This window comes from Liolophura sinensis, chromosome 4 (assembly GCF_032854445.1).
Source record: "Liolophura sinensis isolate JHLJ2023 chromosome 4, CUHK_Ljap_v2, whole genome shotgun sequence".
In the NCBI taxonomy this organism is placed as follows: domain Eukaryota; kingdom Metazoa; phylum Mollusca; class Polyplacophora; order Chitonida; family Chitonidae; genus Liolophura; species Liolophura sinensis.
This window is the reverse complement of record NC_088298.1, coordinates 7,679,403-7,751,491: the sequence shown is the minus strand read 5'-3', so window position 1 is coordinate 7,751,491 and position 72,089 is coordinate 7,679,403. Positions and strand designations below refer to the sequence as shown.

Here is a 72,089-nt window from a genome sequence, read left to right as displayed (position 1 = left end):
CGAGCCTTAGTTCTTGTTTAACGTCATAACCGTCCTATAAGTTCCCATGGGAAGTCTACCAAAACAGGGGAATCTACAAAAGCAGGGAAATGTACAAATTCCCTGGATAGACAAAATTTTACCAAATTGACATGTCTGCTTTTGAACTGCTCTACATACAGATAACATGTTATTATGCACTCGGGCGATAAGATCATATCTATACTTACCGAAGCATACACGTAGGTCACTCAATCAAGCACAGACAACGCTCCTCCCCCCCCCCCCCCACCCCCCCCTCCCCACCCCTCCCCTGCTTAACTTGAGGCTAGGGGCTGTATGAGCATTCGCGTTTATTGTTGGTGTTTTCATAAACAGTCGTAACAAAGGGCGACTGAAAAACCTATACTTGTGTTTGATCTGGAAATTATCCATGGAATTCGAGTTTGCAATTTGAATTGAATAACTGGAATATCGTCTCTCTTCTGATGGCTACCTTTCTTTACTTATTACCAGATTTCTTAATATGTATATATTTTCTCGATTTATACACATTTTCCTCTGGGAACTGATGCTTCAGATTGTTTGAAAATAAGTCTTTCGAGGTAGACTTCGAGCGTGTATTTATTTATTTATTTATTTCCTCATTTCCTGATTTATTTATTTATTTATATGATTGGTGTTTTACACCGTATTCACAAGTATATAACATCAGCATTATGATATGGGGAACCGAGCAGAGCTTTACGTTTAGATTCAATCAGAATAAGTCTGTCGAGACCACTAACTGTGAGCGACATATCAAAAAACTATATAGGACATAAAATATATCGAAACCGTGACAGCTGTGAAATAGTCACATTGCTTTAATTTCACATTGTTATATTGTGATTGTATCTTAAATGTGATGACAAGCATTTTGAGTAATTCTTGACCATGGACGTCTAATAAATTGAAATCACTGCATTTTTTTCTTACCTAATTCTGGTAAAGTCAAGGTACTAGGAGGCGTGAAAATTGCTACCATTTATGCGTTTGCACGAACAGTTAAAATAAATCCCTGACTGCGGTAAATTGACAATAGGCCGTCTTTCACCGGTTACGTGTTTGTCAGCCATCACGCTGTCGCCGCTGCACTGGTTTTACTCTCTGTGCTGTATGTCTTTAGTTATATAAGTATAAATTTTGAAATACTGCCTCTTAATGATTTACATCAACTCATTGGTACTTAACGTGAAGTCTGGCAGTCTGTCCAGTTACAGGTGACTTTTGGGCTTTACTTTGCTCTTAACAGTTTTTTAGTTTTTATTGCATGTATGTATGTATGTATGTATCCAAGGGATTTTACGTCGTACTTAACAGTTTTTCAGTCATGTGACGATGAGGAGTTTTTATATGTGTGTTTATATATCCTGTATCTTCTTGTGACAGGAGCCCATGCCACAAAAGTGCTGCCGCCACTGAAGTATCATGTCGAAGACCCCAGACATGACACCCCACCCAGTCACATCACACTGACACCGATCTAACCAATCCTAACCGTTTCCTTTCTCTAACATCTCAGTTGTGAGCACCAAACTAGGCAGCAACAAGAATCATTTTTAAGGTTTTCTTACTAATGAATGTGACCGCTTCGTTTGCCCGATGGAAAGAACGGACGCCTCGAAGTCGGGAGACCCGGGATCAAACCCGGGGTCGGGTCATACCAAAGACTTCAAAAATAATACAGGCCTGACGCCTAGTACTGTGAGGTTAGAGCAAGAAAACGGAACTGGCTGGCGTTGTTGTCAGTATAATGTGATGGACGCGATATTTTCATCGTAATACTTCATCAGCGGTAGCACTTTGGTGGCAAGGACTCGCTCTGCCAGAAAAAGGCGCACTGTTTGTAAACACACCTAATGATTCCTCGTGGTCATATAACTCGAAAAAAGTGAAGTGCGACGTAAATCCCCAAGCATACATACATCCGCACACCCCTGCTACTAAGTGTATATATGGCAAACTTTCCACCCTCTTATCTCCAGTGGCTCCCTTAGCTCGGTAAATATTGGAAATTCCATGAAGTTTTACTTCAGGTGCTTAACAACTGCAGTAAACAGGTAGCCAAGGTGCTGAGGCTACACTTTAGCTCACTGTAATCGTAGTCACAACCAATTCAATTTATCAAGATTTCCCCTAGTAGATAGCTGATAAAAGCTTTAATTTTCATCGTGTTGTGCGATTACAAGGCACTTGTAGGCCTATGAAGGACACGCCTTTAGCTTGAAAATTTTTCATATACCAGGCCACCCTGTTATCCGATTTTTCTGTGTACTAACCGCTAGTGTAGGTGTTTACATAGATAAAAACGTATAGCTGATATCTGAAAGTCTTTCCCACTCTTAGAGTTGCACAGACTGGGCAGTAATTTACAAACGTTATCTCTCTTAACAATTTATCGCCAAAAGCAGTGTAAATACGATGTGATTTGTGAACACCACTCTACGAACTCGACGAATTCGACTAGTAGAATGAAAATAGGACTGCACCTTTGATTAAGCAGCTTTGACAAGGTATTATTTTTTGTATTCTACCAATCATATAGAATAGCATTGGTGGTATTTTTATCCCATTAGTCCATTTTCACGAGTTGATTTGTCGAGTTGCAGCGGGCGAAGGCGGCTGGAGGATTCAGGCGTAGAGGTGATTTCCCAGAGGCAACATTTATTTGATTGGTGTTTACTCAAAAATATTTCATTTATACGACGGCGTCCAGCATAATGGGATGAAACCCACGTCCATTCGCAGGTTGCTGGCAGACCTTCCCAGCCGAAGGTTGCCGGCAGACCTTCCCACGTACGGCCAGATAGGAAGCCATGAGTTTGACTTGAACTTACAGCGACCGCATTGGTGAGAGGATCCTGGATCATTCGGTGCTAACGAACTGAGCCACGGAGGCTCCCAGGCAACACCTTAGCAGTCAAGTTAATATCAGTTATAACATTTCAGTTCTTGAAGATAATGGGAAAGTGAGATACCTACTTCAATAATAACTGTAAAAGTAGTTAAGAGGACTATGTCTTACGCCACTTAAGTAGTTAAGAGGACTATGTCTTACGCCACTTAAAATCCCAAAACATTCACGACACATACACGAGTTCACGACGCATGCGTGCGAATGAGAACGAATGATTGTGGCTGAATGCCAAGTCGGCAATATCGCCGTCATATCGTGATGAGAATGTTATTAAATCCAATAAACGTGTCCACCAAATAAACACTATATAGTCATGCTCACATAGATCTCTCTTGGCGTTAGAGGAACCCCATTCCTAACCTAGTCATAATTTCCAAATCTTAATGAGTGGAGCTCACTTTTATATTAATTGTCAGGCGGCAATGTTTTACCTTGTGTTGTGTGAACAACTGCCGCCAGCTTCTAAATTTAGCTTGCCACTGTTTACATATGCTGAGTTCAGGGCCTGCTGTCTGTCTCTGCCTTAGAATGCGCCAGAATACGCTCAGTTCGGGGCCTGTTTGTTTACAACAAGTGTTCAGGAATTTTCTTATTCTAGAAAATTCCTATGTAAGACCTATAAAAGCATGTCAAAAGGAGGGGAAAGGAGAATTATTGAGAGTTTTGGATGCTTTCGCTGTGTGTTACTTTAGTAGGCCTTTTGTGCTGAATTTTGGTGTCTTTATAGACTCTGGCTTTGTTATATCATATCTCCACCGAGCACTTGTTCAGTCTGAATTTCAGAATTTAATTTGTGCTCTTGTGTACACAGTGCTTATTAGTACACGGACCCTGTCTGTGGAATTTTGTGTATATTTCGTCATACACTCAGTCATACTGTGGATTTTCCCTCTTATGAATATTGCCTCTGTGCAATTTTTAAGCATTGTGGAGTATATGCGTCCGTTTGGACTTGACACCGTTGTACATGTAAGTACTTTAGTATTTGTATAGATACTGCTATCCTTTCTTGTTAAACTTAGTACTTTAGTATTTGTAAAAGTCTTGTTATCTGTTCTTGTTAAACCTAATAAATTGTTGTAAAATAAAATTTGCTGGTTTTGGTTACTTTTTTGTGCGGATAGACTGTCGTGTATTTCGAACAAGCCATCTCTTTATAATACAGACAGTTTGGGTCGTAACACTTGGATGTATTGCTTACACAGGAGACTCCATGTGGACCATATAACTGAAGTGCATCATGTTGTTCGCCGATTTCAACACATTCTAATATCGATAATTTTAATATGTTGGAATATATTTTGATTTCGCTTGTTTGCTGGGGGTCTCTATTTGGTTGTTTACTAAAGACGTTTTCGACTAGTTCTGTTAGTTTTACGGATAGGGAAACCAAGTAAACCACCAACCTTTGGTAAATAACTGTGCGTAGCTTATTGTACACCTGTACACCATGTTTGATTGTTGGAGGAAAATGGGAAGATCCGTGTAAATCACCAACCTTTGTCAAGTAACTGACACCCTTTTCTACGTGTGACGCGTATATTTCAATTATAAAGCAGGCTCCAGGTGTTTGTAATATAGACTGAAGGCCACCTTACAACACTGTCAGGGCATTCTACGGTTGGTAGCCTCTAACACCCCGAAAAACAATTGAAAACGCACCCACTGAGTTTTAGTTTACTTGCATGGATTTTTGCAAAATTCTACAGCATACCCCTAATATCATTATTAAAAGAATTCAATGTCCGTCCAATAGAAAGTAAAATGAATCTTCTTTATATGAAGCGTGTAACGGACATTCATTCTTTACAAGCATGTTCTCCTGAATGTCAAAAAAATCCTTGATTACCTTAGCTGTTAAAGAAAGGCTCCTATTTGTGGGTAATAATCATTTGAAATGAGTACCTCTTGTGACTTTTATTACTGTAAATTTTTCTGTTGTCGAGTGAATGAGTGCTTGGATTATAAGGTCGTATTTAACAATTTTTCAGTCATATGACTACGAAGGATTCCTTAGAGTGCATGCTAAGTGCTTTCTGGATTTCCACCGCTCTTTTATCTAGTGCTGCTTCACTGAGACGACTTACCGAAGGCAAGTAAGCCGCCCCGCCCGAGCCATTATACTGATACGGGTCAGCCAGTTGTTCCACTATGCCCTTCATGCTGAACGCCAAGCGAGGAAGTTACAACTTCCTGTTTTAAAGTCTTAGGTGTGCCTCGACCAGGGATGAACCCTGGATCTACCGCTCCCGAAGCGGACGCTCTACCATCTGGCCGGTCTATCTGTTGTCGAGACAGACTGAGGTTCCTTGGCAATTTGATAACACGAAGCCAATAGAAGGAGGCACCTGACTGAGTGAAAACGGCTCGTGGCTAAATGAAAATGTCCCTGACTGATGGGAACTATGCCTGGCCAATAGAAACGATCCCTGGCCGACAGAAAGATCCCGGATCGACGGGAAGATCCCTGACCTACGGAAACGATACCTGGACGACGGAAACGATCTCAAATAGAAGGGAACGGTTTCAAATAAAAGGGAACGGTCTCATATAAACAGAGAATGCCCATGACAAAAGATTCGCACCCAAGCCAAAGGAAACGGTCCCTCCCCCTAGTGAAATGTCCTAAGGCCCCTCCCTAACAGAAACCTCCCATGGCAAAAATAAACCTCCCATGGCCAACAGAAACCTCCCTTGGCCAACAGAAACACTGCAAAGGTCAACAAACACATGACTTGCGCTGTGGAAATAAGTTTATTAAATCAAATTTAACACAGCACAACTTCCTTTCCTACCAACGTATACATTAAACCCTTAACCACTGAGAAATATTTCAATGTCTAAATTGTACTTTGTATACGTAATTACTTTTTTTAACTTATTACTTATTGTAAATTGGGTGTAATATATGTACAATAATTCATGCAAAAATATGCATGCATTTGTGTAAATACGTGTATGTATGTAAATATGTACATGTAAGTAAATAATTTAACATTTTATATACAATGGACTTCGCTCTTTTTAACCATCTTACTTTGTTTTGTACAGCTTCTCTGAGCTACTGGGATTTGTCAGTTGTTTTGTACACCTGATTTTGGTGATGTCTTTCGTACCACAGGTATCGGAGAGCTGTAGAACGGGAAAATGTTGCAAAGCGTGTCTAAGTGCTTTGCTTACGGTTCAGAGCATCATAATTTCTATAAGGTCTCTTTTCCACTGTCAGCCCATTTATAGCTCTGTATGCTGTGTCTGTTTCAATTCTTGTCCGGTTCTTGTGAATCCTTACACACAAAGCTCTGCTTTCTCTTGTCCCACCGTAAAACCATCTGGCTTACCTGAGGGCAAATATTAAGGGGTGGGAAATTTTTTTTCTTTCTTTCTCATGCACTTATTATTGATTATCGGGTAATTATAACGTCTCGATAGAGCACATAAGAACAGAAGAGACAAAACGATCGTTCTAATATTACAACAATTACACAACACCGATTTATTTATTTTATTTCATTTTTGTTAAATACCAAATTCTTTGCGGAACTTTTCCCCTTATAAAATGGTGGACAAGTTTAAAGGATGGGGAGCCGGAGTGCCCTTTGGCAAGCGGCTATATACCTGCATTCATATACGTATGTCTGCATTCATGTACGTATGCCTGCATTCGTGTACGTATGCCTGCATTCGTGTGCGTATGTGTGCATTCGTGTAAGCATGTTTGTAATCATGTACGTATGTCTGCATTCGTGTACGTATGCCTGCATTCATCTACGTATGCCTGCATTCATTTACGTACGTGTGCGTTCATGTACGCATGCCTGTATTCGTGTACGTATGCCTGCATTCATGTATGCATTCCTGCATTCGTGTATGTATGCCTGCATTCATACATGTGTGTGTCTATGTGTGTCTATATGTGTATGTAAGTAAGTAGTATGTATGCTTGTAGTTTGTGTGTGTAAATACTGTATATCGTTATAGGGCGAGTCTATGCCGTCAGAGATCTGTTTCCACTGAAGAGCCATGCCAACAGAGAGGACACCACACCCGGTCACTTTATACTGACACCGGACCAACCAGTCCTGTTTCTTTGGTCTAACCTCTCAGTGCTGAGCGCCAAGTGAGGCATCCGCAAGTACTATTTTTTTTTCAGTCTTACTTTGATTTGACCCGACCAGGGCTTACAAGCATTCACCTACAATCATATTGGTGCAAAATCTTCAACGAATTGTACTCAAGAATATTTCACTTATGCGACGGCGCTCAGCATTATGGTAGGAGGAAATAAGCAATCAGCAGGTTGCTGACAGGTTTTCTCACGCACCAAAAACCACTTTGACATATGGTGTGGTAAATACCCAGCAACATATTCGATTTTATTGTTGCTTAATGCCATGGTCCAGAATATTTTACTTATACGATGGCGGTCAGTGCTATGGGTGGGGAAAAACGAAGTGTCGGGAATAAACCCCTAGCCATTTGCAAGCTACTGACGAACTTCCTACATGGAAGGTACAGATATGCAAACCATTTTGTGGAACATAAATGGTCATCAACGAACATAAGACAGGGCAAACGGCGAAACAAGCGTCTTATTGTCACCAAGCCACTTGATGACAATCAGAGACGCTCTTAAGATCGCTCGCGCAGTCTAACGTTTGTTGAAGACCACTATTCATATACCAGTGGTGTGCATATCTGACATTTCACCTGCGCAGGAACTCCAATTTGCTCCGCACATATTAATGACCTCCATTGTATTAGTGAAAAAAAACTTGAGCACAGCGTTAAGAAGCTATCAGATAATGTGACCCTGAAGCTAGATGAAAGTAGGGAAGTAAGCTTCTTGTTGGATCGACTTCCAGCTTATAATGGCTTTAATATCAAATGTGGAAATAAGTGAGTGGCCACCATCCTAAATGAATTAATCGACATACCAAATAATCTAAGTAACCGCGCACACCAAACGTCTTTCCCATTCGATCTTATTAGTCTGACAAGCTAACGGGATATGTGCCATAGATACAAACACAGGAAATGGCCCATGCCGGTGAGTGGGCTTATAATATATACCCAGCTAACATTTCTCTTATGGGTAAATTTACGGAGGCTACGGCAAAATGATCATGATATCTGCATATACTAATCCGGATACAGAAAGGTTATAAAGGCGAGAAAGTCTAAGAGGTTAGATAATGTAACCTCTCGCGAATCTGCTTTTTATTGCTATATAATTCCATATTATTGGGAGTCATATATGTTCTGCCAGAGTTTTCTCACTGTCTCTGTCGTAGCGTAGAGTAAATCTCCACCACGCTCCAAACAGTCCCTACGGAAACCCTACGGTTTCTTACCGCTGCAGCAGAGTAAAATAGATCACAACCAAACTACAACCAGTCTTTATGGAGGGTGTTCCTTGTCTCTGTAGTAGGGTGACGTAGATCTCAAGTAAACGGTATCTAGGGAAAGTGTTCTCTGTCTCTGCAGAAGGGTAAAAAAGATCCCAACGACACTCCCAGTAGTGTCAATGTAAACCGTTCCCTGTCTCTACAGTAGGGTTAAGTAAACCCCAACCACACTCCCAACAGTGTCAAAGGAAACTTTCTTGTTCCTGTAATAGGTTAAAATAGATCTCAACAGCACTCCTAACAGTCTCTTACAGTAGTGTAAAGCAAATCCCAACCACACTCCCAACAGTGTCAACGGAAACTGTTTCCTGTTTCTGCAGTAGGTTAAAATACATCCCAACGACACTCCCAACCTTTTCTAGAGAAACTGTTCCCTCTCTCTACAGTAGGTTAAAGTACATCCCAACGACACCCCCAACAGTATCTAGGGAAACTATTCCCTGTCTGTGCAATGGGGTAAAATACATCGCAACCACACTCCAAGTAGCCTCTATGGACACCGTTTCCTGTTTGTGTAGTAGGATTAAGTACATCTCAACAAACTTCAAAGAATCTCTGTGGAAACGGTAGGTTATAGTGGATCCCAACCACACTACGAACAGTCTCTAAGGAAACTGCTGTCCATGAAATACCTTGTTGGTCTGGGTAAAGTAACAGCAAATTAGAATGTTATTATTAACCTGTCTATCCCCCCCTATGGCCTTAGCCCAAAAAAAAGATGAGGCTCTTATCTGTTTCATATTAAGGAAGTTATTTGATTATGACATAAACTTTCTAACCAGGTACAAGAAATCTATATAACACTGGCAAATGATTCTAAATTGATTATACCAAAAATCAAAGCCTACTTTTATGAAATTAATGTCAGTAGGGTAACGTACTCTGCTGATGTTGTTATATATTGGGCCTTAGCTACTGTTTCTCGGTTGTTCTGTTGTATGATTTTGGCTGTAAATTTAACTGTGCATAGGGTTTTTTGTGTTTTTCATAGCGTAGGATTGCATTGTAGTTTTCTTTTTTATTTGAACATAGATTGTATTTGTTAGGGTAGGGGTTAGATAGAGGCAGGTTGTTTTACCTGTATATGCATTGTGTTTCCAGCACTATTAACACGGGCTTCTGTCGTCCACGCCTTTGGCTGTGAGTCGCCCCACAGCAAAACTAATAGTCCGTAGGCTAACTGATAGCTCCCTGTTGGTGTCTTGTTGCACGAAGTTTTTACCTCTACAGTTTGTTCAAGCAACAAGCCACAATGGATGAGTCGGCTGGAGAGTCCGTGGACTCGGATGATTTACAGTCTGATATGGAAATCGGGCCAAGTATCTTACGCTCTGGTAAACGACGTTTGATACCAAATCCTGAAAATGCTGCTGGTAAGAAATCTCGTTCTGTTTCCTCTACGCCTGAAGTTATGGTCAATAGATATGAAGTGTTATCAGAACGATAAAACTATTGTAAAGGGTGTTATTTCAGGATTAGCTCATGGATTTGATGTAGATGAAATTAAGGAAAGTTTTACTTAATGAGATCCGTGCTGGGTGTATGTTCCGAGAAAATAAAACCCCGTCAATGTCTATTCTATTACACTTTGAATCAAAGTCTTTCCCTTAGCATGTGTCCATTGCATTTCAGAATTTTACAGTTAGAGAATTTTACCTGGAGTTTATCGGTGTTACAAATGTCAGAGGATGGGCCATAGGGCGCTGGAGTGTAAATCTGGTAGACGTTGTTCACAATGTGGTGAGAATCCTGATTTTTCTGATTGTCCTAATATTGAAGCCCCAAAGTGCTGCGATTGCAATGGCGACCACTCTGCTGCCTTTGGTGTATGTCCCGTGAGAAAGGAAGCCAATAAAACACAGTTTATTAAAACGAAAGAAAAATTATCTTTTGCAGAAGCGTTGAGGATTGTCAGAACAGATTCCAGGAAAGCACGAAACATTACAGAACCTGCAGTTAGTGAGACGACAGCCCAGTATAGCCATCCTATACTGTAACACAAACAGCTGTGCCTTACCCCACTGCACCAATTGCACCTACCTGCCCCAACCCAGCGCCCCCTCCGAGGACCTCGCGACCTATTAGCCAAGCTATTACGAGACATACACTGGAGGCTAGAGGTGAGAACAAAGACAGTCAAGTAACGTCTATTGAGTCAGGTGATTTACTGGTAAAGCTGATCGCTATTATAACAGAAATTGTTTTTGTGTTTCTGAAAGTAGAGAAAAAGGGAGACAATCTGCAGCAAATGGTTTCTTCTGCAAGTCGCTATCTAGGAGAAGATGCAGTTTCTTTACCCAAACTAATGACAGAATTAAAATCTAGTAGCCCAACTCATTGATAATGCTGTGTACTATTTATTTACCATCATGACTTTTTACCTACTTCATCAAAATGTCCAATGTTTGTATGCGCATTGTCAAGAATTCAAAAAGTATGTCTTTAACTTACCCGAATTACCAGATATTATATGTTTGCAGGAGACCTTTCTTAATGACCCTTATCAGTTGAGGCTGTCTGAATTCACGGCAGTTGGAAGGATCGGGAAGGCCGAGGGGCTGGCCTGCTTACATTAGTCCGAGATAATGTCTCGTACTCTGAAATTAAGATGCCTAATGTAACCTTATTTGAATGTCAGTGTGTGTGTGTGTGTTTAGTTCCTAAGTTTGGTAACTGTGTTAAAGTTATTAATATTTACAACCCTTGCAAACGCTTAATTGATGGTGAACTAACAACTGTGTTGGAGTCTGTAAGTGGTTCTACAGTTGCTTGTGGTGACTTCAATGCTCATAATCGCATATGGGGTAGTGTTGCTTCTGATGTAAATGCTAGAATTGTTGCAGATTTTATTGATGCGAATGGCTTTGTTATTTTGAATACTGGTGCGGGGACACGAATTGATATTCGTACTGGTAATATGTCATGCCTGGATGTTACATTTTGTTCTGCTAATATAAGTGTTGGCTATTCTTGGTCTGTGGATCAGCTGTCACCTTGTGTCAGCGACGATTATCCCGCGCATGTTCGCATTGGTGAGCCGTTATGTAACAACTTCACTGACAGGCTATTAAGATGGAAAACTGAACATGCAGACTGGAATTCTTTTAAGCATTCACTAAGTAATGTTCCAGACTCTGATGTAGTTAGTGAAAATTTGGATGAGTTTAATGATGCAATTTTAGGTTACATTTCCAGAGCAGCCGAAAGCAGTATGCCGAAGTCATCCGGAAGACCTTGTCCAAAACCTCCTGTACCCTGGTGGAATGAAGAATGTGAGGAAGCCATCAAAGCTTGCAAGAAAGCTAAAAACAGAGCAAAACGTACGCTATTCCATCTTGATATAATAGACTACAAGAACAGGAAGGCGCAAGCTCAAAAATAATCAAGAGAGCACAGAAGTCATATTGGCGCACGTTGTGCTGTACCATAAATTCATAAATAAACACATCTATTAAATCGGTTTGGCAAAAGGTTAACGCACTTAGGGGAAACCACTCTAACTCATCTGTACCCACTCCAAGTAAAGAACATGTTATGTAAGTAAGTGATATAGATAAGGCTAATATTTTGTGTTTTGCTTTTGTCAATAGCTCAGACAATTATGACCCTGATTTGAAGCGTAACAAAGATGACGCTGAGAAGGAGTGTGATTTTTCTAATATTATGTTTGACGATATGGTAATAAACAATGATTTTTCTTTGGCAGAAGTCAAGCAGGCTATATCTAGGAGTAACAACAGCACGCCAGGAGAAGATGGCGTCCATAATTGTATGTTGCGTAATATGACAGATTCTTTCTTAAACATATTGTTACTTCTTTTTAACCTTGTTTCGAATTCCATGACGATGCCTTTGGCCTGGGGTAAAGCGATTGTGGTACCTGTTCCCAAGCCCGGAAAGCTTCCTTCTAATCCGTTATCGTATAGGCCCATCTCATTCACCAGTAATTTATGTAAATTGATGGAGCGCATGGTCAATGCTCGCCTAACGTGGCATCTTAAAAGTAAACGTCTTCTTTGCCCATTACAGAGTGGGTATAGACGTAACCGACGGACAAGACAACATGTTGTTAGGCTAGAATCTGATATTAAGAATGGTTTGTTAAATAAGGGAAATGTTTTAGCGGTTTTCTTAGATGTCGAGAAGGCGTATGATACGGTATGGAGAGGAGGGGTGCTGAAGAAAATGGCAGAGATGGGTTTGGGGTGAAAGATGTTGGCATGGGTGAGAAACTTTTTGTGTAATAGACAAATATCTGTTTCTTGTAGGTAAAGACTTTTCAGACCTTATTACTACGGAGAATGGTACGCCTCAAGGAAGCGTCATTTGACCGTTATTGTTCAATGTCATGATAAACGATCTTCTTGGTGTTGTTCATCCTAAAACTAAATGTGGTTTTTTTGCAGATGACAAAACCATATGGCCATCGTCCAAAAGTTTTAAATTGGTTCATAAGTACCTCCAAAAGAGCCTAAACTCTATTTTTTCCTGGGGGGGAGTGGGGGTTTAAATTTTCTCCTGTTAAATCCGAAGGTATGATACTTACTCGTAAACGCATAATTTTGGACTCTCCACTTTTGTTGGGTAAAGATAATAAAAATATCACCTGCATTTAAGTACTTAGGAGTGTGGTTAAATAAGTCTCTGACCTGGTCTAACCATATTGATCAGATAGTTGTTAAATGTACTAAAGCCATTAATTTAATGCGATCCATTTCTGGAACTTCATGCTGGGGGGGGGGGGGGGCAATAATCACCTCTTTATTGATGTTTTACAGGGTTCTCATTCTGTGAAGACTGGATTATTGCTGCGAAGTATTTGATTCAGCGGCCCAGTCAGTTAAAGGTAAGCTGAACCAAGTGTTATCTGTTTGTACTGGTGCAATTAAAGGGACCTCGTTACGTTGTTTGCAAGTGGCCTGCGGTGAGCTCCCCTTGTCGATTAGACGTAATCTCAGAACATTAAAATACACTCTTGTTCTTAGGTCGTCCTAAGATAATCCTGCTTCTCAATTGTTACAGCCTTCTTATTATGATTTCCTGTACAATGGACGCCACTCCGGAAACTTTAGCGTACGATCAAGAGAAATCCTTGATGACGTGGGTGTTGACCTGACCAAGCTGGAAAGAGCTACTGCTTTCCCGAACCCCCCTTGGCTCCACCATGTACCTAACGTTTGCATGGCGTTACGTGAGTATACCCGCAAATCTGACCAACCTAACCTTATCTGATTGTCTTTTGAAAACTATGTGTCTAACAACTGTTCTTTTTTAAAACTTTTCAGATGCATCAAAGTGCCCAGAGACGGGGAAGTGTGGTATTAGGTTTTCAGTACCGGATTATGTTATGCCAATCACTTAGAGTGTCTGATAAATTGTCGGTCTTCACATATGAGTTATTAGCAATCCTCTGTTCTTTACGCTGGCTTGAGGAATATAGACCAGTGAGGGCTGAGATTTTTTCTGTTTTACTTGCTGCATTGCAGGCAATTAAGAATTAGGAATTTTGGAGCTATTATGGTTGATAACCTCGTTGTACTTTCAGGGGGTAGATAGTTGTTTGGCATGGGTACCAGCCCACGTGGGAATACTGGGTAATGAAGAAGCGGACAAGGCTACAAAACAAGTGCTCCTGCTAAATAGTATATCTGTCTTTTACACGTTATCATGTCGAGAGATGTTCAGCTAAGTTAAGTCACACTTCTACTGGCTTTGGCAGAATAAGTAAGATACAACAAGTAATGGTCGTTTTTATTTTCAGTTTCAACCTTCTATTTCTAGTGGTTATGTAAGCCTATCTCCAAGACGACACGATGTGTTATTTTTCAGATTCATGTCTGGTGTCTTACCTCTTAACTTACGCCTTTTCAAGATAAAGTGTCACCCAACTGGCTGTTGTGATTTTTGTGAATTAAATGAGTCCGAAATACATTTTCTTTTAAGATGTCCCAGATATAATGTAGTCAGAACTCAAATGTTTGGAAAGCTATCACATTATGGTATTTTTCAGCACACATTACAGGCAGTTCTGTGACCTCCACGAAACAGAGTTAAAGTTTTCAATGAAGTGGCGAAGTTCATTGTTAACTCAAGGCGATTTTTAGTCACCCCAACCCTCATCCCGTTTACTTGAGTGTTATCTCTAGTAATGTAGTATAGATTTACTCTTGCAGTTAAGTGTGGCGTGCATCATCCCTTTTTAGGGCTTGGAAAACGCCAAATTTATAATTTCACTCACTCACCCAGCAGAAATATGGAGTTTCTCAAAATATGAGGGAAATGATCACATCGTCGTTCGGTTTTACTCTGTAGGGTGTGGATTTTTGTTATATGGAATGATTGAATGATATGGCTTAAGGCCGAGTTGATTAGCGTGCCAGTGCGGCACAATGACCCAGGAACAATGCGGTCGCTGTGAGTTCAAGTCCAACTCACGCTGGCTTACTCTCCGGTCTTTCGTGGGAAGGGTTTTTATAGCAGCCTGCCGATGGTCCTCCAAGTTCTGTCCGGTTTCCTTCCATCATATAAGTAAAATATTCGGGAGTACGGCGTTAAACATTGATCAGATAAATAAATAAATTACATCTTTTACGTCTAACTTAAAGACAGATATATATGTGTAGTATAACACGGGCTCCACCATAATGTTGGCCACCGGCGTATGAGTGAAACATTCTTGAGTACGGCGTAAAACACCAACCCTAGAACTAAATCTATTTGTCAGATAGTCCGGATATTCCGGTTTTCTTCACCTGAAAACCCAGGTCCCGTCAAATACGTGAAAAATTCTTAAACGTGTTGTACAACACATAAAATAAATTTCTTCGTGGGTATGAAGAAAAAGAATGACAAACAGAGACGCAAAATACTCATACATTTATTTCAGAAAAAAATCGGCTTGAACGACAAATATTACCAATTTTTATATTTATAAATAAAACTTGAAAACTTTGGAAAAGATTTTCAGCCAATAAGTATTAATAAATTACAGCACACTATAATAAAATTATATCACACTAAAATGTCCAGAATAGTATATCTGTTCACCACACTTCAATTATTAAAGATGTACAGAGAAATGTATGGGTTAAGTTACAATTATCAACCGATGCACAGTACGATATACATGTGTCCTGATAATATCATTCACGCTTCAGATACCTGGATTTTGATCAATACCTAATACAAAACTGGAATATAAGATTATATTGATGCCTGCTCATTTTAGTATACACACAAACAGATGGATATATATTTGCAGCATTTTCCCCGAGCTTTGCCCGGCTTCCTCCCACCGCGGACAGCCGTCCTATCAGTGGAATATTCTTGAGTATGTCGTAAAACACCAATCAAATAAAAAAAATAAAATATTTGCAACAAATCAAGCAGACTCAACAAAAGTAACAATTCTAACGAATCACTGACAGCTATTCAAGGGACGTTATAAGAAATGCACCGGTATATCAAAATAAATCCGGTAGCAGTTCAGCGCATTTAGGTTTTGGCAAGAAAAGGGAAAAGATCCAGGAATTTGGCACACAATTATTTGAATAATACTCCAGATGTCTGAGAAGTACTGGCAATATTATACACAGTATACCTTATGTACATTTTGCGCAAACGACAACATTTTCTGGACACAAAACACCTTGGGTGATATTCTGGGGTACATTATTAAACACCAGTCAATAGAAACGCTTTCCGTTTTATATGACATAAAGTTGATAAAATTATGGCCCACTTCCGACCGCGACTTTCGTCATCCCGTGGAGAACGCGGGAGGCCCTGGTTCGCCAAAGTCGCAAATCATCCGAATCAGGTCCGTATCAGCCACCATAACATAGGGGTGTGTTGGACAAATCACGTTGCTACCCTTATAACATAAACAGATAAATTTCGTCATACTTGATGAGATATCCCTTTTGGCTGACTTACAGGACCGGGGGATGTCAATCATCAATGTTTGACGTGATATCCGTGACACCTACGGTATGTATCATAAAAAGCTCAAGGCCGAACACAATATATAATCTGACCAGTATACGCATACCTATCAGGCTTCCGCCGGTGTATAGACAAATCGTATATGGCAGAACACACTCCGAAAGATAAATAAAACCAAAAATTAAATTTGAAATCATTAACCTTCAAGGTATCCCACTAATGTTCTCGTAGGAACTGATAAATTTTTTGCAAGAAGTTGTGCCGTAACCATAACAATATTAAAGGAAATGTAAAAACAAAACAACATCTGAATCGTGTCTCTTGTGAACCGGTGATCAAGTTATTTCCAAAAAGCTGAAAGGTTCTCATAAAGGCTGGTTAGATTTTACCATTACCATATCTCGAATCACAATATTTTTGAACAGCACTCATCGAATGTGCCAATTGGCTAGTGCAATACCTGCATGAAGCCATGGTGTCGTCCCGTGTCGGTTGATTTCTGGTCGTCTATATTTGAAACGAGAATTTAGGCCTCTCTATGATGCACTGAAACAATACAAACAACATAAAAAAGAAGCTAATTTACAAGAAATAAATCATTAAATCGCTTAAATACTACATATTCCATCAATGAGGACACAGGTGCGGATCCAGCTTATGCTGATTTTGTTACAGCCCAAAGTGTAGGAAGATTAATAAAGCGCTCGATTGGGTGCGGTAGATTTCCCCACCAATAAAACTAACCGACGTGAGATAACTGACACAGTGTTCGAAACGCGTGCATCACCAATCTAACAAAGTTATAAGTGAATATAATACATGGAAACATGGCTCTCCATGCACCTAGCAACGCGTACGCCAAATGAAAGCTCATACTCCTCAAGCTATCTGTCCTTTTCCATAAGAATGTTTTCTAAACTATACATGTATGTAATGTCTTTGACGCAGTTTTAACAGCATGGCGCTGGTTGCCATGGCATAAAAGAATCAAGGAGTCGCACCGCAAACTATTTCACGCGGTGCTCAATTAAGTTTGTTACAACGTTGTATTACATATCAGAGCTTTTCCCTTTTAAGACGGGTCCAAGGTCTCAAGACGATAACATTTAGCCATGAAGTGACGGGATTGCTGAAGATTCGCTGGCAAAGCTGTTTTGCATACACGCAAGAGTTGTGTGTTTCTGCCCGCTGGATAATATAAGGAACCGATCGCTATTGCATCGGGAAATCATCGTATGTTCACCAAGGAACCATTAACGGTTCACCAGGGAACTATCACCCCTTTATGCAGGAGACCATAGTGCTTCATTCGGGGAGCCGTCAAATATAACCATTACACGGCCAACAAATAATCATTAAAAATTTATCGGGAAAACTATCGCAGGTTCATTAAAAATTCATTGTTTCCGTCAAAAGAGGGTAGAAAACATCGCGGCAGCAAATGTGAAAGTACAAGTATTATACTGTCTATTATTCCGTTGCAATTTACCCAACAAAATGTTCTGTAGGAATAAGACTCAGCCTTAGTGTTACAAATCATTCATGTTCATATTTTATTACTTTGGCAAGTTACTGGGATGTCTCGGCATTTTAAGCAAACGGCCCAAATCCCGGAGATACTCGAAGATTACCGAGCTTAGACCCACCTTTCCTATTGGCTGTAGCGTGCGCAAGTTCTGTTCCAATCTTGCCTCGTCCAGGCTTTGGTCATCAGCGAAGCTGTGTGAACTTGGAGTGTGCATATTCCATCTCGAGTCTACTGTAGCACCATACTCACCGGAATAAGGCTATACAGAGAAATAACCATAGAATGATCATCTTATTCGGTTATCAACAAAGATGGCGATATGTAAGGTACATTTCTTCAAACGTTTATAGACTAATATGCTTACTTCTAGGACTGAGTTCTCTGCATTGCTTAGTTTGCGGACCGTGTTTTATTTTATCTTTTTGTTGTTGTTTGTTTGTTTCAATTCCATAGACACTTCCTTGCTCGTTTGTGTCTGAACATGTCAGAAGACTAAAGAAACACACATTAAGATTTAGTTAAATTGGTCCATATTTATCAAACGTCTTAAGCCAAAAATTCAAATAAACTTTTTTGTTCTAGAACGTTTGACACTGTATACTGATTCTTTACTGCAGAACAATCTACTATCTACAATTTGTGCTCTTTCTCGTTTGGAGTCGGGCTGTTTAACAAATTGTAATTTAGGTAAGTCCCATGAACTTACAGCCGTTCCCAAATTAGCATTCCCATACCACATTAAAGATTTTACTAATTTTTGGGTACAAACCCATATATTTTGAAACAATTTCGGTCCTTTAGTCATTGCCTTGTTAGACTGTGAAGCAAGAAAATAGGCTCCAGTTAGACAGCATGCACCTTCTGATCATGTGCAGAACTAACAGGAAGTTAAAACTTGGCGGAAACCAGGCTGTAAAATTACTTCAAAAACCATTTTCTTGCAAGTCATTTCTTATTTTGAAGACATGAATTAATAAATTAAATAGTGAACTTCGAAACTAGAGCCCTTTACACTGTGTAAATCGCAAATTAGTACTTTAAAATACTACCCGATCTAGAGCTAAAATACTTTTCTAACAACACCTTATATATTTCTGGCTTTCAAAGTAAGATTTGTTTTAATTTAACATAGTAACTGCCCCTAATAGAGGACCCTGTCAGCAAAAAGAACAATGAATGGCAGATAACCCTTACCGCATGGTGAATACATTATAACAAGATAACATCCAATTTTATGCTAGGTATTAATTTTTATGTTTTAATACATATATAAACAGTAGTTCTTCAAATAATAAGATGGGACAAGCATCAAAACGAATGTTCAATGAATTTCAGTCCTTAAATCATTGCCTTGTTAGACTGCAAAGCAAGAAAATAGGTTCCAGTTAGACAGCATGCGCCTTTTGATCATGCGCAGAACTCTTTTATTGCTAAAGGTAAAAAGAAGTCCTACTGCATCCTGCAAAGTGACCTGTAATAATATGTTAGGCAACTGTATACTATTGATCATATTTAATATATAATGGACATCTGAAAAAGGTTCAGAAAACATTGTCTAAAGTACACAAACGACGGATACATTTGAAGAACTTAATAAGTGTGAAACTGACAATTTTCTAAAGGAAACACGTGCCATTTGTGCCTCTGAGAAATGGTGACATAAATGATGGGTAAATTAATGTGAATAAAGATAGCCCTTTTCACAAACCACATGATACAGTAGGACTCTTTGTAATATTAACCATAAAAAAGATCAAACCCTAAGCTCCCCTGTTTCCCACCTTATTAGTACATGCAGCATTATATCTCCCATTGATAGCCGTCCTGTCAGGGTTTGTGTCCTTCTGCTCTGAGTCCCGTAACTCCAGGTCTGATACTCGGATGCTGGTTAACTCCCTTGACGAGAAGTTTCCCACCTCCTCAAATCCTCTACGCCTTAAAAAAATACATTGAACCGTTGAAATTTAAACAACATAAAACCGGACCAAATGATTAGCCATGAAACCAGTTCGTCTACACAAGACTTTGCAAGAAAATCCCGCTAGATTTGGTAAAACATAAGAGCTTCTGAAGTGAGGGGAAATACATGTACAAATCTGGTAATCGTGTACAAATCTGGCCACAGACGCTTCGATAAGCAAACGGCGATGAGATTATACGCCTACAACACAATATTGTCGCGAGTCTTTATGCATTATTTGAATGTGAATAAATTACTGGCATATATGTGATCAACAATCGCTAAACCATGCATAACATCCAATGTAACAATAATAAACCGCTTAAATTCAGAACCCAATAATAATATGGGTGATAGCTCAATATATCATCGGAAAACATTGAAATTTGACACACGAGGTGTCCCATAATTCCTTGAGGGTAAAATATATATATATATATATATATATATATATATATATATATATATATATATATATATATATATATATATATATATATATATATATATATAAAGTAGATGAAATGGTAGCTGTAAATGCTACAGAAAGGTACTGTAAAAAGAAGGGTATGGTTTCAATGAACGTGAAGAAAAAGTATGCCAGAAAAATGGAGGAAAATTCATTTTTGAAGTATTTTTTGTATTTCTTAATCATCACTCTGTTTAATGCATATTTTCCGACAATGGTTTACATGCTGGTTTCCTCACCGACCATACGTGGGAAAGTCTGCCAATAACCTGCCGATGATAGTGGGTTTCCTCGGGATCGGGCCGGTTTCCTCCCACCATAACACTGGCCGCCGTCGTATAAGTGAAATATTCCAGAGTACGGAGTAAAACACGAATAAAATAAATAAATAAAGAATTACCTATCCCGCCAAAAATAATTCGAGTCAAAGCTCGGTAGTCTATTGTTCATTTCTAACTAGGTGACGTTTTGCAGGGAAACTGGTGACGTTTTGCTGGGAAACTGGTGACGTTTTGCTGGGAAACTGGTGACGTTTTGCAGGGAAACTGGTGACGTTTTGCTGGGAAACTGGTGACGTTTTGCTGGGAAACTGGTGACGTTTTGCAGGGAAACTGGTGACGTTTTGCTGGGAAACTGGTGGCGTAATTCTTGTGTTTTTTTAAGAAAACTATGTTCAATTAAATTTGAATCTTTACCGCCAATGCATACCGAAAGTTTCTCTACTCACTTGGATCTGTTTCTGTTCTTGGGCTTCCGTAGTTTGCGAATCAGGATAATGATGATAATTATGAAAACGAGGAGAACGCCTCCTCCAGCTCCGACTCCAATGGCGATTATTTTATTCTTTTCTAAACGGAATTTCTCCACCCGAATACTGCAGTCGTGTCCACTGTAAATTTCCTTCGGAGTCTCGGTGCAACTGATGTGGAAACAAAGGGAAATAACTGCGATTATCTCAAATTGTAATGCAAATTCGATTTTTTAGCAAATTACACATGCACTGAGCGATTTATTTACGTTCGTTATTGTGTAAATCTAAATATATATATATATATATATATATATATGATGATTTCTCTATATATGACCTTTCTCTATTTCTTTCGACTCGCTCACAACTTGTTGAATGCGATAAAAACCGAAACGATTCAAATGTTCTGAAGGTTCGACTCGATTGTATGTTAAAAGTTGGTACTACAAATCGCAAATATCGACGACAGTGTGATAGTTGTCAAATGGTCACACGTAACTGGTGAAATACAGCCTCTTGTCAGTTTACCTCAGTCAGGGGTTTCTTCTAACTGTTCATGTAAATGCATAAATAATAGCAATTTACATGCCCTCTTGCACCATGGCTTTAGCAGAATTAGGTTAAAAAATGCAGTGATGTTAATTTATTAGACGTCACTGGTCTAGAATTCACATTTGACATACAATCACATTAAAACCATGCAAAGGGACAAGGTCCCAGAGATGCTTAGTCCACAAGCAGAATCCTGGTTTATGCATGGATACAATATAGTTAAAGACGTACAGCATAGGGAATAAAATCAGCAACAAGAACAGTGTGATTGAGACCCTCGAGCTACTTACACGCATGTCATATTCCCGTTACTCCTCAGAGTGCATGTGCCATGACTTCCGCATTTCTCACGGCCGGTTTCCGTCTCACAGTCTGACAGACAGACAGGTTTTGCACTGTCTGACGAGTTGCAGTTGAAACCAGGAGCGCAGTCAAGTGTCACTACACTACACGTGTGGAGAATAGCATGTCTCCTAGCTGAAATTATTTTTAAAATTTAATTAATTGAATTTGTTTGATTTGCGAATTAAGCCAATAGTTATTGAAATGAACCACTTTTTTCGTTTTATTTATTTATTTGAGTTATACGCCATACTCGAAAATATTTCACTTATACGACGGTAGCCAGCATGATGGTGGGAGGAAACCGGGCAGAGCCCGGGGAAAACCCACGACCATCCGAAGGTTGCTGACAGACCTTGACACGTAGGCCTGAAGGGGAAACCAGCATGAGCTGGACTTGAACTCACAGGGACCAAATTGGTGATAGGCTCCTGGGTCGTTGCGCCGCGTTTGCACGCTACCCACCACGGAGGACCCGTGATTAACTGAATCTTTAACAAGAATATTCCCCATTAGTGCCTAATTACATCAAGATGTGAGCGACAGGGACACGCCAAGATAACATGTTACTGTTGTTTTGCACTATCTCACCCATTTACCTCTCTTTAATGATTTCTTGAACTTTTTTTCATTCACAGTGCCATTAGCAATGGTAACATTCCTGAGATACGGTAATCCTTTCTCCAGCACCTCATCCTCGATGATGTGGGTGACGTCAACCATGTTCCCATCTTTCTGAACTTTGATGGCGTCGAATTTGACCTCGTGATCACACATCACACTTCCTGGTCTGTATAGTGATTTCGTAAACATTTTAAATAAATAAAAATATCACTGTGTACAGACGATTGATGTCATTAAACAAGTTCTGTGCAAAATTATGTACTTATTTCATTAACAAGTCATTGACAGACGTTTTACGCTTTAGAGAGGACTAGTTCATATGGTGGATAGCCAGGTATACCTTTTCAAAATGCAAATCTTCATGTGTCAACTTGGCTAGTAAGCATTTGGATGCTTTCCGTCATCCACCACTGCCAAAAGTTTCCATACAGTATTCTTAATGTTATATATGTAGATCAGAGACTTAGGATTTAAGAAAATGCCGTTACCGCTACACAGTTTCAATCTTACAGAAAAAGGTCTTGAGCTGGATTTGAACCTGTTACTTCTTAAACTACGAGATAGTGACATCCAGTACAAGACTATCAACGGTTCTGCACTGGATCAATTTTCATAAACTTCTCATTTCTTAGACAAGAGAGAATGTACAATTGTTTCAAAGCGACTCGCTCCGACAATAGGAAACATTTTATATCTTTCTCGACTCGATCAGTGGGGGTCCTCTAAAACAATTCCTCTGATTTCAATACCAACACCAGTAATCATGAATAATCAAAGCTGTCATTGTTATTCAAATAGACAGAGGGCACTGTTGTTTTATCAGTTACAAGATTTGTTTCCTTTGTAGAAGGTTAGTGAACCCCATTGCACAGGCTCATAAGCATCTACAGCGGTCCCCAAACGTCTCAGCCCGACCTCAGTAAAAATACACTATTGTTTCCACACGACTCCGCTCAACAAATCTAAAGACTCATCCTGCCCTTTGAAATGCATAAACAACTGTTTCCTAATAACTCTGGCTAACAACTGCCATACAGTTGTTAAGGTTATGTAATTATTACTATGTAATAGTATGTATTTAATATTGAAAGTTTATCATTTATTAGCTTTTTACAGGCGTAGCTTATGTCGTACCCTGAGCGTCGGCACCGGCGTTCAATACCGGGGAAGGCAATGTTAAACAAAGTGTTTGGAGTCATACCTTAAAACGTATAGCCGGTATATAGCTCAGGGTTTGCACACGTGCAGAGCACAAATAACACGAGAGGGACATTCCATCGTTGATACGGTGTGTGCATATTAAATACCGTAAATTACCAAATTCCGGACTTAGCGTATTGTGTATTAGAATCACAGTTAAACAAAATGTACAGTATTTTCAATCATATAAAGCACACTGACACAAGGGGAATGTTGCATCGCTGATGTTCTGTGTGCATATTAATTATCGCAAATTACCAAATTGACGATTTCAGCACTTGATGTAATTGAGCTGAAGTTTAGCATTCATGTTTCTCCTACAGGCAACCTCTTCAATAGCGTTGCTTCCAGATCTAAGTTTATTTCATTCTTGCTTATTGTTGGGGTAAAAAAAATTCACTTCTAGCATGGCTGTCAGATTTATTACTGACAGACGTACCTTTCCCATCTTCCCTCCAACAGTAATGCTGGCCGTCGTCGTATAAGTAAAATATTCTTGAGTACGGCGTGCAACACCAATCAAATATATAAATAAATAAATACTTTCCCACCTGTGACGCACAGTTAAGCACACTATATTGGTGGAAGAAAAGCTGTCTACAGTGAAGGTTAGATCGCGCAAACGACCACGTCAAATGTCATTACGCAGGCTGCACAAACAGTAACAGCATGGAATCTGATTGGACTCATCTGAGCGGCAGTTGATTTGTAGAACCATGGATTTGTTTGACTAATGAATTCCTTGATTGGCAGAAACTTGGATTTACTGATTTCAGATATTTACTTATTTGGTTGTTGTTTTACGCCGTAGGCCTACTCAATAATATTTCACTTATACGACAGCGAGCCATCTCAGATAAAATCTTACCTTACATGAAGTATTGTCACTTTGATGAACCCAGGGATGTTCTGGTAAGCGATGGTCAGCTGAAACAGAATCCTTGAGCTAAGTATAATTTAATTTTTAAAAAGGCAACAGCTTAAAGAGTGATACCACAATACCTGATACAGTGTAATCATTAATCTGACTGTTCATGTAAATGCTTCACAGTAATTAGTTATACGTCCCACAGCAACAATTGTTAGACATCACAAGTCTAGAATACTATTCAAATTTTAATTTAAATGACTATGTCATCTCGTTTGTTATTAAATTAGAAAGGGTTTTTTTTAGAAAAATGGCATTTAGACGTTTGAAAATTCTGGGTGGTAACGCATTTTAAGTGGATAATAATTTCTCTCGTCCCATAATTAACATCAATCTATTTATTTATATTATTGGTGTTTTACGCCGTAATCAAGAATATTTCACTCACGACGGCGATCAGCATTATGGTGGGAGGAATCCGGGCAGAGCCGGGAAAAACCTACGACCATCCGCAGGTTACTGAAGGACTTTCCTACCAACGGCCGGAGAGGAAGCCAGCATGAGCCGGACTTGAACGTAAGGTCAATTAATTAATGTCAAAATACAATAACATCCAAAACAACCAATAAAAGGGATATTGACACACGATATTCATGTATATATGATCGGAAATTATGATAAGCCTGTCCAATTATAAATTACAAATGCGTGTCGGACTGTTTCACGACAAACTGCATCCTTAATGCAATGTATTAGATTTTCATACCACAAAATTAAAATGCTAACAGCATTTATTTGCCATCCGCAAATGATGCTATGTAAGCAAAGCTCTGGACAAGCGTTTGAATGCCGACTCATGGATTGCTCAGTGAAATGTAGTTCTGACGTTGATGTCATGTTATTTAATGACCTGTACATTAACTAAACATTGGGTCTGTTAACTCGCCGCAGTTGTCATTTATTAGGGTTATAATAACAACTGGCTAACGGCACATTACCTTGTTCTCAAAATCCATGGTATACTCTTTTTTCTTGCTCACGTTGAATACTACGTTGATGGAAATGGTCAACTTCAAACCATATTCGACTGAAACATTCAACAGTTTAAAAAGTAAATTGATGAAAGGTCGGCGATAAAATTAACTGTTCTTGTAGCCTGCAACATATCGTTTGCCTGTTCAGTGGCATTCGCAGTGAGCTCACATCATACTATCAACAATCAAGCAGGACACATCATACTAGCACCATTCAAGCAGCACACATCATACTAGCACCAATCAAGCAGGACACATCATACTAGCACCATTCAAGCAGCACACATCATACTAGCACCAATCAAGCAGGACACATCATACTAGCACCAGTCAAGCAGGTTTCATAACAAGGACATTCACAAAGGTAACACACATTCATTTTTTGACGAACATTACCAAACCCAATAGGAATCAAGCTGGTAAAACCTGTATGCTGTCAGTATGTAACTATGCAACTAAGTATTTGTCGTTGAAACTAAGCACACAGTCTCTTTGGGGATGATTTAATTCCAACTTTACCGACACATAGTCAAAATTTAAAATGTTAGTTATTTTTTACATAATCCAGGAAAAACAAAAACTGAGGCAAGTATAATGCCGATTCGAAAGACGATGGATTACCCGCTGTCACAAAAAATAAAGTGTTATCAAAATAAAGCCACCAGATCATGCTGGCCTCCTCTCCGGTCGTACGTAGGAAGGTCTGGCAGTAACTTGCGGATGGTCATAGATTTCCTCCGGGCTCTGCTCTGTGTCCTCCAACCTTAATGCTGGCCGCCCTCGTATATGTGAAATATTCTTGAATACGGCGTAAAACATCCATCAAATAAATAAATAAATAGATAAATAAAATAACGCCATTATTAACACGTTTCTGTAACACTGAATCAAAACTTAAATGCATTTAAACAAGACTGATTTGCTAACGCATGAAATTAAAAGGTGTCAACATGTTTAAGTGTTAAATGATAACACACGCTGACTTGTGTGTAACACTTAGTTAACGCTTCAACATGTTATTCATCCACAAAGTCAACGTATAAACATGTTATTAGATGCACAGGCGTTTAGAAACAAACGCTGCAAAATTGATGATGGTATTTTAATGACATACAAATATACAGTGATGGATTTCACATTCCCCAGCCTTTCACAAGGATACCAAGTGTGAACATTACTTCAAAACCATTTCATTGTTGACGAACTTTACAAAAAGCAGAAACACACATTAACGATTTGATGTATGTTTATTCCAAGTTACTAAAAACTCGAATGTACACATCTATCTGGCACTTTAGTATTCTGTAAGTCTGGTACTTAACAAGAAATGATTCATCCTTCAACTAAATCACAGTAAAAGATATACCGACAAGTTTTTCATGAACATTAACATTGACATTAAAACAAAGGGTTTGCTTGCTGATCAAAATTCAGATTTAGCACAACCTGGCATTGGTCAACACATTGTTTGGAGCAGCCTTATGTTTTCACCAAAACGTGGCGTAATATATATATATATATATATATATATATATATATATATATATATATATATATATATATATATATATATATATATATATATGGCCACATATATTTGACAGACAACTGAGTTCACCAATAGTTCAACGAAACTGACCTGCATTTTAAAACATGATACATTAAATTTTCATATTTAATAAAAAAAATAGCATTTTCTATAAATTTGCAAATACATTCTCCTGTATAATTCTGAATATAAATTCAGAATTCAGAACGCAAATTAATGATGCTTAACAAGGCAGGTTTCTGATTCAGCAATACTGATTCAAGTCATCCATACAATTCTATCTTTCTATATAAGTACTTACATGTAGTGCCAAACGTATCTCTGTGTTAAATTTGGAAATGTAACATCAACTGCGTGTTTGAAACTTAACCAGATTATCTGTCGTCAAAGTTTACCCTAAAACCTGGGCCCCGTTTCGCAAAGCGCACATATCGCTACGTTCACGTAACTACCATAGCGACGCGATAACTGCAATATTGGTTGCGATGGAAAATACGTGCACATAACGTGACTTACGCTTTGTGAAACGGGCCCCTGAACCTTCATTTGTATATTTTAGAGAATGAAACACTCAGGTGATTTTATTTAGCTTGTCATGTGATAGTATCCACTGTGTAAACAACTAATAAGGAATAAAAATGAAGTCACAGAACTACTTTTTTACCGTGTTAGCATTTAAAATGCCTTTTAAATGCGTGTCTCATGATGCTCAAATCAACTATTACAGAAAATTTTACCCAGCTGGTGCATTTCCTTTCGGTAACGGGTCTTCCAGCACCCAATGCTGCAGTAGACCCAGAAAAGTAGCATATATCTCTGGATATGACATATCGAAAACATAGTACACAGCAATGAGTAGAACGAGGCTGTCAAAGACACTTGACGTGTTTGCAAAGATGAATTCTCCATCACCGAGAACAGAGGAACATTTAAAGGCGTCATCACGGCAGGAAAATTCACAGAGATGGAGGTGTCAAGAGTGCACTGTAAAGGTTCTTCGAAACTGCATCCAACTGCTGAATCTGCAGAATAAAACAATTATAAATAAGTGCCTCACGTTTATGGTCAGACATTCACTTTGCTGCATTTCGGGAAAATCACTGATCCTCCACCTCTATGTTTTAGTACAAGCTGCCTTTAATGTTAAATCCGCTCTTGCATGACACCATGAATGTCCATTTTCAGTTGTTTAAATCCTAAAATAAATCCCAAGCTGAGCAATTTCATACAAGGAGACAACCAATAGAGGACCAAAAATCAAGGCATAACTTCGTTATATTGATTTAGTATTTGATTGTCGGTTTACACCACCCTCAAGAAGTTCTCACTTGCACGATGGGAACTACAGTATTATGGATGGAGGATACCAGAGTAAACCACCGACCTTTGACAAATTATATTGGCAAATTTTTCTTTTCATTTTGATGGAAGGAATATGGTTTCCAGCAAATTTTTAAAGTCCCTTAGAATAATGGAGCAGGGAAATCTTGAAAATTCCCTGTCTGAGAATGATACTGAACCCACGTCTCATGTCACCTAGAGACTGGAAGAACTTTGTCATAATAACATCAGATAAATAATTTGTGCTAATGTGCAAAACCGAGAGAAAAACAGTGGACGTTTCATACTGGAATAATCTATGCTTACCATTTTTTTTTCATAAAAAACAGACCGGCGGAATAGTGGCAAACGTGTGAGATCATTGACATTAAAATAAAAATCAAATCAAACCTCTAATTTAAGAAGTCTACTTTTTCAAAACAGTTTCAGGAATCATTTAAGATTTGTGTAAATATAACCAAATTTACACATAAACACATAAACACATAAAACCCTTCCTGGCCATTCTGACAATAACAAAAAGCTTACCCAGGCAATAACATGACACCGTCATCGACACCAGTTTTCTTCACTCTCACAATACCTCCCCTTAATATTTATTTATTTATTTGATTGGTATTTTACGCCACACTCAAGAATATTTCACTTATACGACGGCGGCCAGCATTATGGTGGGCGGAAACCAGGCACAGCCCGGGGAAACCCACGACCATCCGTAGGTTGCTGGAAGACCTTCCCACGTGCGGCCGGAGAGGAAGCCAGCATGAGCTGGACTTCACCCCTTAATATCGAATTAAAAACTGTATTGTGCGAGTTATATGTAAAGAGTTATTCCCCCATACACATTTGTATGTCAGATTTGAAAGTAAGCATGCTATCTGGACACACTCCATTATCCATATGCGGTTGTTGTATTATTTAAACACCGAGGTCAGCATTTAGCAAAAGTCAATGGGACTTTGCTTGCTCTCCACTTAAAGGTTAACAATTAATAATAATACTTAATAATAGAAGAGTGTATATGAAAATTGCACTTGCCTGGGTAATGGAAGAACAGGCTTTACTTTCTCCCCTTGTCCACGATCCTTCATGACGAGTGTCTCAAGCTTTTCAATAAGCAGTATTTCCCTCATGGTGCCACTGTCCTGAAAAAAGTTCACACGACTTAATAGCTTTGCTCGTCGGAGAGCTACTTACCTCTCTACATGTACGCAGGATGCATACTGTACAAACATAGGATTCGAGTCATTCTTCCACGCAAGAATTGATTGCATCTTATTTTTATGATTTAATATTAAATCAACACACAAGTCATGTGGTGTAAACAGGAATCAATGGGATTTTAGCCAAACAAATAAAACAGGTAGTTTTACTCACATCCATACTTACCTTCAACAAGTTTAGTGACCCACTCCATCCTGGTATGTATTTGTTGTCTCACATTGTCATATCAAACAGCAACGTAGTTCCAATGCTGTCATAGTGCTTGGACTGAGAATCATACCAGCCAGATATTATCCTCACACGGCTGCTTATTGCTTTATCACGTCATGCCCAAGCAACCTGTAGTTGTAAAAAGACAAAAAGCTAAAAGGTGGAAATGCATTTACAAAATTTCCATGTGCAAAACAAGGATAGTTCAGTAGAATTGGAATAGTTTCCTGTCTTCTATTGTTCTTTTCGACTCTAACTGGTTTTCCGCATCACCCTCCCCCCTCCAAAAGTAATACAAATATGTATTTAGCATGTGAAAGAATGTTTAAGTAATCCAAGAGAAGATAATCAGTTGCAATGTAAACATTCTGATTTGATTGTGTGATGGAAATGGAAAGTGTTTTGTGGTTTGATTGTTTCAGTAGCACATGAGGTTCTGCTTCACAAAATACAATATGTTCACAAAGAGGCGGGAGAGAATGACGAAGCAAATCCTGTATCAACCCTCGATCAGGCAGTGGGTAATACATGTATATTTCTTTATTTGACTGGCGTTTTATGCCGTATTGAAAATATTTCACTTATACGATGGCCAGTATTATGGTGGGAGGAAACCAGACAGATCGCGAAGGAAACACATGACCATCTACAGGTTACAGGCCGACCTTCCCGCGTTAGACCAGAGATCAAGCCAGCCTGATCAGGGTTTGAACCCTAGATGACCACTCTGGTGAGCGGCACCTAAGTCACTAGCACGCTAACCACTGCGCCACGGAGACCCGAAGATAATACAAGTCTATATTTGTTGTTGCTGAACAATTTGTTCCTACTTTCTGATAATATGCATACTTGTTCAGAATACAGTCTCTTCCAGCATATTGATGAAGTGACGATGGTAGTTTGCAAAAGAAACTCTGATATGGCACAATGGCACGAGTGTCGCCATATTCCACAGCATAAGGCAAAACATGTTCATACACATTAACAACTAGTGCCAATCACACTTGAAAATATTTCTTCTGCTGGATGACAAATATGTTTTTTACCAGTCCAAAATGTAGACAGTGATTAGTATTGTAACCTAGCGTAATTACACAACCTTCTATGAATGTTCAACCATGGATAGTGACTTTTCTATCCTTTCTGATGAGACTACAAGTTCCTGTAATAAGATGGGCAAGAGGTCATTTCTACGACCTTTCCTTCTTTCACATGATCACCAGCAAAAAAAACACTACGCGAAGGTGTCCCAAAATTGATGAGAATTTGCGAACATAATTACTTTTCATTAAAAAAGATGACAAAACTTACTAATTTTTTACATTTCAATTTAATTTGACATGTATTAAAGTGAAATGAATGATGGTGACTTCTAGTGAAGTCATTTGGCCATAACTAGGATGCTGTAACATCAGTATGTAAATGAAATCTTACCATCACTATGTACATGCAGATATGTGTACTAATATTAAGATTATATTTGTTGGGTGTAAACTTTGGGCTGGTCGGGAAATCTCTCTTTTTTTATTTGAATTTGAGGTTTATTTGTTTTTTTTAGTCCACCTACATTGATATGAAGTTTGAGAATAATGTCGATATGACGTACTGTTGGCTGCATAACCGCTAGTCATCTAACAAGCCGCTCTTGTGCTGAAAACAGAAATACACGACCTAGATACATGTACTTAAAACTGTTCTGACATCAAATCTAAACAACATATTTCTTTTACAGGGACGTTTTAATGTTTATTTTAATACAACCAGACGCTATTTCTAGGCTACCAAGACAGAGCACTTGCAGTGTTGTTGACCGCCATCGCCATTCTTAGCTAGCTCTTTCGAAACCAACATAATGAGAAGCTAGTTCTTATCGCGCCTCTTTTTAACTGCGACGTACGTACGGAATTTATTTTTTGCCTCAAAAATTACGGCAGGAATTCGAGTATAGAATCCACTAAAGCAGATTATTATACAACCCAGAAGTGTGCGGCTACCACTGGGTAACCCAGAAGTGGATGATACACTGTTTATGTAAATTTTCCTCTGAATCCATTAGGATAATATCTGGCAAGAGATGAAGCAGCAATCATGATGACGTATGCGAGTATTTCTGTCAGCATACTGGAATTAATAATTCATATTCATTATTCTGAATTGATGTCACAGCTGTTGTGAGCCAATCATAGGCAGTATCATTGGTCACATGATGAGACTAGGAGTAAACACAGCAGATAAATCATTAGTAAGACAGGCCCATGTTCATGAAGTATTGCAATAATTTGGTATTAGATATTTAATGATCAATTGTTAATAGACCTACAGTGTATAAAGGCCTAGAAATGTGGCACGCAAAACGGAATAACAACATGACAACAGCAACAACATCTTTATTCCTTTGCAATGGCCCAGTTGAGGTTAATTACTTCTTATTTAGTAACACAACTTGTGAAACATATCTACAAGACTGGGCAGTTGCAAAGACCAGGGTAATATTTACTTGTAACTTTCTACGTCACTAATTACGACAATTTATCCATGCTTCCCTGAATGACGCTGGCCAAATATGGAGGAAACCATTTTTAGATGTAGCCCACGTGACAAATACATGTCACACACGCACATGCGCTTTCAAACCTCATCATGCTTACCTGTCTTAAAGACGTCTAAAAACAATGTTCTGGCACATCAGCTCGAGTAGTGTAGTGGTATAAGGAACCCTCCAGGAACCCGACATGCTGTCTGATGGAAGTTCTGATCCAGAGCATTTCACAACAAACAAAGTGAATCCATTCAGAATTATGTAAAGCTCTTATACTACAATGCAGAAACCAGATATATGACAGTGAACAAACTAGAACGGCAGTCGTTTTATTTACGCCATTCAGTTTTAACCAATGAAAAATCAGTGAAAGCACGTTACCTTTGGAAAAGCGTCACAAGATACGTGGAAATCAACACGTAAATGTGACCCTAGTCTTTATCACTCCTTGAGAATGTTGAACTAGCTCAGATTGAACAATGCGTACTTACCAAGTATTTGGACTGAGTGTTTTGATGGCTGGAAACTGTTGACTTCTTCGGAATTGCGGTATCACAAGAACTTTGGTTTTTACTCCACAAGCTTGAAACGCCGGCCGCAACTCATTTAAAATCATTACCGTTCAAATGTGTGATCACGCGCTCCAATGACGGCGGACAGAACAAACATTAGTGATTAATGGTCAGGTTTAACGCTAGAGTTGATCATGTTTATGGCAAATATTTTATTAAATTATCGCTTTAAAAAAATCTCGTATAATTGTTGACCAATGAATTTTTCAAAATTCTTTTTTAATATTGTTTGTTCCCACATATTGTGGCATTCGGCCACACTTCATATGTTATATTTCAGTATGCTTTTTGTAAGTTTTAGTGTTATCCTTTAAACACGATTTCATTGTTAACAGAAAGTTTCCATATATAGAGATAATAACCATGGGAACTATAGGCCTATGTATTAAATTATAAATGCGGTAATGGTCTATTTAAGAAATAATGTTCGCGTCAGGGTAGTCTAACGGTAGTATTACATCAAATCGATGTGGAAGAGTTTATATTTTTAACCATTAGACCATTTTACTGATGAACACCTCAAAATTTGTAAACTCTTCCACATCGATTTGATGTAAAACTACCGTTAGACTACCCTTACGCGAACATTATTTCTATTCTATTACCTTGGTGGAAGCAAAATGTATTCGTAATTATAACAAAAACGCCATTGCGGTATAGATTAACAGCAAAAAACGCCCCCACTTTCCCTGACACGTTGTTTTCGTCCAACCGAACGTTCTAAAGGGGCGTGACCTAATTCTGGACGAAACCATGATGTGTTTTACAGCGGGTGTTAAAATGCGATGCTAAATATTACGGACGTGCTTCACGACCAGAATGGAATAATGAAAAGAATACGTTTGTTTCTCGAAAACAATTTCGACTATAAAATATAGCACTATAAAGTAAAACATCTGCAGGGTTGCTTTCATATTGTCCTTCTCTCAGCTAAGACGCTGTTATCAGGGTGGGCTTTGGTATGACAGGCACGGTGTCAAACAGCGACAAACACTGACAGTGAGCCGGGGAGGTCGCTCGTTGCTGGCAGCGAGCGTTCGGGCAGGTCAAAAGTTTTCCCAAACTCTGTCTGACAGAGCTAAAGGAGCTGGAAACCTCTGGCATCATCAAAACGACAACAAAAGTGGGGAGTTCAAGTGTTTAAACGTAATTAAAGTCTGAATTACGTAAGAAAAAATAATAATTGAAACACACAAAATTAGGTTAACAATAGTTTGATACTTAATTTTATTTGGTTTACTTGTGTAAATGCTTTGCGATCGTGTCGTATTCTGTATCAAATTCATAATCACTGGGTAACGAATGTTGAAACAATGGAACACTTCAGTTTACATTTTCAATTCAATATTAATTTTTCAACATATGTTGATAAATAAAACAATAAAAACATGACAGATATGGGTTTATGCTTATTATAAGTAAGCAAATAAATATATTATAATTTATATGTTGAAGGTATCATGAAAATAAATATGATTTGCGTTTATTGTATTGTGAAATACAATGGATGGCTACCACAATTTAAATTTGTAATGACGCAGTCTGTGCAAAGTTATATGTACATTAAACCAGCCCCGTGCACATGTTTCACTCAGTGCGCCGTACCAGTTACGTAAAATATACACATCACACTCATACATAAAGGTCACATGATGTACCAAATTTGAAAATCTAGGTCAACGACAATATATTGGCGGCAGTCAGGCAATAGCGTTCGCAGAGAGAAAACATGAGTAAATCGACTCAACAGTTTAACTCAGATAAACATCAAACAAGGATTGGGAGTTGAAAAGGACCATCTGCAGCCAGTCTGCTATCCAGAGGATATGAAGTTGATGTGAACTCTGCTGTTATTTATTGTTGCATTGTTGAACATTCCTCCAAAACTTTGAGGTGTGACTGAAAACTGGACTTTTGCCATTTGGATTGTATTGCTATTGGTGACATAACACCCTACACTGGATTCACTGCCGTGGCCTGTCACAGACATAACGTCCATCACAGAAACCCCGGCATCAGCAAGAACTGTGGCTGTCGTAGCCCGGACGCAGTGATTCGTGTACCGGCGGCTAAGTTTTGCGTCGTGGGAAATATCAGACATCATGGATCCGATATTTTTAGACCCATTGGTTGATTGCCATACCATGGTTTGTGGACAACTGGGGCGTTTAGCAGAGGCCGCTGAAAGAAAGACTCGGAGGAAGAATTATCAGGTCTGTATGTAAAAAATAAGAATTTTCGCGAAACCATTATTATCTCTTTTGTGTAGCATTCAAACGTCCCTATGGGCTTTAAATTATCTGTAACCTGATACCTTTCTTATTTAAAATAAACGTTCGCTCCAACAGAAAAAATAGCCACTTTGTTTCTTTGTTTATATTTGTCGTCTGCTTTATTCAATGTAAACGACAACCTCTATCCACCCATAGAACTACAATAGACCCGTCCAGAAGTCAAACGCTTCTGTCTCGTGATGGGGGGTATCTAACGGCTTAGATAATGTGCACTTGGCATAGCGTCAAGCAGTGCGTTGTATGTAATAAAAAGGAATCGAAGGGTAATAGAATTTTCAATTTCATCTGTTTAGCATTTAACGCTAACGTTATCATAACAACATGAGCGTGTTATTAAAATAGCATCAGTGTTAATCATTTGGGCAATTTAAAGGTGTTAATCAATAACGCTTTTATTTGGTGTGTTGTTACCTTCATTTTGCCATTTTGTGTGCGTGTGTACGTGTGTGTATGTGTTTTTTTTATAATCTTTCTTTGTTAATTATTTTTACCTAGTATGTGATTGAAGCTTATTGTCTTTGGGGAGCTACATATGACCTTGGCTCTGTGACTAATTTCGTTTTATCAGTCGCCTGATTTTATCAAGATATAAATGGCTCAGTACACAAAAAATAACTACTAACAGGCCACTAAACTACAGCATTCATCATAGTCCCCAGGTTTTTCATATATATTGAAAATAGTAATAAATAGGTGTATATTCATACAAATTGGACAGACTCTAAGGTCAGTATACTATGATAAGCCGGCCATGAATTTCACTTACACTACAATGGCCAGCATTATGGTGGGAGAAAACCGGGCAGAACCCGGAGGAATCCCACGACCATTTGCAGGTTGTTGACAGACATTCCCACGGAGAGGAAGCCAGCATACGCTGGACTTTAAATCACCGCGACCGCATTGGTGGGAGTTTCCTGGGATATTGTGCTGTGCTGTCGTACACTGGTCATGTAAGTCATATGCATTCAGTGCCGTCGACACAGCTTAGTCTCAGTTTAGCGTAGAACGTCAAAATTAGCCACATGTACAAAACGAAGCCTGTAGATCATAATTTTGGTCAACATCAATGAGAGTACAATGTTTTTCAAATTGCTCTTACCTTTCGCCGGATTGTAGATGCCCTGTTCAGATTTAGTAAACGCCTTAGCCGTCGTCGGGATGCTGCTGCTGGTGGTGGTGGCCGTGGTCGGGCTCCTGCTGCTTGTGGTGTTGGCCGTCGTCGGGCTGCTCCTCGTGGAGGACACCTTGGCGGCCGCCGGACTGCTGCTGCTGGTAGTTGTGGCTGTTGTAGGGATGGTGCTACTGGTGGTGGTGGCTGCCGTTGTCGGCCTGCTGCTGCTGGTGGTGGTCGCCGTCGTGCGGCTGCTGCTGCTGGTAGTAGTTGTGGTCGCCGTCGGGCTGGAGGTAGTGGTGGTGGTGGTCGTCGTCTGGCTGGTGGTGGTGGTGGCGGTGGTGGCCGTCGTCGTGCTGGAACTGGTGGTGGTGGCCGTCGTCGGGCTGGTGCTGGCGGTAGTAGTTCTCGCAGCCGTCGGGCTGGTGCTGCTGGTAGTTGTGGCAGTCGGAAGCCTGGTGCTGCTGCTGGTTGTGGCGGTCGTCGAGATGCTGCTGCTGCTGGCAGTTGTGGCCGTCATCGAGCTGGTGCTGCTGGTAGTTGTGGCTGTCTTTGGGCTCCTGCCGCTCCTGCTGTTGGTTGAGGTGGTGGCTGTAGTCGGGCTGCTGCTGCTGCTCCTGCTGCTGTTGCTGGCCGTAGTCGGGCTGCTGCTCCTGGAAGACACCTTGGCGGCCGCCGGACTGCTGCTGCTGGTGGTGGTTGTGACTGTTGACGGGCTCCCGCCTCTAGTGGTGAAAATGTCCGTCGTCGGGCTGTTGCCACTGCTACTGGTTGTTTCCGTCGTCAAACGGCTGCTGCTGGTAGTCGTTACTGCTGTCGTCGGACTGCTGCTGGTGGTGGTGTTTGTTGCCCTGGTCATTTTACTGCTCCTGGTGGTGGTGGCCGTAGTCGGGCTGTAGCTTCTGGTGGAAACCTTGGCGCCCACCGGACTGCTGCTGCTGGTAGTTGTGGCTGTTGTCGGGCTGCTGCTGTTGGTAGTTGTTCCCGTCGTCAGGCTGGTGCTGCTGGTAGTTGTGACGGTCCTCGGGCTGCTCCTGTTGGTACTTGTGGCAGTCGTCGGGCTGGTGCTGCTGGTAGTTGTGGATGTCGTTGGGCTGCTCCTGCTGGTGGTTGTTGCCGTCGTCGGACGGCTGCTGCTGGTGGTGCTTGTTGCCCTGGTCATTCTGCTGCTACTGCTGCTGGTGGTTGTTGTTGCCGTGAACATGCTGCTGTTGATGCTGCTGCTGCTGGTGGCCGTCGACGGGATGCTGGTGCTGGTTGTGGACATCGTCGGGCTGCTACTGCTGTTGGTGGTTGTTGCAGTGGTAGGGCTGCTGCTGCTGGTGGTGGTGGCCGTAGTCGGGGTGTTTCTCCTGGAGGACACCTTGGCGCCTGCCAGACTGCTGCTGCTGGTTGTTGTGGCCGCCGTCGTCGAGCTGCCTCTGTTGGATGATACCTTGCTCGCCGTCGGGCCGCTATTGGTGGTACTTGTTAGTGCCGCCGGGCTGCTGTTGCTGGTAAATGTGACCGTCGTCAGGCTGCTCTTGCTGGCGGTGGTGGCCGTCGTTGGGCTGCTGCTGCTGACTGTTGTGGCAGTCGTTGGGCTGGTGCTGCTGGTAGTTGTCGTCGTCGTCGAGCTGCTTCTGCTGGAGGATACCTTGACAGCCGCCGAGCTGCTTATGCTGGTAGTTGTGGCCGCCGAAAGGCTGCTGCTGCTGGTGGTGGACCCCGCCGCCGGGCTGCTGCTGCTGGTGGTGGTGGTGGCTATGGCCATCCTTGGGTTGCTGCTGCTGGTGGTTGTAGCAGTTGTTGTGCTGGTGTTGCTGGTAGTTGTAGCCGTCGTAGCCATGGTGTTGCTTGTAGTCCCCGGGCTGTTGCCTAAGGACACATTGGCCGCTGTTGAGCTGCTGATACTAATAGTTGTGTCCGCCGCAGGGCTGTTCGTGCTGGCGGTTGTAGTGGTGCTCCTCGTAGGGCCGCTGCTGGCGGACGCCCTGGCCACCGCCTGGCTGCTGCTGCTGGTAGTCATGGCCGTCGCTGGGCCGCTACTGCTGGTAGTTGTGGCTGTTGTCGGGCTGCTGCTGTTGGTAGTTGTTCCCGTCGTCAGGCTGGTGCTGCTGGTAGTTGTGACGGTCCTCGGGCTGCTCCTGTTGGTAGTTGTGGCAGTCGTCGGGCTGGTGCTGCTGGTAGTTGTGGATGTCGTTGGGCTGCTCCTGCTGGTGGTTGTTGCCGTCGTCGGGCTGCTGTTGCTCATGCTAGTGGTTGTTCCCGTCGTCGAGCTGCTGCTGATGGTGGTCCTTGTTGCCGTGGTCGGACTGCTGCTGCTGCTGCTGGTGGCCGTCGACGGGCTGCTGGTGCTGGTTGTTGACGTCGTCGGGCTACTACTGGTTGAGGTGGTGGCTGTAATAGGGCTGCTGCTGCTGCTCCTGCTGCTGTTGCTGGCCGTAGTCGGGCTGCTGTTTCTGGAAGACATCTTGGCGGCCGCCGGACTGCTGCTGCTGGTAGTTGTGGCCGTCGTATGGATGCTGCTGGTGGTGGCTGTGGCTGGTAACGGGCTCCTGCCTCTAGTGGTGGAAATGTCCGTCGTCGGGCTGTTGCCGCTGCTAGTAATTGTTGCCATCGTCGAACGGCTGCTGCTGCTGGTAGTGGTTCCTGCTGTCGTCGGACGGCGGCTGGTGGTGGAGCTTGTTGCCCTGGTCATTCTGCTGCTCCTGGTGGTGGTGGCCGTAGTCGGGCTGTCGCTTCTGGTGGACACCTTGGCGCCCACCGGACTACTGCTGCTGGTATTTGTGGCCGTTTTCTGGCTGGTGGTGCTGGTAGTTGTGGCCGTCGTCGGATTGGTGCTGCTGGTAGTTGTGAACGTCGTCCGGCTGCTGCTGCTGCTGGTGGTTGATGCCGTGGTTGCGCTGCTGCTGCTGCTGCTGCTGGTGGCTGTGGTAAATCTACTGCTCTTGGAGGACACCTTGGCGCCCACCGGACTACTGCTGCTGGTAGTTGTTGCCGCCGTCAAGCTGGTGCTGCTGGTAGATTTTACGGCCCTCGGGCTGCTGCTGTTGGTAGTTGTGGCTGTCGTCGGGCTGGTGCTGGCAGTAGTTGTGGCTGTCGTTGGGCTGCTCCTGCTGGTGGTTGTGGACGTCGTCGGGCTGCTAATGGCTGAGGTGGTGGCTGTGATCGGGCTGCTGCTGCTGCTGCTCCTGCTGCTGTTGCTGGCCGTAGTCGGGCTGCTGCTTCTGGAAGACACCTCGGCGGCCGCCGGACTGCTGCTGGTAGTTGTGGCCGTCGTATGGATGCTGCTGGTGGTGGTTGTGGCTGTTGACGGGCTCCTGCCTCTAGTGGTGGAAATGTCCGTCGTCGGGCTGTTGCCGCTGCTAGTAGTTGTTCCCGTCGTCGAACGGCTGCTGCTGCTGCTAGTGATTTCTGCTGTCGTCGGACGGCTGCTGCTGGTGGTGCTTGTTGCCCTGGTCATTCTGCTGCTACTGCTGCTGGTGGTTGTTGTTGCCGTGAACATGCTGCTGTTGATGCCGCTGCTGCTGCTGGTGGCCGTCGACGGGATGCTGGTGCTGGTTGTGGACATCGTCGGGCTGCTACTGCTGTTGGTGGTTGTTGCAGTGGTAGGGCTGCTGCTGCTGGTGGTGGTGGCCGTAGTCGGGGTGTTTCTCCTGGAGGACACCTTGGCGCCTGCCAGACTGCTGCTGCTGGTTGTTGTGGCCGCCGTCGTCGAGCTGCCTCTGTTGGATGATACCTTGCTCGCCGTCGGGCCTCTATTGGTGGTACTTGTTAGTGCCGCCGGGCTGCTGTTGCTGGTAAATGTGACCGTCGTCAGGCTGCTCTTGCTGGCGGTGGTGGCCGTCGTTGGGCTGCTGCTGCTGACTGTTGTGGCAGTCGTTGGGCTGGTGCTGCTGGTAGTTGTCGTCGTCGTCGAGCTGCTTCTGCTGGAGGATACCTTGACAGCCGCCGAGCTGCTTATGCTGGTAGTTGTGGCCGCCGAAAGGCTGCTGCTGCTGGTGGTGGACCCCGCCGCCGGGCTGCTGCTGCTGGTGGTGGTGGTGGCTATGGCCATCCTTGGGTTGCTGCTGCTGGTGGTTGTAGCAGTTGTTGTGCTGGTGGTGCTGGTAGTTGTAGCCGTCGTAGCCATGGTGTTGCTTGTAGTTGAGGCCGTCCCCGGGCTGTTGCTTAAGGACACCTTGGCCGCTGTTGAGCTGCTGATACTAATAGTTGTGTCCGCCGCAGGGCTGTTCGTGGTGGCGGTTGTAGTGGTGCTCCTCGTAGGGCCGCTGCTGGCGGACGCCCTGGCCACCGCCCGGCTGCTGCTGCTGGTAGTCATGGCCGTCGCTGGGCCGCTGCTGATCGTAGTTGTAGCGGTTGTCGGGCCTCTGCTGCTGGTAGTTTTTGCCGCCGTCATCAGGCTGCTCCTGCTGGAGGATACCTTGACAGCCGCCGAGCTGGTAGTTGTGGCCGCCGAAGGGCTGATGCTGCTGCTGGTGGTCGCCGACGGGCTGCTGTTGGTGGTGGTGGTTGTGGCCGTCGTCGGGTTGCTGCTGGTGGTGGTTGTGGCCGTCGTAGCGATGGTGCTGTTGGTAGTTGTTGCCGTCATCGGGCTGCTGCTTAACAAACTCTTGGCCGCAGTTGAGTTCCTAATACTGGTAATGGTGACGGCCGCCGGGCTGCTGCTGCTGGTTTCTATGGTGGTGGTGGTGGCCCTCGTCGGGTTTCTGCTGCTGGAGGATACCTTGGCCACCGCCTGTCTGCTGCTGCTGATAGTCATAGCCGTCGCCGGGCAGCTACTGCTCGCGGTTGTGGCCGTCGCCGGGCCTCTACTGCTCGTAGATGTGGCAGTCGTCGTGCCGCTTCTTCGGGAGGATACCTTGACAGCCGCCAAGTTGCTTATGCTGGTAGTTGTTGCCGCTGAAGGACTGCTGCTGGTAGTAGTTTTGGCCGCCACTGGGCTGCTGCTGCTGCTAGTGGTGCTGCTGGTGGTGGTTGTGGCCGTCGTCGGGCTGCTGCTGCTGGTGGTGGTGGCGGTCGTTGTGCTGGTGCTGCTGGTAGTTGTGGCCGTCGTAGCGATGGTGCTGCTGGTAATTGAGGCCGTCTTCAGGCTGTTCCTTCTGGATGACACCTTGGCAACCGCCGGACTGCTGCTGCTGGTAGTTGTGGCCGTCGTGTAGATACTGTTGGTGGTGGTTGTGGCTGTTGACGGGCTCCTGACTCTAGTGGTGGAAATGTCCGTCGTCGGGCTGTTGCCGCTGCTAGTAGTTGTTGCCGTCGTCGAACGGCTGCTGCTGCTGGTAGTGGTTCCTGCTGTCGTCGGACTGCGGCTGGTGGTGGTGCTTGTTGCCCTGGTCATTCTGCTGCTCCTGGTGGTGGTGGCCGTAGTCGGGCTGTCGCTTCTGATGGACACCTTGGCGCCCACCAGACTGATGCTGCTGGTATTTGTGGCCGTTTTCTGGCTGGTGGTGCTGGTAGTTGTGGCCGTCGTCGGACTGGTGCTGCTGGTAGTTGTGGCCGTTTTCTGGCTGGTGGTGCTGGTAGTTGTGGCCGTCGTCGGACTGGTGCTGCTGGTAGTTGTGGCTTTCCTCGGGCTGGTGCTGCTGGTAGTTGTGGCTGTTGTTCGGCTGTTGCTTTTGTACAAAACATTGGCGCCCGCCTGACTGCTGCTGCTGGTAGTTGTGGCCGTCGGCGGACTGGTACTGCTGGTAGTTGTGACCGTCCTTCGGCTGCTGCTGCTGGTGGTGGTTGATGCCGTGATCGCCTTGCTGCTGCTGCTGGTGGTGGTGGCTGTGGTAAAGCTATTGCTTTTGGAGGACACCTTGGCACCCACCGGACTGCTGCTGCTGGTAGTTGTGGCTGTCGTCGGGCTGCTGCTGCTCATGCTAGTGGTTTTTGCCGTCGTCGAGCTGCTGCTGGTGGTGGTCCTTGTTGCCGTGGTCGGGCTGGTGCTGCTGCTGGTGGTGGCCGTCGACGGGCTGCTGGTGCTGGTTGTTGACGTCGTCGGGCTGCTACTGGTTGAGGTGGTGGCTGTAATCGGGCTGCTGCTGCTGGACGTAGTCGCGCTGCTGCTTCTGGAGGACAAATTGGCGACCGGCGGACTGCTGCTGACGGTAGTTGTGACTGTCGTCGGGCTAGTGCTGTTGATAGTAGTGACTGTCTTCGGGCTGGTGCTGCTGGCAATTGAGGCAGTCGTCAAGCTGCTGCTGCTGGTAGATGTTGCCGTGGCCGGGCTGCTGCTTGTGAAGGACACCTTGGCGCCCACCGGACTGCTGCTGCTGGTATTTGTGGCTGTCTTCTGGCTGGTGGTGCTGGTAGTTGTGGCCGTCGTCGGACTGGTGCTGCTGGTAGTTGTGGCTTTCCTCGGGCTGGTGCTGCTGGTAGTTGTGGCTGTTGTTCGGCTGTTGCTTTTGGACGAAACCTTGGCGCTCGCCTGACTGCTGCTGCTGGTAGTTGTGGCCGTCGGCGGACTGGTACTGCTGGTAGTTGTGACCGTCCTTCGGCTGCTGCTGGTGGTGGTGGTTGATGCCGTGGTCGCCTTGCTGCTGCTGCTGGTGGTGGTGGCTGTGGTAAAGCTATTGCTTTTGGAGGACACCTTGGCACCCACCGGACTGCTGCTGCTGGTAGTTGTGGCTGTCGTCGGGCTGCTCCTGTTGGTAGTTGTTGCTGTCGTCGGGCTGAAGCTGATGGTGGTTGTGGCTGTCGTTGGGCTGCTCCCGCTGGTGGTTGTTGCCGTCGTCGGGCTGCTGCTGCTCATGCTAGTGGTTTTTGCCGTCGTCGAGCTGCTGCTGGTGGTGGTCCTTGTTGCCGTGGTCAGGCTGCTGCTGCTGCTGGTGGTGGCCGTCGACGGGCTGCTGGTGCTGGTTGTTGACGTCGTCGGGCTGCTACTGGTTGAGGTGGTGGCTGTAATCGGGTTTTTGCCGTCGTCGAGCTGCTGCTGGTGGTGGTCCTTGTTGCCGTGGTCGGGCTGGTGCTGCTGCTGGTGGTGGCCGTCGACGGGCTGCTGGTGCTGGTTGTTGACGTCGTCAGGCTGCTACCGGTTGAGGTGGTGGCTGTAATCGGGCTGCTGCTGCTGGACGTAGTCGCGCTGCTGCTTCTGGAGGACAAATTGGCGACCGGCGGACTGCTGCTGACGGTAGTTGTGACTGTCGTCGGGCTAGTGCTGTTGATAGTAGTGACTGTCTTCGGGCTGGTGCTGCTGGCAATTGAGGCAGTCGTCAAGCTGCTGCTGCTGGTAGATGTTGCCGTGGCTGGGCTGCTGCTTCTGAAGGACACCTTGGCGCCCACCGGACTGCTGCTGCTGGTATTTGTGGCTGTCTTCTGGCTGGTGGTGCTGGTAGTTGTGGCCGTCGTCGGACTGGTGCTGCTGGTAGTTGTGGCTTTCCTCGGGCTGGTGCTGCTGGTAGTTGTGGCTGTTGTTCGGCTGTTGCTTTTGGACGAAACCTTGGCGCCCGCCTGACTGCTGCTGCTGGTAGTTGTGGCCGTCGGCGGACTGGTACTGCTGGTAGTTGTGACCGTCCTTCGGCTGCTGCTGGTGGTGGTGGTTGATGCCGTGGTCGCCCTGCTGCTGCTGCTGGTGGTGGTGGCTGTGGTAAAGCTATTGCTTTTGGAGGACACCTTGGCACCCACCGGACTGCTGCTGCTGGTAGTTGTGGCTGTCGTCGGGCTGCTCCTGTTGGTAGTTGTGGCTGTGGTCGACCTGATTCTGATGGTAGTTGTGGCTGTCGTTGGGCTGCTCCCGCTGGTGGTTGTTGCCGTCGTCGGGCTGCTGCTGCTCATGCTAGTGGTTGTTGCCGTCGTCGAGCTGCTGCTGGTGGTGGTTGTTGTTGCCGTGGTCGGGCTGGTGCTGCTGCTGGTGGTGGTCGTCGGGCTGCTGGTGCTAGTTGTTGACGTTTTCGGGCTGCTACTGGTTGAGGTGGTGGCTGTAATCGGGCTGCTGCTGCTGGACGTAGTCGCGCTGCTGCTTCTGGAGGACAAATTGGCGACCGGCGGACTGCTGCTGACGGTAGTTGTGGCTGTCGTCGGGCTAGTGCTGTTGATAGTAGTGGCTGTCTTCGGGCTGGTGCTGCTGGCAATTGTGGCAGTCGTCAAGTTGCTGCTGCTGGTAGATGTTGCCGTGGTCGGGCTGCTGCTTCTGAAAGACACTTTGGCGCCCACCGGACTGCTGCTAGTGCTAATTGTTGCCGTCGTTGGGCTGCTGTTGCTGGGGGTGGTGACTGTCGTCGGGCTGCTCTTGCCGGTAGTAGTTCTGGCCGCCGTCGGGCTGGTGCTGGTAGCGGTGGTGGCCGTCGTCGTGCTGGCACTGGTGGTGGTGGTGGTGGTGGAGGCCGTCGTCGGCCTGCTGCTAGCGGTAGTAGTTCTGGCAGCCGTCGGGCTGGTGCTGTTAGTGGTGGTCGGTGTTGTCGGGCTGATGTTGCTGGTGGGGACCGTCGTCGTGCCGTTGCTGCTGGTAGTGACGGTGGCCGTCCTCGGGCTGCTGCTTCTAGACGACACCGTGGTGCCAGCGGTACTGCTGCCCTTAGTAGTTGTAGTTATCGGGCTGGTGCTGCTGGTAGTTGTGGCCGTCGTATTCCTGGTGCTGCTGCTGGTTGTGGCCGTCGTCGAGATGCTGCTGCTGTTGGTAGTTGTGGCCTTCGTCCAGCCGGTGATGCGGGTAGCTCTGGCCGTGAAAGACCTGGTGCTGCTGGTAGTTGTGGCCGTCATAGCCCTGGTATTCCTGCTGGTTGCGGCCCTCGTGGAGCTGGTGCTGCTGGTAGTTGTGGCCGTCGTCGGCCTCCTGTTGCTGGTGGTGGTGGCCGTCGTCGGGCTGGTGCTACTGGTAATTGTGGCTGTTGTTCGGCTGCTGCTGCTGCTGGCTGTTGCCGTCGTCGGGTTGCTGCTGCTGGTTGTGGACGTCGTCGGGCTGCTGCTATTGGTGGTGCTTGTTGCAGTGGTAAAGCTGCCGCTGCTGGCGGTGGTGGCCGTAGTCAGGCTGCTGCTCCTGGAGGACACCTTGGCTGTCTTCTGGCTTGTGCTTCTGGTAGTTGTGGCCATCGTTGAACTGGTGCTGGTGGTAGTTGTGGCCATTGTCGGGCTGCTGCTTCTGGTGGTGGAAGTGGCTGTCGTCGGACGGCTGCTGCTAGTGGTTCCTGTTGTCGTAGTTCTGCTGCTGGTGGTGGTGCTTTTTGCCCTTGTCGGGCTGCTGCTCCTGGTGGTGGTCGTCGAATTCGGGCTGTTGCTTTTGGAGGACACCTTGGCACCCACCGGACTGCTGCTGCTGGTAGTTGTGGCTGTCGTCGGGCTGCTCCTGTTGGTAGTTGTGGCTGTCGTCGGGCTGATGCTGATGGTAGTTGTGGCTGTCGTTGGGCTGCTCCTGCTGGTGGTTGTTGCCGTCGTCGGGCTGCTGCTGCTCATGCTAGTGGTTTTTGCCGTCGTCGAGCTGTTGCTGGTGGTGGTCCTTGTTCCCGTGTTCGGGCTGGTGCTGCTGCTGGTGGTGGCCGTCGACGGGCTGCTGGTGCTGGTTGTTGACGTCGTCAGGCTGCTACTGGTTGAGGTGGTGGCTGTAATCGGGCTGCTGCTGCTGGACGTAGTCGCGCTGCTGCTTCTGGAGGACAAATTGGCGGCCGGCGGACTGCTGCTGACGGTAGTTGTGGCTGTCGTCGGGCTAGTGCTGTTGATAGTAGTGGCTGTCTTCGGGCTGGTGCTGCTGGCAATTGTGGCAGTCGTTAAGCTGCTGCTGCTGGTAGATGTTGCCATGGCCGGGCTGCTGCTTCTGAAGGACACCTTGGCGCCCACCGGACTGCTGCTGCTGGTATTTGTGGCTGTCTTCTGGCTGGTGGTGCTGGTAGTTGTGGCCGTCGTCGGACTGGTGCAGCTGGTAGTTGTGGCTTTCCTCGGGCTGGTGCTGCTGGTAGTTGTGGCTGTTGTTCGGCTGTTGCTTTTGGACGAAACCTTGGCGCCCGCCTGACTGCTGCTGCTGGTAGTTGTGGCCGTCGGCGGACTGGTACTGCTGGTAGTTGTGACCGTCCTTCGGCTGCTGCTGGTGGTGGTGGTTGATGCCGTGGTCGCCCTGCTGCTGCTGCTGGTGGTGGTGGCTGTGGTAAAGCTATTGCTTTTGGAGGATACCTTGGCACCCACCGGACTGCTGCTGCTGGTAGTTGTGGCTGTCGTCGGGCTGCTGCTGCTGGTAGTTGTGGCTGTCGTCGGGCTGATTCTGATGGTAGTTGTGGCTGTCGTTGGGCTGCTCCTGCTGGTGGTTGTTGCCGTCGTCGGGCTGCTGCTGCTCATGCTAGTGGTTGTTGCCGTCGTCGAGCTGCTGCTGGTGGTGGTTGTTGTTGCCGTGGTCGGGCTGTTGCTGCTGCTGCTGGTGGCCGTCGACGGGCTGCTGGTGCTGGTTGTTGACGTCGTCGAGCTGCTACTGGTTGAGGTGGTGGCTGTAATCGGGCTGCTGCTGCTGGACGTAGTCGCGCTGCTGCTTCTGGAGGACAAATTGGTGCTGCTGGCAATTGAGGCAGTGGTCAAGCTGCTTCTGCTGGTAGATGTTGCCGTGGTCGGGCTGCTGCTTCTGAAAGACACTTTGGCGCCCACAGGACTGCTGCTAGTGCTAATTGTTGCCGTCGTTGGCTTGCTGCTGCTTGGGGTGGTGACTGTTGTCGGGCTGCTCCTGCCGGTAGCAGTTCTGGCGGCCGTCGGGCTGGTGCTGGTAGCGGTGGTAGCCGTCGTCGGACTGGTGCTGCTGGTGGTGGTGGCCGTCGTTGTGCTGGCACTGGTGGTGGTGGTGGTGGTGGCCGTCGTCGGCCTGCTGCTACTGGCAGTAGTTCTGGCAGCCGTCGGGCTGGTGCTGTTAGTGGTGGTGGGTGTTGTTGGGCTGATGTTGCTGGTGGGGGCCGTCGTCGTGCCGTTGCTGCTGGTAGTGATGGTGACCGTCCTCGGGCTGCTGCTTCTAGACGACACCTTGGTGCCAGCGGTGGTGCTTGTTGCCCTGGTCAATCAGGCTGCTGCTGCTGCTGCTGGTGGCCGTCGCAGGGCGGCTGGTGCTGGTTGTGGACGTCGTCGGGCTGCTGCTGCTGTTGGTGGTGGCCGTAGTCGGGGTGCTTCTCCTGGAGGACACCTTGGCGGCTGCCGGACTGCTGCTGCTGGTTGTTGTGGCCGCCGTCGTCGAGCTGCCTCTGTTGGATGATACCTTGACCGCCGTCGGGCCGCTATTGGGGGTACTTGTTGGCGCCGCCGGGCTGCTGTTGGTGGTAAATGTAATCGTCGTCAGACTGCTCCTGCTGGTGGTGGTGGCCGTCGTTGGGCTGCTGCTGCTGATTGTTGTGGCAGTCGTTGGGCTGGTGCTGCTGGTAGTTGTCGTCGTCGTCGAGCTGCTTCTGCTGGAGGATACCTTGACCGCCGCCGAGCTGCTTATGCTGGTAGTTGTGGCCGCCGCCGGATTGCTGCTGCTGGTAGTTGTGTCTCTCTTCGTTCTGCTGCTGCTGGTAGCTGTGGCTGTCGTCGGGCTGCTGCTTCTGCTGGTGGTAGCCGTCGTCGCGCTGCTGCTGCTGGTGGTGGTGGCGGCCGCCACAAGTATCAGGATGTACAAGACGGGTCGCCTCATTGTTGTCTTGACCTTGCAGAAAATGGACAGGAAATGTTGGATGACATTTTCCTGTGAATTCACAGCCGAAGAAAAAAGCATGTTTTCATGTAAGTGGTTTGGCCTGCTTCGGCTGGTAGCGTTGGAAAATGTCACAAAGTATATGCCTATCTATGCGGTCACGGTTTTTTTTTCAAAACTCCTGACAGCATATTGGTTTACATGAACAAATGTCCCGCATTGGTTGTCTTGATGTGGTATTGGTGATGAAAGCGCATTACTTTACGAAAACACGAGATGACAGAGTTGCATGATCATTACAGATTATAACCTCTGATTATAGTAATTTTCTTACGTGGCATACCATGACGTCTTTGTCACAAAGCATGTTGCTTACCTTCACTTGCTATTGAAGAATATGTATTTGCCCTGCAGAGCAGACAAAAGCCCTCGAAAGACTTCTACGAGCCGTTCAACTTTCTTACGAGAAGGAATGCCATTGGGTATGGAACCGACTGACATCACGTGTTTCAGTGTGCAGAACCAGTGTTATGCCTAGAAATTTAGATTTCTAGGCATAGCCCATTTTCATAATCGTCATATATGCTGCCATTCACATCCGTACTGGCTGGAACTAATTTATATGGAAAATAACCGTATTTTATAGAGACATTTCATGGGTGACACTGCCTCAGTCGTGTGTTAAATGAAACTAAATTGCACCGTTATAAAGTATGTTACGTAACTATGCCAAATATACCAGATCATCTTATAAAAAAGGTAAGCTTTATGGCTAGGGGCTGTTCAAGCAATGATGTGTATGTGTTAATACTAAGAGTATTACCCTTATTAGGGAATACCCTTTCTGGTGTTCTAATGTCAAAAATTAACTGAACATTCCGGGTAACAGTATTACTGTTTTCAGCGTTTACATTTTCTGGATATTTCAGATCTGCCATCTTTTAATTTCGTGATATTTGCGTCATTGAAAACTGATGATCGCACCTGTCTTACATTTATGTATTATTTGGTCAAAAATGATCGGCAAAGCTGTGTTTTAAGTTGTTTTGGCAAGGGTCTTTGCCATAATCAACTTGGAGCGCCTCTTCATGTTAACGAGTGGTATACAAATGTAGGATGTGACAGTAATGGTCAAATAATTAAACCCTTAACTGCAGCTTGTTAAAAGTCTCCTTTGACATATGACGAAATTATGCCTGTAGTACTTGCTATATCCTTTTGCACACTCCCAAAGGTGAGATAACATTTGTTTATACTTTCAGTCAATCGTCAAACTACAGACTAAGAAAGGTCAGAAGTTGTACAACGTTAAAAGACCAAATTAAATGTGGATGTGATCTCTACAGTGACGATTAGATTACACTGAGCAACTGAGACAAACTTAACTTTTTATTCATGAGAAACACGCGACAGACGTCAATTAAATGAAATGGTAACTGTCCTACAAAAACATGGGACAAACAAAGAGATTGAAAGGTCATAGTGACTTAGATAACTGTCACATAGTCACATAAACTGTCCGACAAAAACATACGGTGACAAGAGATGGAACTGTCGGAGCGACTTAGATAGCTTATATTTATCAACGACCATCGGCATGTTGTTGCCAGACATTAAGAGTTGTTGCCTTATTACTAAGAGGTGCATCACCCCCGTTTTACTGCCTAGGAATTCGGGAAAATCTACAACCGTTTAAGGCGCGGCTGAACGTTTCGGTATAAAATCATTTCAGCCAGATGTTATTTCCAACTTGACAACATAGAAACGTTTTGAGCCAATACGCATATTCAATAGAATGGAAAGCCTTCTCAATGTCAAGAAAAAGCAATAAACCATCACCAACATAGTTAACTATTAAATCTAGAGAAAAAAACGTATGCACCCCACAATGTTTCGACGAAGTACACGTCCAATTTGTGATTTTTAGTTATATTGGTAAGTACCATTTTTTTTAGGTTAGTTAGTAGTTTTGAAAAGCAAAATTAGAATCTTAATTCAACAGTGTGATTGGGCGGAAGTTTTCCAGGAGCTTTTGTTCTCTCTTTTGTTTTTCAGCTGAAGTTATTACACCCGTCTTTCCTGGAGTCCTAGTTTCCAGTATGGAGCGAATATCCGAATGATTTGAAAATTAATGGTTTAACATTACTTCAAAATGTTGATAAGATTATATCCACAAATAGCCACACAAAATTCAAACATATACTTTAGATTTTCACAACACAATTTAAGTTTTCATCTGCATGTAATATGAGAGATCAATAAAGTTCATTCAGCATCTTACGACGCCGCGGACTCAATCACTTTATCACTGATAAAAAAAATGAAACGTTTGAGTAAAACTGAAATATGTTCTTGTTTTCACCTATAGTTTCACCGCACTTTTTGATGCTTTTTGGTTGGCATAAACAAGTTTTGTTAAAATGATTTTTGTTTGATCGAGTCTTGTTTTTAAATGTAAAAAACACTTCGTTGACTTTTGTCTCTGTTATGAAAACTTAACTTTAGATCTTGAATTCTTGAATCTTGTATTCGTACAAAAGCCATTCTTGTCAGTCGTCAGATTATATAAAGGATCTTCCATTACGAAATCGTGGAGTTTTCTATCACGAGTGGTCAGATTTCTATAAGCAGACATCTTTCAAAATTTATACATGTATATATACATAACAATATTCAAAATATTAATATCCTGGGAGAGTTTAACGATTAAATGTATTTTCTGAAATTTCCCATACATGTTTGGGATTTTCATTCTTAGACTCAGCTATTTTGGAACTGAACAAATTAGTTCCTTGCTGGCAGAAAAACTTATCTTTTACTGAATTCCCGAACGTTCGGATGACAACGTGGAATATTCAGCTCAGATGTCAATAAGGACCTCGAGGTTGTAACTAGAAGCCAAGTGAACGCTCTGTATCATTATTTCTGGACCTGGTGAAAGCCGATGTGTGACGATTTGTTTTCGCCACACATGACTTAAATTGAATGAATGAATGAATGATTATGGCTTAACGCCACATTGGCAATATTTCGGCAATATCGTGGCGAGAACATGGTGAAAACACGAGACGGTTAAGGTTTTCGAAATGATAGTGAGAACATCAAAAATAAAACAAAATGAAATAATAATAACAAATACAATAATAAAAATAAAATAAAACGAAATGTTTAAAATCAGATAAGAGAAAAACCAAAACAGTTAAAACTCGAAAACCAACATATTTAAAAAGTAGTATATCTAGAAATTTATATGAACCAAACTTTTTTATCTATAAATATTTAAGACAGTTAAAATTTATATTTTATGATATAGGCCAATGGCCCTCAAACAATTTATGACAACATCGCCATCGATGCTGTCAAATAAATCATATATAGAGTTGACTGTGTAGAATCTTTGCCGATCATGGGACTTAAATTGAACGTGTCCATCAGGACTATGTGTAGTCAGGCTAGTTCCAGTTGGACTACACAATAAACTTTTCTTATTTGAAGGATGGTTAAAGCAGGAGTGCAACTTTATGTGCAAAAATGACAACACTAGAGTTAAACAAAAAACAATAATAAATAGTCTGTTTATATTAGCAAATAGGTAGATTTTTTAGACAAAAAACAAACAAAAAGACCATTACGTCTGGAAACACTACTTTAAAAAATAGTTGAAAAATTTCAAATGGAGGAATATAAGGCCAAAAAACGGTGACGGAAGGTTAATTAAAAACAAATGGAGTAGCAGCTATAATGTATTTAAAGAACAAACAAGTATATAAAAATGCTGCTGGAGGGTGAGAGCGAAAGTGTGGTTCGATATAAATGCTAGTCTTCTGATTGAAACAAAAAAAAACTATTCCTGTCTAACGTTAGGTTAATGACTGTATTAAAGTCACCACCCAATACTCCGTTAGTACAGTTAAATTCATGAAGTAATAAACTTGGTAGAGCATGTAAATATTTTTCACCGTCTCCAGAATCAAAAAGTGAATGGAGATTTAACATGGTTAAATAATGACATTTAAATTCTACCTCCAGGAATAAACACGTCTGAAACTAATATTTTTTGACTTCCATATTTTTACATGTCCTCTAAGTAAACTCGCAATGCTCCTGGACGCGTTGTCTTCATGGTTAAATTCAGTTCAGTTTCCCCATTCATTTGTCCAAACCTTTTTTGTCTTTCTCGAAACTACATGGCTCTTGAATGAGGATTATATCACTCGTTTGACTTTTTAAACGCAACAATAGTTCATATCATGTAACAATTCTATCCCTGTTCCCTTTAACATTTAACGAGGTTACTTTTATTATTATGAGCTACTAGTATTTTATGTACAAAAGCACACTAACTTTGAAAAAAATCTAAGAGATGAATAATTTGGGGAACCTAAAGGTGAAGAATACATAAAAATTACATAAATTCAGATGAAATAGTACGAAAAGTTAGTTGTGAATGTGATCTTCAATATTTTTTCGATTTTTCTTCAAAGGGAAAAATTTACTTGAAAATAATTTTCGTATGGTGGGTATTTGGGGTCACATTTTGGCATATATAGTCTTTGCATAATACTATTTACTGTACATAAGGATGAAATACATGTTTAATAAGTACAGTTACACAAGCCGTTATCACATTTAGTCGATAATAACATGAAAACAATGCAAAGTGACTAGACCTCATGGATGCTTAGTCCACCAGCAGAATCGCAAAGTCACTACTCAAGGTCATGTGTCATAGCATCGTTAATACATTCACACGGAAAACGGAATTGTCACCAAGGAAGCTCTATATCAAAGCTGCGCAAAGTCTTTAGTCCAGAAAGTTAGAAATTCCGCTTGTAAATTTGCAATCCACATACAACTGGTCATTTGTCATGACAAGCTAAAGTCGCTTTTCCCTCTCTTATGGCCTGTTGCGCTAGATTCTCCGTTACGAAAGGCTTTTAACCTTCAGGTGGCCTCATTGGCTGTCATGATAACCCTGGATGTTTACTGTCTACAGAAAAATTTGGCTACGACGGGACGAGAGACACGTAGCCGGTTAGGAATGTCAGCACTTGAATCTGTTTTAAGGTGTTACCAAGTCCTAATTTCTCACATTCTCATCTTCTCTGTTTCCATGCTCTCTAACATATTCATTTGCTCATTTGTTTTACATCTTTGTGTTCCCTGTTATGAATTTTCATTATGTGTTTTATTTCTGTATTATTCCAGCTGAATGTTTTCATGAATTGGCATGACTGTGCTCTCAATATTCCGTAATGCAGTTAGCAGCTGTGAAGTTGTTGATTTGTCCCAGTCCATATCGCTGGGAGTGGTATGTCTTGGGGGGTAAAGATGACGGACTCCCCGCATCCCAGCCCACAGCCGTCCTTACACTTATTTCGTTGTTTACCCCGGTGCCCTTCTATGGTTTCGCGCGCTGTGAGCAATATATATTCAAACATGGCATTTGTTGTTGGAGATTTTCCAAATTCGGATAGATATATGCTCGAGTGGAGTTACCAGTGACCATGCATGGGGAAATCTACCTTAAATTGACAGCTTAGACGTCTATGCGTACCGACAGGCACTATCTTAAAGGACTCATCAACGATCGAAGACAGCATAGAAAACACCTATAATGAGCAAATAAATAAATTTCAAAAGTGCTACTTTATGTTTCAAACATACCCCTTTAGAGCAAAGTGTGTTGCTGTTGGATAAATCTGGTTTGTTGAAGTAATGTGCGTACACTAACACAGGATTAGACATTAAGGCAAAGAAAACAATCAAAGAATGTATTTATCAGATGAAAGACCATTAAACACTATCCAGGAAAATAGTTTGATTCCCTTTTTAATTTTTCTACCCGAATTTTTCACAGCAGCAAGGCAGGAAGTTACAACTTTTTCTTTCAAAGTCTTAGGTGTGACTCGATGCAGGATTGACCCTGGATCTACAGCTCCCAAAACGGACCAGCTGAAATTGTGCCCAGGGTATAAGTTTATTATGGTTACGTGTCATTCTCGGCCCAACGTAAGGACGTCGGGCACAAAGATGGGCAGTTTCGCATGTTTGGCAAGGTCTAGGCAGTTACGCGACCCCTAAACAGTACGTTACTGGTTGACATTGCGGTCGCAAAGCGAATACGTAAATGACGTGGCCAAATTTGATTGTCCTGGGCATGTGTCATTATATGGGGCCGTCCATGTCGTACCCGTTTGATGCACACGTGTCCTCAGATCGTGAACTGTCTGTCTACTGCATCTCATGGCACGTGCAACAGCCACAGTAGACTGGCCAACCACAGGATCATATCAACTGCACGTTCATGTTCAACATTTGTAAGGCGTGGTATGAGACCTGTTTATTTCTCAAGGATTGTTAGCGTGTTTTTTCTTATCACTGTCAAATTCTGCACACGTCTTGGTGCTCAGCCACATGAAATTGTGGTAACGTGACCTCGTAGAAGTGCAGGATAGCGTTTCACAAAATCACGTGCAGCATTCATCCCACTTGGTTCACCACAGTTAAAATGGGTCGGGTGCGTCTAAGTTGACCTGGCTTTTATGGGATTCGCCCATATTAAATACTTTGTGCTACCGATTTTCAGTATAATCCATATCTCCAAAACATATCTCCAAATAATTTGAAGTTTTGGTTTTGTTTTGTTTTTTGTTCAGTATATATTAGCATGACAGGTAAATGAAAAGACTCCAAAGCCATAATAGTTTACTATAACACCCAGTAACAGTTAACCAAACAAAACAGAGCTTATAGTGTCACGTGGGCTACAACCAGCCATTTATTGGCTCAGAGAGAGCAACTGACTCGCGTTTACCTTTTTGACACTGCTGATTTGCTCTCACATTATTAACCCCTGCAAATGCGACACCAAGAGTAATCCTACATGTGTATATTTGCATGGCAGTTAAGTGGTCTCAAACTGAAATCACCAAAATGTGACCACAGATGATAATAAAGGTATATGTGCTGAATGACTAGCATCCATACACGTTGATCCTTCAATACTGTTACATATTTTGTAGAATTTCACTTGTAATGGTATTTGTAATGTCTTCACTGGATCATGTTTAGTCCTACATGTCAAGCCATCAAAGCCTCTTTTTAATAAGTGAATGATGCTTTTTTATGTGTAATTGTCCAACCAAAACAATATGTGGCTCCAAATGTAGTTCCATTTTCTATTCGAAGTATATGGACAACTTTGCCTATGTGACTACAAAGTTGTGATTCTATTTTTTAATTTAGACTCTATTATTGTGTGAACAATAAGAGTGCTGACCAAGGTTTTCTGTATAAATAAAATGTGCAGGGCTCACTTGTTCGATGGCGTATTAGTACTAGTGATTATTTTATATTTAAGATTTTAGGTAAACTTAGCAGCCAATGCAGTTGTCCAAAGCCAAAGTATAACAATAGCAGATTTAGTTTATTTTTAATATGCTGTTACATAATTATATTTGGGCTAAACACAAAGTTGTAGGCTTGGCCTGAAAGTTAAATCTGGTATTTGGTCTTAAAACAGTTGTGAACTATGGGACCCTGGGGACTAAATATTAACCGCTGACCATATTCTTTTCCACTGGCCTGCCTGTTTTTCTTTGACCAAGGATTTTTTACCCCAATGCTTTTGGCTGCTTGTTGTACACCTTTCGACCAATTTTTTTTTTTTGCAGAGTTTATTTCTTTGGTCAAACAAAGTTATTCTTATCGCAGTGACCAGGGCCTTCTGACAGGGTGAAACCCCTCAAAATAGGAACACGACCTAAAATATGTAGGAATGTGTCTGAAAGCATGTAAGAATGATGTGAGATTTTATTTCCACAATGAAATACGGAACTTGTGGCTGTGGTAATATTTTACCTAGCTGAGCAAGCGTGACAAAGAATTCCAAACTTCTTTAAAAAACATTTAAGTTTACCTTTCTCAAGAAGACTCAAGACACAAGAACCTGAAAATAGGACAGGGTTCGCATTATCCTCATAGGAGAAACATCCTGGAGGTCCTACAATAAACAAAATGTGCAGAAGTTCAAAACTAATGCCTGCCGATGATATTTTGAATACCATATACAGATAGGAGAATATGCCAGAGAGAGCAGTCTGATAATTTATTTTATCTAAAATAAACAACACACTGACAAAACTGGTGAAACAATGAATTATATAAAAAATATTCTTTGACAAGACAAAAATGAAATTAAACGACTTTGGTAAAAGAATGCAGATTTGGTAATCTAATGACAAAACAGGTGAAGCAATGAATTATATAAAAAAATCTTCTTTGACAAGACAAAAATGAAATTAAAAAACATAGGTAAAAGAATGCAGATTTGGTAATCTAATCAAATTTTCTTTAATTACCAAGACTAGCTCATTTTCTTCGTACCTGTGCTATATTTATAGTGTTACCTGGGCTATAAACAAGTCATAAAACGGGTCGCATTATATATTTTATGAACTTTAGTGTTTTTAACGGTAACACATACACAGACGAGCCTGGTATTTTGTGAAAGGGAATTAGTCGGGCTACTCTAAACTGACAACAGTAATTCGATTGGATTTGAGCTGATCGACTTTTTGCCAAAAATTCTCCAGAATGGCGTATTTACGCTATACCACACAGACCATTACTTCAATTAAGACAGAAACATACCCGGCATCACAAATGGGATGTAAATTGTCCTTTTTTAATCCAAGTGACAATGATAATATTTTGGCTTCAGCCAAAAATCTGATTACAAAATAAGCGGAGCAATTATAAGGTACTGATGACATTACACATTTACCTGTTTAAAACACACCCTCAGTTACCACGAGGTTAAGAAAATGACGAGTATTAGATCAGAGTTGCCCTTAGCTCTTCCCGTCCAATCCTTCTTCTCTTAGGCTCAGATGTAGTTTGAAGTCGGCCCCTTTGGAGTGGAGCAAAGTTTATCGTGGACTCCGCCCACTTTGAGGACGTCACGTCGTACTTAAAAATCTGTGAGGAATGGTTACAACACGAGAGTGATTGCATTTATTTGTTTTACGCAGTTAATATTTTCCTTACGCTGTAATTCTTTAACCTTTCAGTATGTTTTAGGATATGGTGGGAGGAATAGGGCAGAGCCTGGGGAAAACCCACGATCATCTGCAGTTGCTGTCAGGCCTTACCACGTAAAGGAGGTCAGCATGAGCTGGACTTGAACTCCCAGGAATCGCATTGATGGGAGACCCCAGAATTATTGTGATCGCCTAGGAAGACCCCATAATGATTATTAATCACAAGCAAAAGCTTGTAAACACCTGGGCATAGTTGTTCAAAAGTGTATTAACTAATGGTGGCATTAAGTCATATTTCGTATTTAGGATTAAAGCCAAATTCAGCAGCTAATACAGTTGTCCAAAGTCCAAATATAACAGCAGCAGATTTAGTGCATATTTAATACACAGTTATGCAATTATTTGTGGATTAAGTACAACATTGAAGACTTGGCTTAGAGTTTAATTTGTGGTTAAGTCTTCAAACAGTTTTGAACACCTGGGTCCTGTATATATACACATAATAAATCATGGGTGATGTGACTCAGTAGTCTAGATCTTTCAGATTGATGCTACAATGTAAACAGAAGTTAAATAGTTTCGGAACAGACGGTTAGCAAGTTTGTATTGACACATAATAGCGTTAGCTATGGGGTGGGGTGGGTGCGTGGGTTTATACAGGGGGCAGAGGTAAAGAGGAAGGGGGATACAGCAACCTGAGAAAAAAATATATACACTTGACAGGTATACCTGTAACATGGGAAAATTACAGCAAACTATGCCATAATCAGTATGACATCGAAATGATGATTTTATAATGGACTGGCACGGTTAAACATGACAAACAAGCGTCTGTTCTCCCATGGAACTCAGCGCAGCATGCCAGAGCTGTGTGATTTGCCCGCTGTACACCGGCGCCTGGAAACTGAAACATGCGTGCTGTTTTTGTAGCCGATTCACTTAAGCACAAACACATTTAATTTTTTAGTGCAAACAAATACTTCTAAGAAAGATTAGATGGAGTAGACTGACACCATGTCATTCCGATAGGTTGTTAACAACCCTATCAAAGGTGGTTTTTTATTCATTTATTTGATTTGTGTTTACGTTGCACTGAGAAATATTTCACTTATACTACGGTTGCCAGCGTTATGAAAGGAGGAAATGTATGCAGAACCCGAGAGAAGCTCATCTTCGCGCTTACCTCCGGAAAGGAAGCCAACATGACATCGACCGCATTGGTGACAGGCTCCTGGGTCAGTACGGACGCCCCCTTTCAAGTGTGTATTCAGTAGATAGGCCCAAAATCTCACTTTTTAACAGAAAACGAATTTTGACTCCAACGTTATTTCATATAGGTCCAAATAGGGTCGATTTGTTGAATTCTACAAACTGAATGAAATATAGCGTACCTGGAAAGAAATATGTTGTTTTAATATCTTCCGGTACGTCTACTATGGGATTGCATTTATCCGGTACGTCTAATATGCGATTGCATTTATCCGGTACGTCTAATATGGGATTGTCTTTATCCGGTACGTCTAATATGGGATTGCATTTATCCAGTAGGTCTAATATGGGATGGTGTTTATGTGGTACAACAATTTTTCAATCATGTGACGACGAAGAGTTATTGTGTGTGTACATATAATGCATCTTCTTGTGGCAGGGCGAGTCGCCAAATTGCTGCCCCGACTGAAGCATCAAGCCGAAGACACCAGACATGACACCTCACCTAGTCACATTATACTGACACTGGATCAACAAGTCCTGTTTCCTTGCTCTAACCCATGAGTGCTGAACGCTAAGCGAGGCAGCAACTAGTACCATTTTTAAAATCTTTGGTGTGACCCGACCCGTGTTAGCGTTTATATATGTAGTTGGTGTACTGTTGGAACATATGATCGGTTTAAATTTTCTGGGGAAGCATAACACGATGATTCAGTAGCGTTAACCCAGAGAGCATTTGAAATGGGTGTGGTCAATGCTTGTATCGAAAAGGGCATTTGCAATATATTTATTTATTTATTCGATTGTTTTTTACGGCTTTTCTCAAGAATATTTCACTTAATCGATATAATGGATTTCAGGATATATTTCAGGATAATGGTGGGAGGAAACCCGCTATCAAACCTTCCCCCGTATGGCCAGTGAGGAAACCATCATGAGCTAGAGCTGAACTCACAACGTCCGCGTTGGTGAGAGGCTCCTAGGTCAGGCGCCGTAATTCGAAACCCTTCCCGTCTCAACAAGTAAATCGGGTCCAAGCTATTGTTCGTTCCTGTCTTTATGATGAGGTTTTGTGGGCAAACTGGTAACCTAATACTCGTGTATTACAGGGTGATGAGAAAAATGATTGCTTTTTAAAAACGTCTCCATTCTAGCCAATGATGTGCGCGTAAACTAAATGTGCATTAAATTTAGAAAAAATATAAGGTGACACACTTCTGATATACATGCTCCAAAAAATTATATATGCTGTCACACAATCACATAGACAGGAATACCATGCACAAAGCTAAAATAGCAAACAAATAAAAACATCAAGTAGATAGAAACATAAAACAGATAAAAACACCAACTAGACAGAAACATCAAACAGATAAAAACAGCAAGTAGATAGAAGCATTAAGCAGATAAAAACATCAAGTAGATAGAAACATAAAACAGATAAAAACACCAAGTAGATAGAAACATAAAACAGATAAAAACATCAAGCAGCTAGAAACATCAAGCAGATAAAAACATCAAGTAGATAGAAACATCAAACAGATAAAAACATCAAGTAGATAGAAACATCAAATAGATAAAAACATCAAGTAGATAGAAACATTAAGCAGATAAAAACATCAAGTAGATAGAAGCATCAAACGGATAAAATCATCAAGTAGATAGAAACATCAAATAGATAAAAACATCAAGTAGATAGAAGCATCAAACGGATAAAAACATTAATAGAAATATCAAACAGATAAAAACACCAAGCAGCTAGAAACATCATGCAGCCAACACCAGCATGCAGGTAAGGAAACCATTTAGCGAAGAACATAATGGTGGTTAGAACATCATGTAGACAACAACAACATGCAGATAAAACCAAGAAGGAATGACATGTTAAAATCTACGACATTTAATAATAAAATTGGCTAAAGCTTAAAAACCTTAGTCAGGATCCGTTACCGGTTTTAAGGCAGAATCTGGTCTTGAACACGGCGCAAATCCCAAATCAAATGAATAAATAAATTAATTAAAAATTTATTCATGAAGAAACATTACTGTAGGAGACTGTGTCTGCCTTCTAGTGGAAATTACAACTTCTGATTTAACAGCGGAGCACTTAAAACCCCACATCTTACTCCGATGAACAATATCGTTCAGGCTCTGCTGTACATACTTCTAAGTAACCTATAAATTCTTGCAATTGTAGCCTATGGCCTTATCATCTGCGAACAACGAGCAGCCTAACTTAAGATTAAGAATCAGATAGAAGATCATTAATTGTTATTTTGAACTGGTTTGGGAATAAAACACTTCCCTGTGAGGTCACATTTTTCATCATGACAGGTCTTTCAAACTTGGGTGGAGCGGCTAGATAAAAAATTCTTCCCTCAACCCGAATCATGTGTATTTTCAATCCAGAGCACCTCTACACACCATACTATAGGCTTACTAGGTGTACTACCTTATTTAGTAGTGTATTCGTGATGGTGGCCGCATGATCTACCATACTTCTTTGGTAAGAAATCCACTTTTCCTCTGGAGAGAACATGTCTTATTTTTATCCAACAAAAGGGCAGCACTGATCAATTTTTCTATGATCTTTCACAGATTTGATTTTAAAGCAAATATACCGATATGATGCAGGGAGCGACGGGCCTTTACCAGGCTTGGCCACAGAAATAACAATAGCTTTCCTCCATGACAAGGCTATCTCCATTTTTACCCACACAGTATTACAGAAAGAATCCAGGCGTACAGCATAGAGAGATAAACCAGAGCAGCGACGACAGTGTGATAGATGATTAATGGTCACACGTAACCGATAAAAGCCGGCCTCTTGTCAACTTACCTCAATTAGGGTTTTATTCTAACTATTCATGTAAATGTATGGATAGTAGCAAATTACACGCTCCCTAGCACAATGGCTTAAGCAGAATTAGGTAAAAAAAATGTGCAGTGATATTAATTGTAACTTATTAAACGTCACTGCTCTAGAATTACTGACAATGTTGTGTTATCATCACATTTAACATGCAATCACTTTTAACAATGTACAGGGACACTGCTCGGGTAGGTTTTTAATCACTGAGTAGCGAATTCTGTGTAGTCATTGGTTGATGTAATAGATCCGTACACATCATGCAAAGACGGCATGTAAGATTTTCTCCGCACGAGTTGCAACACCAGACTTGACTCTTGTGTTGTCACTGGTTGGTGTAATAGATCCGTACACATCATGTAAAGACGACTGGTAAGGTTTTCCCCACACTAGTTGCCCCATACTTGAATCCTGTGTAGCCATTGGTGGATGTAATAGTTACATACACATCATGCACAGACGACTTGTGATATTTCTCCTGCACTACTTGCATCACCAGACTTGAGTTCTGTGTCGCCATTGGTTGATGTATTACATCCGTACACCCCAAACAAGGCATATTTGTAATATTTTTCCAGTCTGGATGACATATTCTTTGAAACTAGATAATTAGCCAAGACTTGTATTGTACATAGACTTAAACCTGAAGTTAATATTTAGGCCTACGTTCATGTAAACCCTTTCCATGCGTGGCGTACGCTTGCACACCCTAAGGGCAAATGGGCTCCAACCAACGTAAGGTTGTGTGCAAATGGCCGTCGACCTGTCGCCACTAAGACGCCAGCAGACAATGAAAGCTGGTGGGTCTAAAGTCCATGTCCAAGGCTGTAATTGAACCCACACCCGGTGGTTTAGCGTTTGGGAGTCGTGCACTTCTACCACAGAGCTATGCCCCACATACCAGGATTTTGCAGATATATATATGTGTGTGCAACGCCCTCGAGATAACCTTGTCAAAAGTCGAGAATAGAAAACTTAAACTGACTGAATGTTTGCATATTAACAAAAGGTTATCTTCTGAGAGAAAGAACGAACCGATACCAAAAAGAACGCTTTGACCTTATCGATCGGAGACAGAGAAATGTGTGGTATAAGTACGATACATTCGATCGTTAATTTTTCATAAAGTATAATGTTTTTAAAACCGCTGGGCATAGCTGACCTAAAATGTTCGAGGGGTCTCCGTGGCAGAGGTGGTTAGCACGCCTGCGCCGGGCAATGACCCAGGAGTCTTTCAGGAATAAGGCCTCTGTGAGTTAAGTCCAGTTCATGCTTGCTTCCTCTCCCGCTGTACATGGGAAGGTCTGCCACAACCTGCGGATGGTCATGGCTTTCCCCTTGCTTTGCCCGGTTTCCTTCCACCACAATGCTGGCCGCCGTGGTATAAGTGTGTCGGAGAATCGGCCACAGAGAGGTACGATAAGAAAGTGCAAATCTCAAAGATCCAGCACAATTCTGTAAATATCCAGAAGTATAAATCTTTCTCGAAGCACTTTTATAAAAGTTATATGACCATAAGAGAAATGGTTACCTAGTAATACCCCGCCACTCTCGATCAGAAATGCCAATTCTTTCAAACGAGGCATTGTGTTTTTAATTTACAGTATGAAGATCAACGTCAACCAGAAAAACTATCTTGACTGAAACCTTTATATGTGTATTTTTAAGGAGCCGTAAAAGGGATATGACCTTTTTTTAACTGTGTGTTTTTCATTTTTTCTGCTATTGCAGTGGGAGTTTTCCTTTTCATTTAAGCAGCCCTCCCCCCCCCCCCAACTTCCCCCCTCCAAAAAAAGAGAAAAATTCACACTGGGAAAACAGGGAATAAAACCCATTGGAAAAACCATTCCCACATAAAGATCTCGGACCCCGACATAATAAACCAATCGAATTACGTTTTGCTTCGCGCTTTTGTTGAAACACTCATGTATAAAACATTGTCACTAGATGATTATCTCGGGCCATGACATAACTAAGACGGGCCCCGAGTTAATCAGCCAGTGGTTGCATTATACGCAAGAGACGACCGCCGTTTCCCGGCACTTGCGTTTTCTGATACTGTCCAAGCTAATTTAGTGCATTTGCCCTTGGGTGAGTACATCTAAAACGGGGCTGTTCTATTAACATTAGCATATTATGCGTAGAGGAAGTACAAGGCTGAAATTGCATTTGTTACATATTTATTGAATTGACTGGTGCATAACTGCGTGCTCAACAATTTTTTCACAAAGTTACATTTGTGGTGAAGTGACTGTCACAATTCTACAGTGTCTAATGCAAGAGAAAGATATTTCAGTGTGACTGGAGCCGGATACAATTTTTCGATTTACGACCTATACATCGCCTCAGGTCGTGTTTGGAGCTTTACAAGTCAAATGCTTGTCATGAAACAGGAAAAGAAAAGTAAACAGAACGGAAAAAAGAAGTAGACTTACTAGTGCGTCAGTAGCTAAATTCAGTTTTGCGACTTGTGGTGCACAGTTTCTCCCACTGGGGCCGATTCCCCGCCTTACCGTATCAGGTCCTTTAAACCGATAAAGATATCGCACTCACAGTTTCCGTGGCCGATTTTATGGTAATGCTTTTAACAATATTTCAGCACAGGGCACAGCTTTTCGAAAGTGTATTAGCTAACTCTGGTATTATGTCATATTTCATATTTAAATTTTTAGCCAAACTCGGCAGCCAATGGAAGTCTCCAGAGGGAAAGTATAACAGCAGCAGTTTCAGTTCATATTTAATATAACGTTACACACTTTTTTAGGCTAAGTACAAAATTAAAGGCTTGGCTTAAAGGTATATCTGGTTTAAGTCTTGAACCAATTTTGAACAACCTGTCCCAGGATTTTTCAAACAGGCTCAATGCATCCACTACAGGTTTCCACCCAGAATTTTGTCACTTCTGTGTGGGGGCTTTCTCAGTTCAATAGCATAAACCCACAAAAGTGTCAAAGAAGCGAAATATCCAAGATTTAAGAAATAAAGGGTAGCTTTTTCAGTTCACCTAGACATCGATGTGCAGACGGGAGTTGTTCTTTGAGGCCGAAGAACCTTTTCATTTTGAACTTGGAATTTAAGCATGACTTAAAATATTCACTTTCCCCTTCGTGTTAATATAGGATCAACTTAGAGCTAAATCATCAGTCTTAAAACTTATCGGACTGGCCAATTCATAAACAACTTTCTCTTGCGTTTTGGTTGATTTCTATAGAGAAGGAAAACGTGTTCCATTCCAGATGCAATTTTTTTTACAAATCTTCCATATGAAAATAAATCTTTGTTGAATCAAAGCTTCACATCTGACATTCGTATATGACCATGAAGAATCGTTGGAAGTCCACAATCACGGGACCTATTTCCTACAACTTACTGCGAAGTAGTGCGTCATTTAAATATTTATTTATTTGATTGAAGTTTTTCTCTTACACGATAATCGCCATTTTCATGAGTAAGGGAAACCGTAGTGCCCTACGGTAAACCACGGACCTCTGGTATTGTTCTGGCAATCACCTCCGCATCTTATATTTCGACATACGTGCCAATTTGAGGATAGACAAGTGCCCGGTATGGCGGTTTTCTGTAATTTCTTGGTAAGTTCACATTCATAGAATAATATATACTTTAACTGGTTACAAAGTGAATATAACGTCACTTTCGGGGTTCAAGATAATATATCACTAGGTTATTTTGTTTGTTTTAAGCAGTTATTAACATATTCACAGACGACAACAAAGAATAATTACGCTGGATTTTCTTTGATGAATGGCGTGAATTATGGGATGATTTAAATCTATATTAAAAGTTTTTAAGTTCACAAATTACTTTGTTAAGAATATCCAATGAAATCCTTTTAATTGATTTTTTTAAAATTCTAAATTGTAAAACCAAGTGCAAAACTTTTACTTGGAAGTTTAGAGTCTATGACATTTTGTTTCATACAGTTGTGTCGTTTTCCGAATCTCCAGAACAGGATTCCATATCATTTGTTACTTACCACTCTCTAAACACTACTGTCCATGAGTGATCCATAATACTGTGGCAAAACTGCACGCAGGTCTACACAACTTGTGTACCAGCAGTGCACATATATTGTGTAATTTGAGATGTGCATCAGTACCAAACAATCTGTGTATCACGTTCAATGAGATGTGTATAAATGTTACACGAATAGTGCAACACGATAACAATGAGATGTGTATCAGTGCCACACAATTTGTGTATCACGTTCACAATGAGATATGTATACAATGCTACACAATTTGGATAACACGATGACAATGCGATGTGTATCAATGACACACAATTTGAGTATCACGTTAACAGTGAGATGTGTATTAGTGCCACACATTTTGTGTATCACATTCACAATAAAATGTGTATGAGTGTCACACAATTTGTGTATCACGTTCACAATGAAATGTGTATCAATGCCACACAATTTGGGTATCACGTTCACAATAAGGTGTGTATCAGTGCCACACAATTTGCGTAACACGATGAAAATGAGATCTGTATCAGTGCGACACAATCTGTGTATCATGTTCACAAGGAGATGTGTGTTACGGCTACACATTTTCTGTATCACGTCCACAATGAAATGTGTATCAGTGCTACACAAATTGTGTCACACGATAAAAATTAATTGTGTATCAATCCCACAAAATTTGTGTATCACATTCACAAACAGATGTGTTTTACTGCCACACAATTTGCGTAACACGATGACAATGAGATGTGTATTAATCACACACAATTCGTGTCACACGATAACAATAAGATGTGTATCAGTGCCATGCAATTTGTGTAACACGATGACAATGAGATGTGTATCAGTGACAGACAATTTGAGAAACACGATAATAATAAGATGTATATAAATGATACACATTTGGTGTAACACGATGACAATCAGATGTGTTTCAATCACACACAATTTGTGTATCATGTTAACAATGAGATGTGTTATTAGTGCCACATAATTTGTGTATCACGTTCACAGTGAGATGTGTATCAATGACACACAAGTTGTGTAACACAATGACAATGAGATGTGTATTAGTGCTACACAATTTGCATAACACGATGACAATAAGATGTGAATCAGTGCCACGGAATTTATGTATTACCTTCACAGTGAGATATGTATTAATAGCACACAATTTGTGTAACACGATGACAATGAGATGTGTATCAATGCCACAAAATTTGTGTAACATGTTGACAATGAGATGTGTATCAATGCCACAAAATTTGTGTAACATGTTGACAATGAGATGTGTATCAGTGACACACAATGTGTGTAACATGATAATAATAAGATGTATATAAATGACAGACCGTTTGTATAACACAATGACAGTCAGATGTGTATAAATGACATACAATTTGTCTATCACGTTAACAATGAGATGTGTATCAGTGATACACAATGTGCGTAACACGATAATGATAAGAAGTATATAATTGACAGACCGTTTGTATAACACGATGACAGTCAGATGTGTATAAATGACACACAATTTTTCTATCACGTTAACAATGAGATGTGTATCAGTGCCACGCAATTTGTGTGTCACAGTCACAGTGAGATGTATATCAATACCACACAATTTGTGTGACAAGATGACAATGAGATGTGTATTAGTGCCACCCATTTGTGTATTATCTTCACTATGAAATGTGTATAAGTGCCACACAATTTGTGTAACACATTGACAATGAGATGTGTATTAATGACACACAATTTGAATATCACGTTAACAATGAGATGTGTATTAGTGCCACCCAATTTTTGTATCACGTTCACAAGAGATGTGTGTTAGTGCTACACATTTTGTGTATCACGTTCACGATGAAATGTGTATCAGTGCTACACAAATTGTGTCACACGATGACAATGAGATGTGTATCAGTGCCACACATTTTGTGTATCACATTCTCAATGAGATGTGTATAAAGGACACAATTTGTGTAACAAGATGACAATGAGATGTGTATTAGTGCCACCCATTTTGTGTATTATCTTCACTATGAAATGTGTATAAGTGCCACACAATTTGTGTAACACATTGACAATGAGATGTGTATTAATGACACACAAGTTGTGTAACACAATGACAATGAGATGTGTATTAGTGCCACACAATTTTTGTATAACGTTCACAAGAGATGTGTGTTAGTGCTACACATTTTGTGTATCACGTTCACAATGAAATGTGTATCAGTGCTACACAAATTGTGTCACACGATGACAATGAGATGTGTATCAGTGCCACACATTTTGTGTATCACATTCTCAGTGAGATGTGTATGAAGGACACAATTTGTGTATCATTGATGCACGTCACTGTGGATGTGTAAATTTGCAACAGGTGGAAAATATTTACACATAGTTGTTTGTAACGTTTCGTTACAGGTAAATTTAGAAAATGTGTAAACTATTACATGTATAGTAAAGGACATACCTTTTCTTTTTTCGTTTCCTTGACACGCCCTAATGACTCTGGGGGTGAGATTTTACAAAAGATTTTACAAGGCACTAATACAATTTGACTTACGTTAAGTTATGTTCTTGTCACTAAAAGTAAAGATAGCAAGGGTGACGGTATTTAAGAGTTCCGATCCAGTCTTTGCAACTCGTTGAACAAAACGTGACAAAAGTGGTGGTCCAGAAGATAGTTCACCATAACAAGCCGTCACCCGTTTGCATGTACACATTCACGGCATCTGAACAACGCCTGTCTAACGGGATGGGTATTACAAATGGACGTGATGTTCACGGCTTGCACGAACTTGCTAGAAGTGCATGGTATGTGGTGAAATTATCTATGTTCAAAGGAGCGTTCGTGTTGACCTTGATCTTCTTTAATGAATCTTAATGTATAGACCAAGTACTGTAAGAAACACATCAAGTGGTTCGTGACAAGCGACGCCTTGAAATGAGTATTCATCATGTACCTTAAAATCTTTAAATGCATGCATCGTATCGTTTTCTGTATTAGTTTCTGGCTTTAATCGATTCGTCCAGTTTTGTTGTTGTTTTTTCACGGGCTGTGCCCAGTTATTAAACGAAATATTGAGTACGGCATAAAACACCTATCAAATAAATAAATAAAACATTCAACGATTTTTTTAAATGATTCAAATCTCGTGCTGGCATCCTCTCCGGTTGTACGTGGGAATGTCTTCCAGCAACATGCGGACGGTCGTGGGTTTCTTCCGGGCCACGTCCGGTTTCCTTCCATCATATTGCTGGCCGCCGTTGTATTAGTTAAACATTCTTGATTACTGAGTAAAATACTAACCAAATAAATAAATAAATAATTCAACAATTTTTTACAGGATTCAAAGTTCATGCAGGCTTTCTCTCCGGTTTTAAGTGGAAATGTCTGCCAGCAACCTGCGGATGATTGTGGGTTTCCCCCGGGCTCTGCCAGATTTCCTCCCACTATAATGGTGGCCGCCGTCGTATATAAGTGAAATATTCTTGAGTACGGCGTAAAACACCAATCAAATAAATAAATAAATTCTGTTACATACAAGGTAAATGAAAAGCATTGCATGCAGGGGGGCGTTTCTCATTCAGTGAAGCAAAATCTACAGGAAGCCTGTACTAAACAGTCCCTTCGTTTGCATTAAAATAACATAAAGTTACCGATTACTTCATTGCAAAGAATGAACTATTTTTTACCCATAAAAATGCCAATTTGGTGTATGCATCTAAGGAGTTCAAAAAAAAAAAACTTCTGGTGTAATATAAAAAGGGACTTTCGGATGTACCGGTAAAGAACATACATGCCTAGAGGTGAGCATTTTCAGTCACTTAAACTGTACCATAAAATTGGATTGGATTTAGGACTCCACCGAAGCACATTTTGTGCACATTGTCCTTTTCCTAAGTGTGTAAGCATCCCTGTATGACAATGACCGGCGTACCTGATCAGAGTCAAATTTATATCACTAATCTCTATTGTACAAGACACCTTTTAACTGGTAAATAGCCGAGTATCAACTGAATGCCGGTTCATGTATGATAGGTCCAAAGTTAAAAGTGGTGTACTGTTGAATTTCTTCACATATACGGTATATTAAATGTTTCAGCCAATAAAGCTGAAAAGAGTTTAATTTTCGCAGTGGCTGGATTTGCAATAAAAGGAAAAAAGTCAGGAATCAAGGTTCCTCCACAGCCATCCACAGGATAGAATACAATTTGTTTATTTATTTGATTAGTGTTTTACGTTGCATTTAAAAATATTTTACTTATTCGACGGCGGCCAATATTATGGTGAGAAGGAACAAAGCGGAACTCAAGGAAACCAGCTTGGGTTTTTACGTCTTTGACAATTTTTATATGACCAAGAAGAGTCCTTAGGTGTGTGTACATATACTGTGTTTTATTGTGCCAAGATTGTTGCCGCCACGGAAGTATCATGCCGAAGACACCAAACATGACACACCGCCTAGTCACATTATACTGACCCCGGGGCAACTAGCCATGCTCATGGTTCCATGCGCTAAACCCTCTGTGCTGAACGACAAGGGAGGCAGCAGCAAGTACTAATTTTTAAAGTCTCCAACCGGTTTTGATCCTAGGTATCCCAACTTTGAGGTGGACGCTCTAACCATGAGATCACCCAAGCGATGGAGAGGCTACTGAGTCATTCTGCTGCTCTAGCACGCAACCACTCGGCCATTGCAAACACAGAGTGAAGCAAAGGTCTTACGGTCAGAACAAAATATCAAAACATAGTTTTTTCATATCGCATAGCATGAAATTCACGCTTCTTTTTCTTAAACTTTACAACTCATTCAACTTATACACACTTTTGTACAAATTGTCGATGTATTTTATTACATATAATTTACATTCAACGACGTATACGTGTTCAACAAATATTAATACTTTTATGAGGAATTCTCATAAAAATATACTTCTATAAATGACAGCTGAAAATTGAAACAAACGTTATTATTAAGGCCTTTCTTATAATGGTATTCGTTTACACTTGGCTACGTGGCCCATCCACTGTCCATTTACATAAAATTTCCATCTATTTCCCTCGTAAATGAGCAAAACATCCATATACACTGTCGTAGCCTAATATATTTTTCTGATAGGAATGGATCAATGCCTAACCATGAACACATAATACTGACAGTTAATGAATATATTGGACCAGACATTCAACGAGCCATCCGAAATATATAACTGCTTTTTTTTACCGAACATGGACTACGGTGACAATAAAGTTGTCCTCCAATAAAGGTTTTGTTATTGTTCAATTCATCTCTGTCAGTATTTCTTGTTTTATGACCACATATTAAATAAAGCAGACAAACATAGAGCGGAAGTCATAATTGACACAGACCAAGAAAAACGTAATAAAAGGCGCGAATACAAAATTAAAGCGACACTGATAAAGCCAATAATGGTTATATCAAAATGCCAAAAAATATATACATTCATAAAAAAAAAATTCAGCACCTTCATAAACTTACTTAATTCTGTGTCTTATAAGGTTAATCTTATACTAGTTCCTTATAAAATAAAATAAATAATTACCTACATGAGGAATACGTATACATCTGGATTTATGATTGGACATGAGTCTATGAACATTCGGTTCTAATAACACTGAGTGTTCTGTTTCAAGGATCACAGAAAATATGTTTCGCATATTTATGGCTTGCAGCTTGATCATATAAAATAGTTCAGTATATAAAATATACATATGTCAGTTGTTGCAGTTGGTAAGGTACGCGCTTGACAATGTACTAGTGGGAAAGGTTACTAGAATATCTGACACTGCCAATCTGTCAAAATGTCAAACTCTGAAACAAAAGAAAGAAAAACAATTTAAACATTACTCAAAATGTTGACTAGTTATTACATTTAATAAACATGAAAATGTACAAAGATCTGTTCTAGTCCACTGAGTCTAGCAGAATCCTGGCATATGCCCAAATACAAAGCAAAACACTACAGCATAATGATTCAAGCCAGAGTAATCTAGCGACTGAAAGATAAACGGCCAGATAAATCAGCCAGCCGCGACATCAAAAACTGAATCTCTTAAGTTTAACAGAAATTTTGTTTTTTGATTGATGCTAGAATGTATTCTGCTATTCCAACAGATTATTCTGTCAAATATAACATGCGTATTCTATTAATTCAACATAAAGATTCTATTGAACTAACAGGACATTATGTTAAAGACACAATATTGCGTTATAATAACAGAATAACAGAATACACGCTAGCAACACTCAGATAACAAACTTTCTGTTAAAATCAACAGATTAATTTTTTGAGTGCCCAGTTCCCACTCTTCCAGATGTATCAAGACAATCTTACAGAAAAGAACTGGCACGCTTAATGATGTATAACGGTTTTTAATAGGTATCACTGATCTGACATCAAAAACAGCCTCTTCGTTAGCTTACGTATAAATGTCCTTCGCTGAAAGAGCGAAGAGGCTATACCGGAGATTGATGGCAAAAAAAGTGATCAACGAATCTGACCATGATTTTAGGATAGTAGACACAATAACCTTTCACAAAATATCATTGTGACGCCACGTGCATCTGTGCACGTCTTACCGTTCAAACACGATAATAAAGTTCCTAAAAATAATAATGCGCTTCGCTCTATAACTTTTTCAAAATCACAGAATGATTTTAACTCTACACAGATAGACTCTACAAGTAGACTCGTATTATAAAAAAGGCAATAATTTGAGCTACATTCTAAGTAATCAGGGACAATTTCATTTCATCTAATTCGGTAAACTGGACGTTTAAACCAAAATTCTTCGGTCTTGTCCTATTGATGTATTTATGATGCTACGTTGAACGAGACTGGCCCAGCCACAAGAATGGCTGAGCTAAGTTTGCTGTCAAAGGTTTTAGCACAGCCTCATTTGTGACCGTATATCCCCTCTCTGTGGCGTGATGGGTTCCTGTCTGTGTAA

The 72,089-nt window shown here is 42.0% G+C and overlaps 2 protein-coding genes across 2 annotated transcripts; both read right to left on the bottom strand.

Moving 5' to 3' along the window:
• Positions 1-16,748: 16,748 nt before the first annotated feature.
• On the bottom strand, positions 16,749-43,179 carry LOC135464370 (mucin-2-like). Its single transcript, XM_064741796.1, has 11 exons — positions 42,890-43,179; positions 38,783-42,493; positions 36,447-38,680; positions 25,580-25,668; positions 24,582-24,640; positions 22,489-22,679; positions 21,838-22,024; positions 20,972-21,163; positions 19,597-19,750; positions 17,934-18,074; positions 16,749-16,833 (listed from the first exon to the last, which is right to left on the bottom strand). Exons 1-11 carry the CDS (start codon positions 43,177-43,179, stop codon positions 16,795-16,797), a joined length of 7,287 nt encoding a protein of 2,428 aa, XP_064597866.1. The 3' UTR covers positions 16,749-16,794.
• Positions 43,180-43,235: 56 nt separating this feature from the next.
• On the bottom strand, positions 43,236-46,688 carry LOC135464369 (mucin-2-like). The gene has a single exon (XM_064741794.1). It carries the CDS (start codon positions 46,686-46,688, stop codon positions 43,236-43,238), a length of 3,453 nt encoding a protein of 1,150 aa, XP_064597864.1.
• Between the last annotated feature and the right edge of the window lie 25,401 nt (positions 46,689-72,089).

Bases quoted from the DNA above. Each gene is read 5' to 3' on its own strand.
- LOC135464370 (XM_064741796.1), bottom strand. From the start codon at position 43,179: ATGAGCAGCAGCAGCCCGACGACGGCAACAACCACCAGCGGGAGCAGC. The intron at 22,680-24,581 runs GTAAGATTTTAT...ATCACTATACAG, and splicing joins GTGACAATACTTCATGTAAG to ACCAGGAAGTGTGATGTGTG. The intron at 16,834-17,933 runs GTGGGTCTAAGC...GTATTGTTTCAG, and splicing joins CGCTACAGCCAATAGGAAAG to TGCATCATAGAGAGGCCTAA.
- LOC135464369 (XM_064741794.1), bottom strand. From the start codon at position 46,688: ATGAGCAGCAGCAGCCCGACGACGGCAACAACCACCAGCAGGAGCAGC.